Source organism: Heterodontus francisci, chromosome 5, assembly GCF_036365525.1.
Source record: "Heterodontus francisci isolate sHetFra1 chromosome 5, sHetFra1.hap1, whole genome shotgun sequence".
NCBI lineage: Eukaryota > Metazoa > Chordata > Chondrichthyes > Heterodontiformes > Heterodontidae > Heterodontus > Heterodontus francisci.
The window spans coordinates 189,799,508-189,871,596 of NC_090375.1; the positions used below are offsets into that span (position 1 = coordinate 189,799,508).

The following is a 72,089-nucleotide window of genomic DNA, read 5'->3' on the forward strand; positions in this document are numbered from 1 at the left end:
GAGAGGAGAATTAAATTCACTATTAAAGATTCTGACTGAGATTGTCCTCTTGTCCAATACACTAATAAGTGTGGCAGGGCAAGACTTCTTAGTTGTGGCACATACGCACCATTAACCCTGGTGAATTTGCTAGGATCATGATCATTTTAAATATGTTTTGCTGCGCTCATGCTGAGGTTTCTTCCTGCACTGGGAAGCCCACCACAGAGGGGACCTGCAGCAGCTGAAAGGGCGTGCTGCCTCCGTGAAAATGTGCCAATGGGAAAGCGCTCTTTGCTGTGTGTGTGTTGAAATGCGTTTCCATAAGGTACAACATGTGACTTCTGCAGGGTGTTAGCAGAAATCAACCACTCAATGTTTCAAGATATGTACATATCAGTTCACAATATCAATACCAATATATGCAAGTCTCGTCCAATTACACTGTGTAACATTGCATTAATTTGCTTTTAATTTACAAATTAGAGGAATGCATTCCATTTATCAACAACACTGAAATGCACCATGAGGAGAAGCTTAAAGAACAGAAAGCCAGCACATTGTGTTTTTGCTAACAGCAGTAAACTGATTTCTCATTCACACATGATTGAATAGGGTGAAAGGAAGCCCTTTGAGGCGTGTATAATTTGCCCATCTACTTGGTTGAGAGCGACATAGGCTTACTGGCAGGATTAAACATTTTGTTCAGCTGCTCCCACATTCTTTGGCTGTTGGCCACAACATTTGGGCTTTGTGCCAGCCTCTGCCCAAGCAGAATTGGAAGTTCTCCCGTGGAAGGATAGCCTGATGACCTTAAATGGGACAACTCATTTTTGCCTAATTCTACTACACAGTTCTTCATCACGACAGCTGGGATGTGGTCAGGGGTCAGTAGCCTTCCCCCTGTCCAATGTATTCAGTTACTTCTTAATGTCATGTGGAGTGAGCAGAACTGACTGGACACAGGTAGCTTTGTTGGGCGAGGACCCCACAACTTTGAGGTTACAATGAATGGAGCATTGCGCCACATACTCTCTACCCATTCATACCGTGGCAGTGAGAGGACTAGCCAACCGCCTTTAAAAGGAACCACAAGAGCGAGACCGAGCGGACCTATGAGGAGACAGGCACCGGTGAGCAGGAGTTCCAGTGGCTCACATATTCTCAGACTCTCACAGGGACAGCGAGAGAGTTTCACAACTGCGTCACAGTTCAGAAAGTGACGTGTTGCAAGGGGAGGCAGCTGATTGGTAAGTAGGAACAGGTGGATATTTCTACCCTTTTTTACAACTTTCATTTAGCCAAAGTAAAAGTAAAGGTAGGGATTTTAGATTGTAGTAGGTAGTGTTTGGAGTAGAATAAGATCCCTAGCGTAATTAGTACTCTAAATTAAAGGGAGTAACTAAGGAGCTTAATCTAAGGCTAAGTCATGGCAGGAGAGCTCAGCCCCGTGCGGTGCTCCTCCTGCACTATGTGGGAAATCAGGGACACCTCCAGTGTCCCTGGCGACCATGTGTGCAGGAGGTGTGTCCAGCTGCAGCTACTAGCTGACTGCATTGCGCAGCTGGAGCTGCGGATGGACTCACTGTGGAGCATCCTCAATGCTGAGGACGTCGTGAATAGCATGTTTAGCGAGGTGGTCACACCGCAGGTAATGGCTGAAGAGGTAGAAAAGGGATGGGTGACCACCAGGAGTAGTAGGCACAGGCAAGTAGTGCAGGGGTCTCCTGTGGCCATCACTCTCTCAAACAGATATACCGCTTTGGATACTGTTGGAGGGGGGATGGCCTTCCAGGGAAAAGCAGCAACAGCCAAGTTTATGGCACCAAAGATGGCTCTGCTGCTCAGGAGGGGATGAAAAAGAGTGGGAGAGCCATACTGATAGGGGATTCAATTGTAAGGGGAACAGACAGGCGTTTCTGTGGCCGCAAACGAGACTCCAGGATGGTAAGCTGTCTCCCTGGTGTTAGGGTCAAGGATGTCTCGGAGCGGCTGCAGGACATTCTGAAGGGAGAGGGTAAACAGTCAGAGGTCGTGGTACACACTGGTACCAACGACATAGGTAGAAAGAGGGATGAGGTCCTGAACAAGAATTTAAGGAGCTAGGTAGCAGATTAAAAAGCAGGACCTCAAAGGTTGTAATCTCTGTATTACTCCCAGTGCCATGTGCTAGTGAGTATAGGAATAGGAGGATAGAGTAAATGAATGCATGGCTGAGGAGATGGTGCAAGAGGGTGGACTTTAGTTTCCTGGATCAGTGGGTCTGTTACTGGCAAAGGTGGGACCTGTACAAGTTGGATGGGTTGTACCTGAACCGGAACGGGACCAACACCCTGGCTGGGAGGTTTGCTAGTGCTTTTGTGGGGGGGGGGGGATGGTGATCGGATACAGAGTGGAGTTACAGTAGGGAGTGATGCACAGTCAAATATAGAAGAGAAACTGAGTCAGTCTGGAAGGCAGAGCAAATATTGACCTGTTAAGTCAAAAGTGAAAAATGCAAGGCTGGATTGCATCTATTTTAATGCAAGGAGTCTTACTAGTAAGGCAGATGAATTGAGGGCATTGATTAGCACATGGGATTATGATATTATTGCCATCACAGAGACATGGTTGAGGGATGGACAGGACTGGCAGCTCAATATTCCAGGGTAGAGAATCTTCAGGCATGAGAGGGGAGGGGGTAAAAGAGGAGGTGGTATTGCACTGTTGATCAAGGAGTCAATTACTGCAGTAAGGAGGGATGATATCTTAGAAGGTTCCTCAAATGAGGCCATATGGGTAGAACTTAAAAACAAAAAGGGGGCAATCACTTGGCTGGGAGTGCACTACAGACCTCCAAACTGTCAGGGAGAGATAGAGGAGCAGATATGTAGGCAAATCTCAGAGAGATGTAAAAATAATAGGGTAATAATAGTAGGGGATTTCAACTTCCCCAATATCAACTGGGATAATCTTAGTGCAAAAGGCTTAAAGGGGCCGGAATTCTTAAAATGCGTACAGGAGAGCTTTTTGAGCCAGGACTTGGAAAGTCCTACAAGAGAAGGGACAGTACTGGACCTAATCCTAGGGAATGAAGCTGGACAAGTGGTAGAAGTGTCAGTGGGGGAACATTTCTGGGATAGTGACCATAACTCTAAGATTTAAGGTAGTTATGGAAAAGGATAAAAATGGACCGAAAATAAAAGGTACTGAATTGGGGGAAGGCCGATTTTAAGATGATAAAACAGGATCTGGCCAAAGTGGACTGGGAGCAGCTACTTGTAGGAAAGTCAACATCAGATCAGCAGGAGTCAGTCATTCACAGAGGAAATCGTGAGAGTTCAGAGCCAACATGTACCCATGAAGGTGAAGGGTAGGACCAACAAGTTCAGGGAACCCTGGATGTCAAGGGATATAGAGGATTGGATCAGTAAAAAAAAAGGAGGCTTATGGCAAATTCAGAGTGCTGAAAACAGCAGAGGCATGAGAGGAGTATAGAAAGTGTAGTGGGATAGGGATTAATCAGGGACAGTCAGCATGGCTTTGTCAAGGGGGAGATCGTGTCTGACTAACTTGACTGAATGACGAAATGTATAAATGAGAATAAGGCAGTTGATGTAGTCTAAATGGACTTCAGTAAGGCTTTTGATAAGGTCCCGCATGGGAGATTGGTTAAGAAGGTAAGAGCCCATGGGATCCAAGGCAATTTGGCAAAGTGGATCCAAAATTGGCTTAGTGGCAGGAGGCAGAGGGTAATGGTTGAGGGTTGTTTTTGCGAGTGGAAGCCTGTGACCAGTGGTGTACCACAGGGATCATTGCTAGGACACTTGATGTTTGTAGTGTACATTAATGATTTAGACGTGAATATAGGAGGTATGATCAGTAAGTTCGCAGGAGGAAAGCCTCAGATTACAGGACGATATAGATGTGCTGGTAAAATGGGCGGAGCTGTGGCAAATGGAATTTAATCCTGAGAAGTGTGAGGTGATGCATCTTGGGAGGACTAACAAGGCAAGGGAATATACAATGGATGGTAGGACCCTAGGAAGTACAGAAGGTCAGAGGGATCTTGGTGTACTTGTCCATAGATCACTGAAGGCAGCAGCACAGGTAGATAAGACAGTTAGGAAAGTATTTGGGATACTTGTCTTTATTGGCCGAGGCATAGAATATAAGAGCAGGGAGGTTATGATGGAGCTGTATAAAACTCTAGTTCGGCCACAGCTGGAGTACTGTGTACAGTTCTGGGCACCACACTATAGGAAGGATGTGATTGCACTGGAGAGGGTGCAGAGGAGATTCACCAGGATGTTGCCTGGGCTGGAGCATTTCAGCTATGGAGAGAGACTGAAAAGGCTAGAGTTGTTTTCCTTAGAGCAGAGAAGGCTGAGGGGAAATATGATTGAGGTATACAAAATTATGATGGGCATTGATAGGTTAGATAGGAAGAGACCTTTTCCCTTAGCGGAGGGGTCAATAACCAGGGGGCATAGATTTAAGGTAAGGTGCAGGAGGTTTAGAGTGGATTTGAGGAAACATTTTTTCACCCAGAGAGCGGTTGGAATCTGGAACACACTGCCTGAAGGGTGGTAGAGGCAGGAACCCTCAACATTTAAGAAGTATTTAGATGAGCACTTGAAACACCATAGCATACAAGGCTCCAGGCCAAGTGCTGGAAAATGGGATTAGAATAGTTAGGTGCTTGATGGCCGGCACAGACACTCTGGGCTGAAGGGCCTGTTTCTGTGCTGTATAACTCTATGAATCTATGACTAACAAAATTGCTCAAGAAACTTAGCACCATAGAAAAGTAACAACACAGAAGGAGGCTATTCAGCCCAACCTGTTGGTGCAGGCCGAGAAAAAAACTAGCTGCCCAATCTAATCCCACCTTCCAGTACCTGGTCCAGAGCCCTGCAGGTTACAGTACTTCAGGTGCATGTCCAGGTACCTTTTAAAAGAATTGAGGGTTTCTGCCTCCATCACTGTTCCTGGCAGCGAATTCCAGACACCCACCACCCTCTGGGTGAAAAAGTTTTTCCTCATGTCCTCTGTAATCCTTCTATCAATCACCTTAAATCAGTGCCCCCTGGTAATTGACCTCTGCTAGGGGAAGCAGGTCTACTCTATCTAGGCCCCTCATAATTTTGTAAACCTCAATTAAGTTACCCCTCAGCCTCCTCTTTTCTGAGGATAACAACCCTAGGCTACCCAATCTTTCCTCTTAACTGCAACGTTCAAGTCCTGGCAACATTCTTGTAAATCTCCTTTGTACTCTCTCCAGAGTCCTTCCTGTAATGTGATGACCAGAAGTGTACACAATACTCCAGCTGTGGACTAACCAGCATTCCAGCATTACATCCCTGCTTTTGTATTCTATACCTCGGCCAATAAAGGAAAGTATTCCATGGGCCTTCTTCACCACTCTATCTACCTGTCCTGCCACCATCAGGGACCCTGGACTTGCACTCCACTTCTTCCACCCCTCTCAATATCCTTCCATTTATTGTGTATTTCCTCACTTAATTTGCCCTCCCCAAATGCATTACCACACACTTCTCCGTATTGAACTTCATCTGCCACTTATCCGCCCAACCAAACCATTGATATCGTTCTGCAGTTTACGGCTATCCTCTTCACTATCTACTACACGGCCAATTTTTGTGTCATCAGCAAATTTCCCAGTCATGTCTCCCACATTTAAGTCCAAATCATTAATGTATACCACAAACAGCAAGGGACCCAACACTGAGCCCTGTGGAATGCCACTGGAAACAGCTTTCTATTCATAAAAACATCCGTTGACTATTACCATTTGTTTCTTGTCCCTAAACAAATTCTGGATCCGACCTGCCACATTCCCCTGTATCCCATGGGCTTTCATTTTACTGACCAGTCTGCCATGCGGGACCTTGTCAAATGCCTTACTAAATCCATGTAGACCACATCCACTGCACTACCCTCATCAATCCTCCTTATTACTTCCTCAAAAAACTCAATCAAGTTAGTAAGACATGACTTTCCCCTAACAAATCCATGCTGACTATCCCTGATTAATCCGTGCCTTTCTAAGTGACAGTTTATCCTGTTCCTCAACTGATTCTAACAATTTACCCATCACAGAGGTCAGACCGACTGGGCTATAATTATTTGGCCTATCCCTCGCACCCTTTTTAAACAATGGTACAATGTTCGCAGACCTCCAATCATCTGGTACTTCGTACCTAGTGAGGATCTGAAGATGATCCTCAGCGCATCCGTTATTTCCTCCCTGGTTTTCTTTAACAACCTAGGTTGCAATCCAATGGGCTCTGGCGATTTATCCAATTTCAAGGTTGCCAGACCCTCTGGTACTTCCTCTCTCATTATGCTTATCATATCTAATATTTCACACTCCTCTTTAACTACAATGGCTGCATCAACCCTCTCCTTTGTGAAGACAGAGACAAAAAAACTAACTTAGAACCCTTCCCACATCTTCTGCATCCACGCATAATTTCCCTTGTACGTCTCTGATAGGCCGTACCCTCTCCTTAGTTATCCTCTTGCTCTTAATGTACTGATAAAACATCTTTGGGTTTTCCTTGATTTTACCTGCCAATAATTTTTCATGTCCTCTCTTTGCTTTTCTAATTTCCTTTTTTACTTCACTCCTGCACTTTCCATGCTCCTCCAGGCTTTCTAAAGTATTAAGTTTTTTGTGATCATCATAAGCTTTTTTTTTCTGCTTTAACTTACTCTGTGAGCTTCAAGATAACCAGGGAGCTCTAGATTTGGCAGTATCACCCTTTATCTTTGTGGGGACATGCCTACACTGTGCCTGTACAATCTCGCTTTTGAACGCCTCCCACTGATTTGCCACTGATTTTCCTTCAAGTAGCTGCATCCAGTCCACTTTTGCCAGATCACGGCTCAGTTTCGTAAAATTTGTCTTCCCCCAATTTGAAATCTTTACTCCTGTTTTATCTTTGTCCTTTTCCATGATCATGCTAAAACTAACTGTATTATAGTGCTGGCAAATGGGATTAGGTAGACAGGTCAGGTGTCTTTAATGCATCGGTGCAGACTCGATGAGCCGAAGGGCCTCTTCTGCACCGTATTATTCTGTGATTCCGTGATTCTATAGTCATTATCTCCACAATGGTCATCCACTGTTACTTCATCCACCAGCCCAGCTTCATTACCGAAGACTAAATCTAGAATTGCACCCCCTCTTGTTGGGCTTGTTGCATGCTGGCTAAAAAAGTTCTCTTGAATGCAGTACAAGAATTTTGTCCTCTCTGTACCTTTCACACTGTTTGTATCCCAGTTGATATTGGGGTAGTTGAAATCCCCAACTATTATTGCCCTATAGTTTTTGCACTCAGAAGAACAAATATGGAGGCAAATTTCCATCTCCCTCCCACTATTTGGGGGTCTATAGTACAATCCTAGTAGTGCAGCTACTCCTTTTTTATTTCTGAGCTCCACCGGTATGGCCTCATTTGATGATTCATAAGAAAATAAGAAATAGGAGGAGTAGGCCATTCGGCCCCTCAAGCCTGCCCCGCCATTCAATAAGATCATGGCTGATCTGCCCCAGACCTCAACTCCTCTTTTGTGCCACAAGACCATAAAACATAGGAGCAGGACGTAAACAATAGGAGCATATCATCCCTTCTCAAAGCGGTTATTGATTCCTTAACTAATAATGCTACACGCCCTCCTTTTTTATCTCTCTCTATCCCACCTGAAAACTCAATATCCAGGGATGTGAAGCTACCATTCTTGCCCCTCTTTAAGCCAAGTTTCCCTTATAGCAATGATATTGTGCTGCTATGTGTCTATCTGTGCCCTCAGCTCTTCGGCTTTATTTACTATATATTTTTTTTAACACAGGGGTTAAGGGAAGCAAGAGTTATCCACCCACAAAACAAAAGAAAATATGGACACCCCCAAAAATATGGGATCACTGTCATCCCAGGCTCCGACAGACCCAGTGCTCAGTCAAAATTTTGACCTCCAGGTACTGGTGAGCGATCGAGAGGCAGCCATTTTCCCCCAAATTGCAAATATCCCTGCGCCTCCCTCTCCCCTCCCCAAACACTCTTCCTCTGATTCCGCCCCTTTCTGGATTCCTCTTCTGTTTGCCTTACACCTGCAGAGTATGCAGCCACATCAGAGGCAATACCTAGAATTCCTTTTCTTAACCTCTCTGCCTTGCTTTTCATGTAAAAAAAAAATTCCTGACAATCCATTTTGTCAACCAATCATCCCATCTCATCTCTTGCTCCCTGGCTTTCATTTTTCTTTATGTCTGCTTTTTGATGTCAAGAGCTCTATAAAAATGTATGCTGCCTTCACAGTAGAAAGTCTATTAACTAGCTCCTTCAAGTGGACAAAATAGTAATAAAGATTGCAAAAAAAACTCGGCTGACCCCTTGTAAACAAAAACTATTTGGATAAGTATACACAGCAATTCTTTCTCTTGAATTTCTTCCAAACTGCAGGAATTGAAATTATTCAAAATTGTTTCTTGCAACTTCTCTTTCAGCAATTTCAATGTGAAGAGCTCTCCTCTCAAATTGATGTGAACAAGAGCATTTCATATATGCAGAAAAAAGTTACCACAACTTCTTGAGATTTGCATACTGACCGTGCAAACCTAAACAGAACCTGCCAGTCATTTGCAATTGTAACCAATCACACAACCTTATTTAAGTTTAATCTGCACCTCTCTCTAGGCTGGAACTGTTGAAACTTACAGCATGACATCAAAGCTGCGGTGCAGCAATGTTATTATGTCTCCTTATTATTCCTCATATGGGAACCAGAAAACAATCACACTTTAGACTTGGAAAGACTTGAACTATTTGTTAATATGTTCAGCTTCCCAGCTCCCTAGTACAGGACTGCTTTAGGCTGGTGTTCTATTACACATCATAAGACTCTCCAGTGCAGCCGGGAATGTGCCCCCCGCCAGAACACTTGCACGTAACAATTAGCTCCTAGCACTTTACAGATGGTATAACAATATATAATTTCCTTCTTTTTTAAAAACACAATGTCCTTTTATCAATATAACTGTCCCAGTCATTAACTTTTCCTAAAGATTATCAACCGACTTTTGGAAGTAATCTGAACCCCTTTTTAGTGTCTCATAGCGTGTATTCTTTTCTAAAATTATTATTTACAGTATCGCTTAGGTGGTAAGATGCTGCACCATCTTGTAGATTTGGCATTCGTTACTCTCAGTGGTGACTTGGTACGCTGCGCAGGCCACATTGTGCTTGTTGCTCCTGGTGTTGTAGGAGTCGTGCTTGCTAATTCTAATGTTGTGTTACTTGCTGGTGATGTTGTTAATGTTGTCTCGCTGGATAGTGATATTTCTGGTGGTGTTGGTGGTCTTTTCTGTTTTTCCAGCTCAGCTGTTGGTCAAACATGGATTCAGTTCCTTCTCATTTGGTTACCGGTTTCAATCTCAATGATATATGACCTTGGAGTCTCAGCTTCATCAACAACTTTGGCTGGGCTCCAGGTTTTCATGATTGGATCCTGTACGTGTACAGTTTGTCCTTGCAACAGCTCAGGTAGGGATTTAGCATGCTTGTTGAAGTGTTGCTCTCCTCTTACCTGTGCTTCAGTGAGTTGTTGTCTCACTTCCTCCTGGTCACTTGAAGGATGTATTTTGCTTGGCAGAGTAGTCTTATATTTTCTTCCATTTAACAGCTCTGCAGGTGATTTCACGTCAACCTTGAGAGGTGTGGATTGGAGTGACAATAAGGCCAGGTTTGGGTCTTCCTTCGTCTCTTGGCATTTCGCAAGGGTTCTTTTGACCGTCTGGATGTGTCTTTCTATAAACCCGTGTCCCCATGTGTAGTGTGGTGATGAGGTGATGGTGTTGAACCCATACTGGTCAGCGAATTCCTTGAATTCTCTGAATGTAAACTGGGTGCCATTGTCACATATTAACCTTTCAGGAATCCCTTGCTCAGCAAATAGAACTCGTACTGCTGAGATGATTATTGTGGCTCTCACGTCTTTCACCTTCTGGATAAAAGGGAACTTTGAGTACTTTGAGTCTGAGATACCATTCTTAATTTTGTGTAAATAAATCGGCTCCTACAGTATACCATGGTCTGGGTGGTACTTCAGTCGCTATCATCTCCTCTTTCTGTTGTGTTTCTGTACTTCTGGCATACATTGCATGTGGGCACCATATTTTCAATGTCTTTGACTATGCCTATTCAGTACACAGCTGATTTGGCTCTGAGCTTACACTTCTCCATTCTCAAGTGGCCTTCATGTATCTTTTGGAGAAGTTCTTCCTACATTGTTTTGGGTATGATTATTCTAGATCCGGCCAGCAGAACACCATCTTCTAGTGAGATGTCATCTCTGATTGTCTGTATTGCTGGCTGTGTTTGCTATATCTTATCAGACCATCCCTAGATCACTTGCTGAGAGAGCAACTGTAACTCTTCTTTGCTAGTCTCATCTCTAATTTGACCAAGTTTCAGTGGTGTTACATTCACTAGGTGATGAATCTTTATACCTAGATCTTCTATCTCGTGTTTTTCCTGTGGCGACAACCGAGATAGGATATCTACCAGCACCAGTTCTTTTCCTGACTTGTATTTCAGAGTGAAATCGTAACTCCAAAGCCTCAAGGGTAACCTCTGTAGTCTTGCGGGTGCTTTACATAGATTTTTCTTGTAGATCTGCTCCAGTGGATGATGATCACTCTCCACTAATGAATTTTCTCCCATACAGATATGTATGGAACTTCTCACATCCAGACATGACTGCCAAAAGCTCTCTTTCTATGTTGGCACATCTTGTCTCAGCTGATGTTAAATGCTATTGGCTTTCCTGCCAAGGCTGTTCCCAGTTGTTTTGTGGAAGCATCTACTTGTACAGTGACGGACTTCTTTCTACTTCAGTCTGACAGACTTGTCTCCTTGCATACTACCTTTTTGAGTTTCTTGAAAGTCTGGTCATGTGACTCTGACCACTGGTACTCTACATCTTCTTTCATCCGCTCCCACAGGTTGCTGTGTGTTCCAACGTGCAGTATGAAGGAGCTCATGTATTGGATCAAGCCAAGGAAACTTCTCAACTCTCTTATCTCTTGGGGTTTCTATCCCAAAGATGGCGGAGATTCTTTCAGAACTCGGCTTGACTCAGTCATATGTATACACCATTCCGAAGAACTGGCATTCTGCCACTTTGGTGATGCATTTGCCTGCATTTAGTTTAATCCCAGCTTTCCTGGTTCTTTCCACGGCTTCATGTAGATGGTTGGCACGATCTTTTCCATCTACACCATATATCTGGATATCATCTGCTATGCCGACTGCTCCTTTGTATCCTTTGTATGTCTTGTCTACTTTCTGTTGGAACACATCTGGCTCACTTTAAGGCCAAAAGGTAAATGCAGGAATTTGTACCATCCAAAGGGTGTGTTCAATGTTGTCAACAGTGGAGATTCTGTGTCTAGCTTCACATTCCAGTACCCTTTTCTGGCACCAAGCTTGCTGAAAGCTTTAGCCCCTGCTAGTGCTGATGTGATCTCTTCCAGTGTTGGAACAGGGTAGTGATCCCTCTTTGTTGCTTGGTTAAGATTTTTGGGATCTCGGCAAATTCTTAGCCGTCCATTTGTCTTCTCTCTCACCATGATGGAGCCTACAGATTGTGTGACTCTGGCCTTTTCTTCCATTTCTTGGAGCTCTCTTTCAAGCTTTCTTTTTAGTTCTACTGGTACTTAACATGAGAGATGAATCACTGGTTTCATCGCTGGGTCAATAGTGATGTGATACTCAAAATTTTCAAAGCATCCAACCATCTCATCAAAACACTCTGGGTACATTTGTACCAGATCTCCTTTGCTTCTGATCAGAGGGAGCTTTTCAATGGGTGTATTGTCTTCAACGCTCAATGTCGCCTCCTTCACCTCATGGTTTATTGAGATAATCTGCAGCTCTTCACAACTGCTCAACCCCAGGATAGCAGAACCATCTGTTTCAGTGACGTAGAACATACAGTTAACATCCGTTCCTTTGTGTGTTCCTCTGAGTTGGGTTGTTCCTAGCTGTTGAATCTTAGTTCCCCCGTATTCAGTTGGCATGACGTTGTTCAGTTTCAGAACACCTTTCCTTGGATAATCATTGTTCTCCAAATTTTCAGGAAAGATCTTCTGGGTATAGTCTGAGCAGGATGATGTTATTCTGTGCTCCAGTATCAATCTTCAAATTCAGATTTATCATGTGGGCTTATTTCTCACCCTCTTCCTGATCTGAATGGTTGTGTGGATTTCTTTTCTCTGGGAACCGTCACATCCAACCATTTCATGTAATTGTATGGTTCCTATGTCTATCATGTTCTCAAACCCATTATCTTCCAGGGTATGGATGTTTTGGTTTCTTTCACTACTCATTCACCCTGTTTTTCTGGCTCTGGTGATTCATCTACCACCTTCTTCCCTTGTTCTGCACATATTTTCCCAGTAACTGGCTTTTCCGCAAGCTCTGCAGATTGATCCATATGCGGGACATTTCCTTCTGTGAATTCACGTGATCGTCCACAACTCCTGCCCATCTTCCTCTCTGTTTGGTGTACATTCTTTCATTGTTTCACTGCATCAACCCTGCTGCCTTTCTCTTGGCTTAACAAGGCTAGCTGTTTGGGTCGTGAGTGTTTTCATCTGCTTGTGGCTTCATGTGCTCTGGCAGTATCTACAGCCTGCGATAATGTGAGCTTGTCCTTTCCAATTAGAGCTTTCTGGACTTCAGGATGTGCAGAACCCCAAATGAGCTGATTTATCAGCCTTTCAATTGTGTCTTTAAATTTACATTTTCTGGCAGCATTTTTCAATCTTGTTACAAAATTGTCAATCGGCTCACCTAGTGCCTGTCTGAGGCCTTGAAATTCATATTGGTATATACAATGATTTGATTTTGGCTGGAGATGGGTGCTGAATCTTTCAAAAAATGTGTCTGGGTTTCTGCTGCCCTCTTCACCTAGCTCCCAGCTGTTAAATAAATGTAATCCTTTATCTCCTGCCCACAAAAGGATATAGCTGACCCTCTCCTCTGCACTCGTGCCTTTTAGGAAACTACTGAATGCCAATCTGCACTTTTGTTTAAACTTCTCAAATGCCTCTACGACATCATCAGCTTCCCAATTCATAATGGGCTGTAGCTGTGCATTCATTCCAGTCCTGGCTGACATTTTGTTTTTTTCAATTTTGCATGATTCACTCAGTTTTATTTTCTCTCTCTCTGGCCCTAATTTGGCTCAATTGTTTTCCAATCTAATTCAGCATGAAACTCACTGCCACCATATTATGTCTCCTGATTGTTTTCTGGTTCCCATATGTTAGAAATAATTGCACTTTAGACTTGGAAAGGCTTGAGCTCTTAGTTAATGTGTTCAGCTTCCATGCTCCCTGGTAAGGACTGCCTTAGGTTGGTGTCCTGTTACACATCACATGACTCTCCAGTGCAGCCGTGAATGTGGCCGCACCCCCACCCCTGCCCTGGAGCACTTACAGATAACAATTAGTTCCTAGATAATTAGTTCATAGCACTTTACAGATGGTATAACAATATAGAACAAATGTGAAATGCAGTTATTTTCTCTTTAAAACTTACGATCGACAATGACTGGATTTCAAGAAACAGGAACCAGAACTACCTCATTTGGTGTAAGACTCCATACTCCTTGGTTGTAAAGCGTTTTGGGATGTCCAATGGTCATGAAAGGCACTACGTGAATACCAGACTTTCTTTCTTTTAGAAGTAAGTTCGGTGAAATTAGAGCAAAGTCCACACAACCCTCAGTTCCCAGGGTGAGTGCAACGCTCTTATCTATACCTAAAGTCAGTGTCATTCCGGGAGAAGTTGTGTAAATAAGTTTCCTTCAGTCACTTTGACATCTGCCTTTAGAAATGTTAATCTGCCCATATTATAAAATCTTATTGGTGATGTGAGTACCTTTACCCAGCATGCTTTAGGAAAACTTGACAGCAAAGGATCATAGGGATGGTAATGACTGGAAATGGAATTGGAAAGCTGCAATTACACCAAATTAAAGGGAAACAGGGAGGTTTAGCGTGTTATCCTGGGACATCAGGATCATGTAAGGGGAGTCCTCCAGACAACATCTGTTGTGTATTCATTGAGTTTGTCTAACTGTTTCTGTGTTGTATAACTCTATGACTCTAACATGAGGTCTCACGGTGCAAGCAGCCATTGTAGAACTTTCTTTACAACTCCCTAACAGAGAGAGCAGCAGAGAAGGCAGTATAACAAAATTCTCAGCTATTACATATACCACAAAATCCCTACTCCTCGTCTTGTGATAAGATAACCAGGAAGCCCAAGAATGGCTTGAATCTGAAGTGGAAAGATCATGGGATGTGCAATGGTGACACACTGGGTGTCAAAGGCAATAATCACACCTCCATTTGCTCAGTTTTGTTCTTCTTAGTGCTGGCAACCCAACGAATCAGGATTCGCGGGCATTGCATCATACAACAGCTGTGATAGTTAACAGCCACTTAATTATTCAAATGACCAGCAAGGACATTATCTAGCTCTTGGCAGCAGGAATGTGCAAGAAAATAAGGAAAGCAGCTAATTTATACAGCCCCATACATAGTTAATGGGATGCCAAAAAGGAGAAAATTAAAGCAGCACTGGCACCAAGAAAAGACAGTTTTAGTAAGTTTTAGGATTCATGAATGAATGGAAATTCATGAGAGAAATGCATGGTTTTCTGTATTTTATATTTTTCTCAACCCTTTTAATGAAATGCGCCTTTTTTTTCAAATCGCACTTCATTCCTCTGGGTATGGAGATGTCATGTAGGCCTCCACCTGCCAGGAAAGAGGCACATTAATGTTGACACATGGACATTAAATTTCAAATTGTTGCAAGGAATTCCCAGGCCCCCTCCCCCCTCTCCCCTCCCCACCCCCTCAGCCAGAAAGACATTTTTGCATATTAGCAGATGGTGTTGGAACAAAGGAGCTATCCCCTGCTCCCATACAATACACAGAAGAGACCTGGTCAAACCAGTCAGTCACCTGCTGGCCAACTTGGTGAGTTTTAAATTGGAGAAACAGTGTTTGAAGACAGAAGCCTCTGGCTCCTGGATTGAGAACATCGCTCTCCTGTGTGCTCCCATCTCTTTCTCACCAGCTTCGGAATCCACCAAAGACACATGAACCCCAAGAGAGAAAAGTGTCCTACAGCAAACAAAGTTTAAAAAGAATACTGGGCCCCAATGAAAAGCAAGAACTACCTACAAAAGGACTCTATTACGGTTCTTCGAGCTCACTGTAAAGAAACTCTTCAGATATTGCCTCAAACCTCTCCACTTTACTTTTCTTCTGCTCTTTTCTATCTCTATCTGCATGTGCATATCGTGTATGCATGCTAGCGTGGGCACGTCGTGTATCCCTAGGCATCAACCAAATTAGAGTTTAAGTTCTAATAAATTTAAATCTTTCTTCTTTAAACCTAAGAAAACCTGTTTGTTCTCATTTCTTTTCCTTATAATCGGAAAACGGTGAACAAGGATGAACCTAGGGGGAGCTCAAAGCTCAGTGTGTTTGAAATTAAACCCTGTTACAGTAAGACCAGGTGAAGGTTGAGAGGGAACCCCTAGACACAGTCCTCACCTGGTTGTAACACTAGCTTTTATGAAGCTGTTATTAAGAGGATAAAAATTATCCTAACAGCAAGGACAGGGAGCTGAATTTCAGACTATAAAAGCAGCATGCTTTCTGAGCACAAAGAGATTGTTGGAGTCATTGGTGAATGTGCCTAACAGCTTCTAACTCAAAAATAGTTGGTGTAGTAATTTGTTTCTGTAAATCAATCAGAATGAATTACAATACTTATGATTGAACATCAAATGTTTCTTGTTGTCAGTGACAAGTGACTGACAATATAAGGGCATAAATCACTTGTCAGACTCAGCAACTGCTAGTTCAGCTTCACTTCTGCTTCACATTAACGCCAAGCATTTCAAAATAATTGCTCCATCCTCTGACTGTGTATATTTCAAGGACAGCTGCCCCAAAATAAATTTCATTTAGAACAAACAAATGTTATAAGAACAGAATCAGCAGTCCTGGCAGCATCTATGGAGAGAGAAACAGAGTTAACGTTTCAGGTCGATGACCTTTCGTCAGAACCTGTTTTAATGCCCTTGTGATACTTCTCCTGGATTGCTCATAGCAGCATCCAGAATGTTAACTCCTGGAGACTCTAGGAGTATTGGCAATCCTTATGCACAGCTGTATTTTTCCTCCCAATTTCCATATGAATTTACATTACGCACTATCATAAGCTTGAGTTTTTGGATATAATTGAACAATTTAAAAGTGACTTACACCTCCCTCAGTGGTCCAATGGGATTTTCCAGTGAGTAGCAATAGATAGCAAGCAGCTCCCATGTCTATGTCTCTCTGCATGTGAACTGGGCAGTGCACAAATATTACAGTTGGTTTTGGTACCCTTGGGTCACAGAGGGAGATTCTGACCAAGCTCCTCACTCCCAATGGTGACGCCTCCTGCTGGAAATGCCCACATGGACAACAAATGAGGAGGAGGATAGGGTTTCAGGCCAGTTGATATTCCCCACCCCTTCATCAAATACCTTAGCAAGCAATCATTCTTTAAGCTAATGCACTGAAGAATGAGTGCGATATTGAGGACAAACAGTGATAGAGGAACATTGCCTCAGCATAGAATTGAAGCTTTCAGCTGAGGAGGAGAGGAGAGGAAAATGGTGCAGCAAATTTGAAAGACTTGCATTTCTATAGCACCTTTCATGACCTCAGGACATCCCAAAGCACTTTACAGTCAAAGAAGTACCTTTTGCAGTGTAGGAAACGCAGCAGCTAATCTGCACACAGCAAACTCCCACAAACAGCAATGTAATAATAACTAGATAATCTGTTCCTTGTGATGCTGATTTGCAAAGAGGAAAGAATTCTATTAAAAATTAAAATCACCTATTTAACTGGAGTAATGATGGTTTGCTTTCCAGCCTGAAATAATGTTAGATTTATACTGGAGAAGGAAAACTATTAGATAGATACTTGAAAATGAAACATTTGCAGGGCTATGGGGACAGACCACGGGGAGTGGTATCCTTCAAAGAGCCAGCACAGACACAATATGCCAAATGGCTTCCTTCTGTGCTGCATGATTTGATAACTATAATCAATCTTTTGTCTCATTATGCTACACATGAGCAATCCATCGCAGTTTTCCAGGATTCGCATTCATGTCCACAATTTGTACCCAATTCCGATCTTAGTTGTACTGACACCGAATAGAAATGAGGAAATGTTGCCAGAGGCCTACCCTCTAGACCATTTTTGTGCACCCCTCATCATCAAGCTTAATGACATCCGCAGTGGCAGGGGATGGGCTAAATGGTCGCAGAGCTGGGACTGAACTTGGGATCTTTCTGATCCCTAGGTCTTGAATTTCCCCGCAAAGCCACTGTAGAAGCACATGGGTCAGAAATGAGGGCAGGGAAAATGGGGTGAAATTGGAAAAGACAAGTAAAGAGGGAAAAAGGGAACAATCAGAACATTTACACCTGATAAGGCTGCAGACAGCCTCTATTTGGAGATGTCAACTGGTAGATGTATCTTGTTCCAGGCCACATTTGCATCACTCACTAAGATACAGGGCCCTTGAAGTCAATTGTCAAGCAATACTGAAAACTTTCCACATGCAGCACAGCTGTGCTGGCAATCGCAAGTTAATGTTTCAGTTTAAGGATATAAAGGAGAATAAATATTGAAGAGGTTGTGGCTATTGTGTTAAATATGACAATGTGCCCTTTGCCTTGGAATTCTATGTAATGCAAAATGTTGACCAGTGTATTCTCACAGCAGAATAATTAAAGAACCTCAGTGTACTGAAGATGATTCCATTAAACAAGCATACTCTTCTCTTCCTGTAGGTAGCCTTTGAAAGTCCAGGGTGAAATTTGCTCTGAATCATAGTTCCACGCTGTCCCCAATGTCTACCTGTATACTGTCACAGCTTCAGCTCATTATGCTTGCTCCTCAATATCTAACACTGCTCCCCAGAAAAAACTGCTGTCTTTGGCTCTATTAACTGAATAGCCAGTTCACGCTAACATAAAATGCATGTGTGGTGAATATTACATTATTACCATCTCATTTGCTGCACCTCAGCCAGCTTTCCCGCTCACACGTTGGTGCAGCTAGTAGATGGCATGATGTCCGACCGTGTTCGATACTCCTTGCCGTCATTTAAAGGAGAGGTGCTGCGGATTTTACATTTGAACACTTGCTGGTAGGACTTCCGGAAATTTTCCGACAGGAAGGCGTAAATGATGGGATTGACGGATGAGTTGCTGTAAGCCAGGCAGTGCGCAGCTATCCTGAAGGCAAAGGAGGCATCAGTGAGAGGGAAGCGACCAAACTCAGTCCAAAGGTTTATCACGTGATTCGGCAGCCAGGAAATGCAGAAGACGACGATCACCACCAACACTGTCTGGGCAGTCTGGGGGGGGGGGGGGGGGGTGGGTGGAGGGAGGGGGTGCAGAAATCAAAAAGAAAACAAGGAACATTTGTTTATTATTTAACATCAATCAGTGCTTACTTTCATTCTTTTTCTTTGCCCTGCCATTGGTAGCCTCGCCTTCAGCTATCTACAGCAATAATTTGCATTTATATAGCAACTTTATTCTAGTAAAATTCACAGGAGGAGGAGTATTATCAGACAAAATTTGAGTCCAAGCTCTGGAATTCCCTCCCTAAATCTCTTCATCTCTCTCTCCTCCTTTAAGTCGCTCCTTAAAACCTACCCCTTTGACCAAGCTTTTGGTCAGCTTAGAGGGAACATTGCTTGGGAGGTTTTACTAATAATTGAAGGCTGTTGTTTTTCTCCCTCTTCCACCAGTTAAAGGAACGCTCTATAGTTAGGCTCTATGCTGTCTTCTTCTCAAGTCTTCATCCAAAACATTTCACCCCCTTTTAAAAAAAAAGAATGAACGTGCATTTATATAGCGCTTTTCACAATCTCAAGATACCCCAAAAGCGTTTCACAGCTAACAAAGTACTTCTCAAGTGTAGTCACTGTTGTAATGCAGGAAAATGTTTATTTAATCTCTATTTCATTAAATAAACATAGAAAATGCATTTGTCAAGGGAAAAAAAGTGTGAATTTTGTCATACGACGGCTATTTTCCATGTGACCTACTGATAGCCTGTAGCAGAAGAGCAGAGTAGAGGGTACTGTGCAACACTGATTTGATGCCAGCAGTGCCATTTTAAAGTTCAACATTCCTGCTAAGATCTCTAAATCTCATACAGCTGAGCGCACATTCAGCAGCAGGAAGGATTCCCCCAACCCCAACCTATTTAAAGAGATCGTCAATTATTTACAGGTTAGTTGCTGGTTGATTTCTTCTGATTGTTGTGACAATTCTACAAGCGTTTGGTGCTTTCCACAGTTATTAAAGTTGCAAAAGTTTACAGGGAGTGGTGTGGCATCGGCTGAAGGACTTTTTGCTGACTTCACGGCTTCTGTACAAAGCAGTTTCTCCCAGACATGGATGCAGTAGTAGGCATTCCCCTTGGAATACAGCAATACTGAGAGAATGAACAGAGGCTACAAAAAGCAGGACAAGCTGCTGGAAGAGGGAGGAGGTGGAGGAGAGAAGGGCTCTCAGCAGGAGGCCATATCCACCCAGGATGTTCGGAGAGCAATTTTCCTACCTGAACCTTAGTGAGCAACAATGTGTGAGACATCGGAGCTTCAGTGAGGAGGTCCTCTCTGAAATCGGGTATAGCTCAGTGGGAGAGCATTTGACTGCAGGTCAAGAGGTCCCTGGTTCAAATCCAGGTGTCCCCTTCTTGAGCACCAGTCCGTCATTATGGGCGGCGCAGTGGTTAGCACCGCAGCCTCACAGCTCCAGCGACCCGGGTTCAGTTCTGGGTACTGCCTGTGTGGAGTTTGCAAGTTTTCCCTGTGACCTCGTGGGTTTCCGCCGGGTGCTCTGGTTTCCTCCCACATGCCAAAGACTTGCAGATTGATAGGTAAATTGACCATTGTAAATTGCCCCTAGTGTAGGTAGAATTGTAGGAGAATTGAGGGAAGGTGGGGATGTGGTAGGGAATATGGGATTAATGGAGAAATAGTATAAATGGGTGGTTGATGGTTGGCATGGACTCGATGGGTCGAAGGGCCTGTTTCAGTGCTGTATCTCTCTATGACTCTAACCACAACTGCAACCTCAGAGCAGCGCAAGGACTGCATTGTCAGTGGCTGCAAAGGTCACTGTGGTGATGAATTTATATGATGTCTGGCTCCTTCCAGGCTGCAGTTGGAGATATTTCCAATAGTTTGGCATCCACTGTTGCCTAAGGGAGGTCACTGAGATCCGCTATACTAAAAGAGTTGACTACATTTCATTCTCGCTTCCTAGAGACAAGCAAGCGGAGTGAGCACGTGGCTTCGCTAGGATTGCAGGGTGCCATTGGCTGCGTACACATTGCTTTGCGGGTGTTGCCTGTCAACTCAGCCATGTTGCGGAACGAGAAGGGATTCCATTCCCTCAATGTCCAGCCAGTGTATGAGCAGAGGCAGCAGATCAATGCCCGGTATCCTGGCAGCAGTCAGGATGCCTTCATTCTGCCACAGTCTGCTGTGCCACCTGCATTTGAGCCACTGTGGTAAACTAAAGGGTGGCTAATGGACGGCAAGGACTTCCTGCTGACCACATGGCTGATGACTCCGAAGTGCAACCCATGCACAGTTGGGCAGCGTGCATACAATGAAAGCCATGTTGCTACACAAAGTGTGATGGAGCAGAGCACTGGCATGCTGAAACACTTCCACTGCCTGGACTGCTCAGGAGGAGCCCTGCCATACTCAGCAGAGTGCACATCAAGATTTGTAATGGTCTGCTGCAGGCAGCACAACTTCACTATCATGAGTGGCAACCCTTGCCACCAGCTATATGGTGCGCAGCCGAGGAGGAAGCCAGGAGAAAAAGACGGTGGAAGAAGAAACCTAGGCGACCGCTTTCTACCCTAGCTGTCCTTGAGGAACTCATCAGAGTCTGATATGAGTAACCACAACCCCAATTCCTCCTGCACAAACAGTCCCATACTTTACCTTCCCTCTGTCGTTAACTATCACAGTGTACACTTGACCACCATGCAAAAATAAAAGCCACCACAAATAAACAGTCCAAACCAAATTTACAACTGAAATCATGCTATATTGCATACAAAAAGAAAGTAATGCACCTTCTGCATTCTCTTCATATCTGCCTTCCATGTGCCTTTGCCTGTTGTAGTGGTCCTGCACACTACGACCCCAGTGGCTGCAACATGGCTGGTGGAAGGTTGCTGACTTTCAGTGGGAGAGACTGCAGATGGTCTTGAAGGACACCCCCAAACAGCTTAGGCTCGACAAGGCCCAGTTTCAGACTGCGCCATTCTAGCATGGGCGGCAGCTGCCTGGGCTGGCTGGCTGACTGACAGGCAACAAACAACAGGGAAACTGGCAGAGTGGCAGAAGTGAGAGAATGAATGCTGAGAGAGGACAGCTGGTTCTTGCTCCCTGGGGTGGCACCTCAGCAATCCTGGTAATCTGTTGGAGGACAGATTGCTAGCCTCCCTGCAAGCCCCTTTGTACATAATAGGAGGCCGGCAGCTTCAGTCCCAACAACACCACTGGGATTGCACCCAGCCAAGGGACACAGCGATAATCGCCGTCCTCATAACAAGTGGAGCCGGGGGTAGCCAGGGCCAGTCAGGCAGGCCTCGGTGAGTGTAGGGGTGGGGGGCAGTGGATGCTGATGGCGAGGGGGGGGGCAGCCATCATCACCAGGGGCCCCCTTCAAGGGCCACAGTGCGTCCGATTGGGAGAGCAACCCCCCCCCCCAAGCCCACAGGGAGCCCACCAGGGTTCACCAGGCAGTCTTCCCATGTGGAAGAGGGCACACCTGCTGCTGGTAAAATGGCAACAACAGCAGGAAGAAGCCCTTAATTGGTCACGCAAGTGGCACAATCGGCCTGTGACCAAGAGGGCTATCCTCCACCTTCCCCGCCGCTGGCAGAATGCCAATGGTGGCAGGAGGGCGACAGGCACTCCACCCACATCCCCCACCACCTTCCCTCAACATTTTCTGGTCCCCACCTGCCTCCTATCCCACTCTTGCAGGCCTCATAAAATTCAGCCCGATAATCCACAGGCATAATGGCAACAGTTTGAATTTGCATGGCAGCAAGCTTATTTTACAGGACTGCAGTGCAGCATCTGAAAACCTTGCAGCCTGCGCTCTCGAACATCACGCCATTCTTCACTGTTTCCCAGGTCACGTTCACTTCCTGCACGACTGCCAGCACCTGCTCCAGTCACATAAGACCTCCCCTTCCAGAGGCGCAGGCTGGCTTTAAGTGGTGCTGGGAAGTTACAATTTTGAAGCCTCTGACGTGTGCTGGCTTCACACACCAATTATTCAAATGAACAGGCAGCACAAAGTCGGCGCACTGCATCGAACAGGCGTGAGTTAATCGATCCCTGTACCCATTTCTGGAGCTATCCTTGATCTTTCTCTGGTGTTCATTACGGAATAATGATAGAAAGAAGGAAAAAAAAGTGAGCTTACATTTTTTTCCTGAAAGTGTCATTTGAGATTGAGTGAAATCTTCAGTTGCAGCATGGACTAGGGACCAGGCAGAAGTCCTGCCAGGAATGTGAAGCACCCCACAAATTCTTTATCACTTGTGAGGCTTTGACTTGTCTTCAATATTTTTGCTAATTGAAATGCATCGATTATAAAGTTGAAAGTGAGATGAATATTTCGCTGAAAGCGTTTGTGGTATTTACCAAGAGTGCCTTCTTTTCATTTAAAAATAACAAAGCCTTTACACTCAATGTTATGAGCTGTCCCATTAGTACCTTCCCAACGTAATGTGTAACCAAGGAAACATTATTATTCAGTCCTGCTTTTGATCCATATCGTGTCAACTGCGTGCAGAAGTCTGCGTATCCATCAATAACATTTCGTCAGCGTATCAAAAGTAGTAATAGTCCCTGGCTGCATTTAAGGTCAAGTCTGTTTTTTTTCACAGTCATTTGCACTCCAAAAATATGTAACTCCAAAACAGTATGCCCCAGAATTTCCTGGAGCGCTGTGAATTGGGTGTTTTTCTCACCCTTCAGCTCCAATTAATTTTGCATCGCAAATTGCCGGGAATGCAAGCTGATAATGGAGGTCAATGGAGCATTTCGACCCTTTCGACTGGAGCAATAGTGTATTTCCTATTAAATTTAAGGATTGAGAGCGAAGGACAGAGGCAGAAATAGGCTGGAATGAAGTCAAATTGGACACAGAAAGCAAAATAAAGAATCAGATTAAGAGAGAGAGAGAAGTGACAGAAAGGGAAAGAAAGAGAACAAAAAAAAAGTTAACATTTTAAATTTGAAAAACCTCTAGGAACAATAACTACCTGCAAGAATGGGAGTCCATAGTTTTGATTGTTCTCCTTCTGAAGCGGAGAGGTTGATTGGCATTGCAGGAACATGGATCTCATGATAAGGATCCTTACTCCATGAAATACCACAAAGTTTAATTCGTATGTACAGCACAAATCCTGCAAATTCCTAAAACTCACAGGGAGATTGACGAGGAGACCCTGGTGCAGCGGCACAAATCATCCAGCAACTTGTAGCGATTCACAATTCATAGCTGACTCTTCCTCATCGCAAACCGCTGGATAATTTACACCTGATCATGCCGAGCCATTAGACTCACCAATATTTTGGCAGAAAATTCTGGCCCCAGTGCATATGTTGGGAAAGGATTTGAAGGCAATTATTTTCATTTATAAAATAGAAAATGCGACAATGCTGGATTTGAAAGCCTGAATGTGTCGCACACTGTAATTATTTCAGAAATCAAGCCATTAGCTGCAGATCAGTTGTTCCAGAGGGCCAGCATGCATTTGTTGAGCACGCCTCTTCCCTGTGTGGTTGGACACAACGTTTCTAAATAGCAAAGAAGATCAAATAACCACAAAGCTTGTGACCACAGTAAGCAATCTGGATCAGTCTGGCTCCTTATACCTTCAGGAGAATACTGAAGATTATAGGGCAGCAACAACGTAATCTAACCTATACAGAGAATCTGCAGTTTTTCATTCCATGCTCAACATGGGGAACTGGCTGTGGACAGGCTGAAGGATTTTTTCAAAATAAGATAAGACCTGCATTCAAATTGCTTCCAATTTCCACCCTTCTCTCACCTTTACATGGTCCATCTCTGACACTTCCCTTCCCTTCCTCGACTTCTCTGTCTCCATCTCTGGGGATAGGTTGTCTACCAACATCCATTATAAGCCCACCGACTCCCACAGCTACCTCGACTACACTTCTTCACACCCTACCTCCTGTAAGGACTCCATTCAATTCTCCCAGTTTCTCCGTCTCCGACGCATCTGCTCTGATGATGCTACCTTCCATGACGGTGCTTCTGATATGACCTCCTTTTTCCTCAACCGAGGATTTCCCCCCTCTGTGGTTGACAGGGCCCTCAACCGTGTCCGACCCATTCCACGCACCTCTACCCTCACCCCTTCCCCTCCCTCCCAGAACCGTGACAGGGTTCCCCTTGTCCTCACTTTTCATCCCACCAGCCTCCATATCCAAAGGATCATCCTCCGCCATTTTCGCCACCTCCAGCGTGATGCCACTACCAGTCGCATCTTCCCCTCCCTTCCCCTGTCAGCATTCCGAAGGGATCGTTCCCTCCGCGACACCCTGGTCCACTCCTCCATTACCCCCACCACCTCATCCCCGTCCCAGGGCACCTTCCCCTGCAATCGCAGGAGGTGTAATACCTGCCCATTTACCTCCTCTCTCCTCACTATCCCAGGCCCCAAACACTCCTTTCAGGTGAAGCAGCGATTTACTTGTACTTCTTTCAATGTAGTATACTGTATTCGCTGCTCACAGTGTGGTCTCCTCTACATTGGGGAGACCAAGCGCAGACTGGGTGACCACTTTGCGGAACATCTCCGCTCAGTCCGCAAGCAGGACCCTGAGCTTCCGGTTGCTTGCCATTTCAACACTCCCCCCTGCTCTCATGCTCACATCTCTGTCCTGGGATTGCTGCAGTGTTCCAGTGAACATCAACGCAAGCTCGAGGAACAGCATCTCATCTACCGATTAGGCACACTACAGCCTGCCGGACTGAACATTGAGTTCAATAATTTCAGAGCATGACAGCCCCCCATTTTACTTTCATTTTTCGTTATTTTTTTCTTCCTTGTTTTTACATTCTTTTTTACATTTTTTACAATCCTTTTTTTTGCATTTATTTCATTTCATCTTAGTTTGTTCAGTTTGCTTACCCACTGTTTTTTTTCAGGTTTGCACTTGCTGCTGTTCAATATTCAGTGTATTTACACCTAATCTGTACTAATGCTTTGTCTTTCAACACACCATTAACATATTGTTTGCCTTTGCTCCGTGACCTTTTGGTCAGCTATGTGGCCTGGTCCAATCTACACCTTCTCCTTTGTTATCTCTTGCCCCACCCCCACCTCACTTGCTTATAATCTGTGACTTTTCTAATATTTGTCAGTTCCGAAGAAGGGTCACTGACCCGAAACGTTAACTCTGCTTCTCTTTCCACAGATGCTGCCAGACCTGCTGAGTGATTCCAGCATTTCTTGTTTTATTTCAGATTTCCAGCATCCGCAGTATTTTGCTTTTATTTAAATGTAGTGGTTTTCCTGCAGTCATTGATTACTGGCCAGCATTTTAAACATTTAATTCCCCCAAGTCCACTGCAATGCATGATGTCACACCTGCTTTGTGCCCAGCATTGCTAAGGGTGTAAATGTTGGGAAACAAATCCATAAATCAAGGCTAACATGTGAATACGGTACTAAGTTATTGGACTAATAATTGAGAGACAGTTCAAAATCACACCACAGCAGCTGAAGAATTTAAATTCAGTTGTTGAATGAAAAAGTTAGTGCCTGTAACAGTGACCATGTAGCTACCAGATTATTGTCAAAAGCATTCTGGTTTACTAATGTCCTTTAGACAAGGAAATCTGCCGAGCTTACCCAGTCTGGTTTATATGTGACTCTAGACTGACAGCAATGTGGTTGACTCTTAAATGGCCTAACAAGCCACTCAGTGGTATTCAAAATCTTTTCAAGGACAGTTAAGGGTGAGAAATAATGCTGGTCCTACCAGTAATGCCCACAACCTGAGGATGAATATCAAAAATGTACTGTATCGGTCTAGGTGTTCACTTTCAGATGGATATTCAATCTGTTTTGGTGGGTATTAAAACATTTCATAACACTACTTGAAAACGAATGTGTTCTCCTGATTTCTTAGTCAATATTCCTGCCTCAGCCAACACAACCAAATTATAAATGTTTATTCATTTGCCATTTGTGAGGCCTTGTGTGCAACGTGAACATTACAATTGCCTATAATTGTGAATAGAAACTAATCCATTGGTTATGAAGTGGATGCCTGAGGAAACAACAGGACACTATGTAAATGAAAGGTTTTATTCAAGTGCTTATGTAATTCCCTCTTAAACATATGATTGCCACATCTTCAACATTCACTAATAAAATGCCTAATTACCATTTGCGATCCACCTAACCTCCTCATTTATGTTATTACTAATCCTGAGCTCATGCTCCCTGGTTACTGATTCACTGACCAGTGAAAATAATTAACTATTAATTCTCTCAAAATAATTCACTATTTTGAAGACTGCTATTTAGAAGTTAGCTTTTTCTACTTGGACGAATACAGTCCAAGGTTTAACCTATTCAACAAATGTCGCCCTGATACCATCTTAGTAAAGCTATGCTGTATCTTTTTCATGATGCCAATATCCTTTCTATAAGGGTGCCCAATATGGCAAATAAAGGTCAACTGTGGTCTAATCAATGTCTTCTACAGATTTCTCATTATATCTTTGCTTCTGTATACAATGCCACATGTATAAAACCTAGCATCTCATGTCTCCTTTATTTGGCTTTATTTCCTACAGCAATTCCACTTTTAAAGATCTCTGCACCTAAAGCTCTTTGCCTCTCTACCCCATGGAGAATTTTAGTTCTCTTATTCCCAACATACACACATTTATATACAATGAATTGCTTTGATGTTGAGAAAATGTTTCCCCTGGCTGGAGAATCTGGCTGGGGTCAGAGTCTCAGAATAAGGGGTCGGCCATTTAGAACTGTGATGAGGAGAAATTTCTTCCCTGAAAGGGTTGCGAATCTTTGGAATTCTCTAACCCAGAGAGCTGCAGATGCTCAGTGGTAGAGTGTATTCAAGGCAGAGGTCGATAGGGAATTAACATATGGGGACAGTGTTAGAAGGTGGAGTTGAGCTAGATGATCAACCATGATCTTGTTGAATGGTAGAGCAGGCTCAAGGGCCAAGTGGCCAACACAAGTTCCTATTTCTTATATTTACTACCTGACCTGTCTCTAACTCTTATATCCTTATGCATTTTTCTTCATAGCTTGCCTTCCCCCTTGATAACTCTCATCGCTAATTATGATATATTTGCATCGTTCCCCTGTGAAGATTATTGAAAATACAGCAATTGAGAGACACCAACACAGACATCTAGGGCATGTCACTAGCTATGTCCCACCAATTTGAGAAACATGCTACTCTTTGCTTTCGGTTCATTAGCTATCCCCTTATCCATGCTTTCACTTTAGCTTAATGACTATGGCCATTAATCTGCTCAACAGTTCGCTTTTGAAAGTGTACATGCATCAGTTCTCCACTCAATTTGAACCTGTAGTCTCTTTGGTCAATAAATTCCTTGAATTCCCTGATTAAAGTAGTCAAGCAAGATCTTTCCTTTTTGAATTCATGCTGACTAGGCTTGTATTCCCTGGAGTATAAAAGATAAGGGGATGATCAAATTGAGAAGTTTATGAGTAAAGGAGTAGATAGTTTCTCTCCAGCTACCCGAGTTCCTCTGGTGGAGGTAATCCAGAACAAGGAAGCATAACCTTAAAATTAGAGCCAGCCATTCATGGGTGATGTCAGGAAGCACTTCTTCACACAAAGGGTAGTGGAAATCTGGGAATTTCTCCCCCAAAAACGTTGTTGAGGCTGGGAGTCAATAGAAAATTTCAAAATGGAGATTCATAGATTTATGTTAGACAAGGGTATTGCGAAACCAAGACAGAGATCAGCCACGATCTAATTGAAATGTTCCCATGACTGCTCTTGATTAACCTGTGATTTTCTCGGTGCTCACCACTTTTAATCTTTATTCTGGTCTCTAGCTGTTTGCCAACTAGTAATATGAGGCTAACTGGGCTATAATTACATGGATTGTTAGTTTCCCTTCATTGAATAGGGAAGTAACATTCATTTCCAGTCATTTGGTACAATTTTTGCTTACGAAGATTTTTGGAAAAATTGAGTGGTATCTCTGCTATTTCATGACATTTCTCCCTTGCGTTTCTTTTTTTTGAATATGCATTTCATGGGATGTGGTAATCACTGGCAAAGCCAGCATTTGTTGCCCATCCCTAATTGCCCTTGAGAAGGTGGTGGTGAGCTGCTTTCTTCAACCGCTGCAGTCTATCTGATGTGGGTACACCCATAGGGCTGTTAGGGATGGAGTTCCAGAATTTTGATCCAGCGGCAGTGAAGGAACAGTAATATAGTTCCAAGTCAGGATGGTTTGTGGCTTGAAGGGGAACTTGCAGGTGGTGGTGTTTCCATGCATCTGCTGCCCTTGTCCTTCTAGATGGAAGAGGCCGCAGATTTGGAAGGTGCTGTCAAAGGAGCCTTGGTGAGTTACTGCAGTGCATTTTGCATATGGCACACACTGCTGTCACTGTGCGTTGGTGGTGCGGGGAGTGAATCAGCTGCCAATCGTGCAAGCTGCTTTGTCTTGGATGGTGTTGAGCTTCTTGAGTGTTGTTGGAGCTGCATTCATCCAGGCAAGGAGAGTATTCCATCACACTCCTCACTTATGCCTTGTAGATGGTGGACAGGCTTTGGGGAGTCAGGAGGCGAGTTACTTGCCACAGCATTCCCAGCCTCTGACCTGCTCTTGTAGCCACGGTATTTATGTGGTCAATGGTAACCCCCAGGATGTTGATAGTGGGGAACTCAGCAATGGTAATGCCATTGAATGTGGCATTGAATGGGAGATGGTTAGATTCTCTCTTGTTGGAGATCGTCATTGCCTGGCACTTAAGTGGCAAGTAACATTTGTGCCACATATCAGCCCCAGCGTAAATGTTATCCAGGTCTTGCTGCATATGGACACAAACTGCTTCAGTATCTGAGGAGTTGCGAATGGTACTGAACACTGTGCAATCATCAGTGCATATCCCCACTTATGACCTTTTGTTGGAGGGATGGCCCTTGATGAAGCAACTGAAGATGGTTGGGCCTACCCTGAGGAACTCCTGCAGCAATGTCCTGGAGCAGAGCTGACTGGCCTCCAACAACCACAATCATCTTCCTTTGTGCTAGGTATGACTCCAACCAGTGGAGTTCTCCCCAATTCCCATTGACTTCATTTTGGCTAGGGCTCCTTAATGCCATACTCGGTGAAATGCTGCCTTGATATCAAGGGCAGTCACTCTCACCTCACCTCTTGAGGTCAGCTCTTTTTTCCATGTTTGGGCCAAAACTGTAATGAGGTCAGGAGCTGAGTGGCCCAGGCAGAACCCAAACTGCACATCAGTGAGCAGGTTGTTGCTCTTTAAGTGGCATTTGATAGCACTGTCAATGACAACTTCCATCACTTTACTGATGATTGAGAGTGGATTGCTGGGTATTGGCCGGATTGGATTCTTCCTGCTCTTTGTGTACAAGACATATCTAGGAAATGTTTCCACATTGCCGGGTAGATGCCAATGTTGTAGTGGTACTGGAAAGACTTAGCTTGGCGTGCAGCTAGTTCTGCAGCACAAGTCTGCCGTACTACAGCTGGGATGTTGTTAGGACCCATAGCCTTTGCAATATCCAGTGCCTTCAGCCGTTTCTTGAGATCACGTGGAGTGAATCGAATTGGCTGAATACTGACATCTGTGATGCTGGGGTCCTCAGGAGGAGGTAAAGATTGATAAAATCTTGGCACCTCTGGTTGAAGATGCAAATGCTTCAGCCTTGTGTTTTGCACAGATGTGCCAGGCTCCCCCATCATTGAGGATGGGGATATTTGTGGAGCCTCGTCCTCCTGTTAGTTGTTTAATTGTCCACCACCATTCATGACTGGATGTGGCAGGACTGCAGAGCTTAGATCTGATCCGTTGGTTGTTGGATCACTTGGCTCTGTCTATTGCATGCTGCGTCTGCTCCTTAGATTGCAAGTAGTCCTGTGTTGTAGCTTCACCAGGCTGACATCTGATTTTCAGGTATACCTGGTGCTGCTCCTGGCATACTGTCCTGCACTATTTATTGAACTAGTGTTGATCTGGAGCGGTCTTAAGTCCCATTCATCTTAGTATTTTTTCCTCAGAATTAACAGGGTTAGTAATCGTACCCAGTCGCTCTGCCCCTGATTAAATCGATCCAAAGTACATCAAATAAAATCAGTATCTGAAGATATTGTTGCAGTATTGCAAACATTGTAATGAACCATTAGTCCATGAGTCATGTATATAAATCTTTGCCCAAATCACTGGTTCATTATCTTGCACTAGGTCACAGGGTCTATCTATACGGGTAAAATCGCTTGAACTCCAAGAAGTGTGCATCACATTCTGAATTCTTTTCTCTATCAGCAACAACTTGCATTTATATAGCATCTTTAATGTGGTGAAACATCCCAAGGTATTTCACAGGAGCATTATTAGACAAAATTTGACTTTTATCCACATAAGGAGATATTCGGACAGCCTGTTTAAAGAAATCGGCTTTAAGTAGAGTCTTAAAGGAGGAGAGAGAAGTAGAGAGGCGGAGAGGTTTAGAGAGGGAATTCCAGAGCTTAGGGCCTAGGCAGCTGAAGGCACGGCCACCAATGGTGAAGCAACTAAAATCAGCCACGTGCAAAATGCCAGATTTGGAGGACCACAGAGATCTGGAGTGTTGTAGGACTGGAAAAAAGTTATCAAGCTAACAGCTTACCTTCTTCTTGGAGGTTTCTGATTTCTTGGACATATTGCGTAATTTTTTGTGCAAGTGATTCAGCACCTGAAAATAATACAAGCATCATAAAAATCAATGAAAAATCTAGAATTAGCACAAGCATGTTCCAAAAAAGATTCCACAAAAAGACAACTGAATTTGCCATAAAAATGGAAAATGCTGGAAGCACTCAGCACATCCAGCATCCTAGCGAGACACACACAGCTAATCTTTCAGGTCAGGTCATCAGAACTGGAAGATGTTAAAAATTTAACAGTTTTTAAGTAAGGATAGACCCAAGAAAAGTTCTTGTCCCATTCTCACCAACATTTTGTCTTGCACCATCTTCCCTCTTGCCATTCAATCATTCCTGTCCTTCACCCCATCACAGACCTACTTCTTTGTTATCTCCTCGTTGCCCCTTTCCCTGGCTCTGTGCTTGCATTGAAACTGCTATGATTTCAGATTTCCAGCATCTGCAATATTTGGCATTTGTTTAACTGAATTTGCATTAAAAATCCTGATGTTTATATTTAATGTTTAAGCTGCATGACAAGTGGAGCAGGAATTGGATCAACAACTGGAGTAAAATGGCCTTAAAAAATTACACTTGGCACATTTCCAAAACCAAACAAAGGCATCATTCTGAATGCAGTAGAACATGACTGATAGATAAATAAAATACCAAATCCTATATATCTAATGCAAATATTTAACTGAAATGCTAATCAAGATGTTGGCAATACAGCTGTAATAATCACCATTTTCAGATCAGAGTCACAGGAACTGGGGGACTTAAGTGCCCAAAGAATGTTGTGTAATGTAATAATATTGCTAAGAAATATTCTTTTAAAAAAGTGTATTTCATTTCATGATGACATAGAAAAAAATTAAAAGACACATTAAAGAAAAATGATCACTCATGTAATTCCTGCTGTGTACCAAGATTAATATCATGGATGCTGTTTTCAGTCATATACAAGCTGCTTTCTATGAGCTTACTCAGAGTTTTATGATTCTGAGTAGAAGATGGTGAGTCCCAGTAAAGAAAATACAGACATGCAGACGTGTGTTTTTCATTGCAAATCAATGAAATGGCATTAGCTAGAAATCTGAAATCATTTTGGCACGTAGTGTGCAGATAGACCCCAGGAGTCTAATTAACCCAGGTACAAACGATTGGTGCAAGTGTGTTTTAACAATGGCTGTATAGTTGAGGTACGGAATGCGCACTGATGCAGCAATTTACATTTAAATGAAAATCTTCTGTCCCTTTATTTTGATGTGTAGAAAACTAGTGGTTCCCAATCAATTTAAAATGTGAAACTAAATTGAAGTCTTACTGCTTACGGTGAAGTTGATCAAAGATAAGCAATAGAATATGGATTAGAAAGATGTGTCTACAATTCTTCTGAAGGATTTTTGATAGAGTAGAAAGGGAGAAACTGTTTCCATAGGCAGGTGGGTCAGTATCCACAGGACACAGTTAAAATAATTGGCAAAAAAGCCAGGGGGGAAATAAGGAGAAATATTTTTATGCAGTAAGTTTTTATGATCTGGAATGCACTGCCTGAAAAGACAGTGGAAGCAGATTCAATAATAACTTACAAAAGGGAGTTAAATCTCTATTTAAAAAAGGAAAATTTTGCAGGGCTATGGGGAAAGAGCAGGGGAGACAGACTAACTAGATAGCTCTTTCAGTGAGCTGGTACAGGCACAATGGGCCAAATGGCCTCCTTCTGTGTTGTATGATTCTATGAAGCCAATTTAGATTCCAAATTTCCCTGAATCAGAAAATGAAGATTGCTTCAGTCGTAACAAATTTCAAGTTAGGATGATTCATCTGTCACTGAGCAGGTCCAATTCCTATTCCATACACATAGACCCCAAATCTAATGGGATATCCCTGCAGAACACAGATTTATCCTTTTCTTGAGCTTGATAAAAGATTGATTACAATAATAGCAGCTACCTCCACAAACCAGAGAAAAGAATTGTTGCACATCCCTTTCACTGTCCAGCTCTCTTGAAACCCTATCCAACAACAGCATCATCAAATCATACTGCTAGTTCACCCTACTGGTAAAGTAACAAAGCATTCTAGCTAAACCCATATACTATTTCATTTTCCCCCTTTCTTTGTCAGTTTTCTGTCACCTCTTCCTCTACTGAAGACATTGACTCCTTGATGGGGTACAGTAACATTGGCACCAAGTATCTTATGAGTGGTATTGCTCCACATGTGAAACTAGATAGTGAACTACGGCCAAACTATGTGACAGTGGGAGATGGAAGTGAGGGAGTAGCGTTGTCAAGCCTGATCCAGTCTTCATTTGACATCTACATGGGCACTTCCAGATAGGGTTGGAGGCTAGTGATAGCCAGCAGAACTCCAAGCCGATCTTGCTCTCCCTAACCTAAGGCACTAAGACCAATCACAGCACTCAAGGGTGGATCTTGGCTTTGTGCAATTGTGTAAAATGCATATCAGTAAGTTGGCATACTCATAACATTGCTCACCATTTTTATTCCCATTGAAGTCATCTGGAGCGATGCAAGACTTGCTATCACCCATTTTACACTGCCAAGGCTATCCCACAATGTTACTCCAACTGAGATCAGCTTAGACGAGGCATCAAAGCTGGAAGGTTCTTGATCTGTATGGCTCAGCTACTCATTGTCTCAAGCAGCTGAGCTTCATGTGCTGACTTTACACTGAAAATACAAGCTCCAGTCCTCTACAATTTATATTTTGCAAACAGGGGAAATAGTAAAATAGAAAATGTTTCAAATCCTAGGAATTTTGATTTGAAGGAATAGTGTTTCTCAAGGTGCAGCAACCGGAAATTTTTTTTTTTTTAGAATTAGAATATTACAGCGCAGTACAGGCCCTTCGGCCCTCGATGTTGCGCCGATCATCTGACCTACACTATTCCATTTACATCCATATGTCTATCCAATGACCACTTAAATGCCCTTAAAGTTGGCGAGTCTACTACTGTTGCAGGCAGGGCGTTCCACGCCCCTACTACTCTCTGCGTAAAGAAACTACCTCTGACATCTGTCCTATATCTTTCACCCCTCAACTTAAAGCTATGTCCCCTCGTGTTTGCCATTTTTACCTGAAGTAGATCATGCTGATTACCAGCAATACTGCAGAGTCAACTTCAAACAGAGGAGGCTAAGAGTTTATCTGGTAGCTCGTGATAGCTCATGAAGATGTCCTCTCTTCAGTATTTCTAATGAAACCATAAACATGTTCTAAAAAGGACTTGTTCATGATTTCACTAGAAATCAACACAATATTCATGATTGATAGTACTCCTGCGACACAGTGGCGCAGTGGTTAGCACCGCAGCCTCACAGCTCCAGCGACCCGGGATCAATTCTGGGTACTGCCTGTGTGGAGTTTGCAAGTTCTCCCTGTGTCTGCGTGGGTTTCCTCCGGGTGCTCTGGTTTCCTCCCACAGCCAAAAGACTTGCAGGTTGATAGGTAAATTGGCCATTATAAATTGCTCCTAGTATAGGTAGGTGGTAGGGGAATATAGGGACAGGTGAGGATGTGGTAGGAATATGGGATTAGTGTAGGATTAGTATAAATGGGTGGTTAATGATCGGCACAGACTCGAAGGGCATGTTTCAGTGCTGTATCTCTAAATCAAAATCAAATCGTAGTGAGCAATTTGTCTTTCGAACATTTAAATTAATACTTCACTTTTTCTGCTGCTGAAGGTGATTGAAAGTCGATATTTGGTAACTTCTGGAGCCCAGGATGAACATCAAGTACTCCTGGTGATTTATAGCCTGGCCTTATTAATCTCCCTCTGCAGTTCCTCAATCATGTGTCTTAACTTCACAAGAGGATCCCTGCCTCGCCAGCGTCAACTTTTTCCACTTCCCGTACCAAGTATTTCTTACTGCATTCTGTGAATAGAATGCTATTTTACTATTTTATATTACTGAATTACTGCAATTGTTCTCTGGACCTGGATTGAGACTAAACAGATTCATGAAATCATTTCAATAGAACCCTTTGCACAAAGAGAATGGGTAGGGGGCATTGTGGAGAGAGAGTGACCGAAAGATAAGGCAGTCTTTCATCTTTGTAGGCTGGATTCAGGGTGCTAATTCATTGCACCAAGCCATTCTCTTCAATTCATTACAATCTTCAAAAAAAAGTCATTTAATGTTTGATTTTTTTCAAGAACGGTCAATTTTTTTTTGCAATGAAACTACCTTTTTAGACAACATCTCGTTAGTCCTGCTGTTAACTGACGGGTTTGAGCTTAATGTCTGATAGAAGCACACGTTAAGATCACAGAGAAGTGATTGGCGTCAGTAAACTTTATAATCTCAGCTCACATTGCCAAAATGAATTGCTCACCTGCCGCACCACCCAAGTTAACCGTGTGTGTGTTGTTTATTAGTGTGATTTCAGTTGAAGATTGTTATTTTCCGACATGAATGGTAATCTTAGGATTCAGCGGTGATGACAATAAACACAACGCGAACATGCCTTACACTTCACAACTCAGCTTTTCCCCCCACGTTGTAATAGACGCCGTGTGTGTGTGTGTGTTTTAATTTACAAAATGCAAACAAAAAAGATATGGATTGTCACCAGCGTTAGACGAGGCACAATCCGAGAGGGGAAGGTGCTTTCAAAGCTACACAACTTTCCAGATCACCAGCAATCTTTTGCTGCCCTTCACTGGATGGAGTGACCCATTAAACTGGGTATCTGGGAATGAGGACAAAGTGGAAAGATGCAAAGTGGCATGAATGACGAAGATGTCATAAATCGGGTTAGGTATACAGTTTTACTAGGAGAAATCATCATGATATCTCCAACAATATCACTACCACTTACAGTATTAAATTAGTGTCTTGCAGATTGGAAGATTAAACGTTTTTTGGAGGTGGGTGGGGGGTTCTTACCTTCGCGTAACAGTAGCAGATGAGAAGCAGAGGCAGCAGATAGCCCACCACAAAACTGGCCACTTTGTAGATTTGCCTGTGGCTGAGGACACTCCAGTTCTCCCAGCAGAAGGGACCCTGGTCTTTTTTGTGGACCAGCATGTGATAGTAAGCGGCCGGCGAAGCCATGGCCAGGGAGAGGAGCCAGATGAAGATCACACTGATCACCGCGTTCCTGGACACCCGAATGCAGGAGGATCTCCTGGAGTGGACGATGGCGATGTAACGGTCCACGGCCATGGCCGACAGGGTGAAGATGCTGACCAGCACCGACACGGTGAAGAAGTAATGCACGAACTTGCAGATGAAGCCGCCGAAGATCCAGCTGGGCAGGATGTAATAGGTGGCCTGGAAGGGGATGCAGAAAAGCAGGTAGGAGAGGTCAGCAATGCTGAGGTTGAGGATGAAGATGTTGGTGGTGCTGAGGGCTTTGCCCGGTTTGCTTCGGGCCAGCACCGTGATGACCAGGGAGTTGCCCAGGACCCCCAGGCAGAAGATGAGGCTGAAGATGAAGAGGACAATAAAACTATCAGTGCTGATCTGATGCTGCTCCCCGGCTGCTGTGCTTCCTCCAGCCGTCTCATTGCTCTCCAGAATGCTCTGGTTCTGCTCCATGCTGATCAACCGGGATTAAACTGCAACAAGGAAACATTATTATTAGATGGAAATTTGCAGAGTTGCTTTCTCTTTTAAGATTGCTCTGTTAGTACAATTTAATGACAGCTTTTAAATGAACTTCTCTGCAAATCCTGATCTCTAACCCCTTTAACCATTACATTCCATTTCCAAATTTAGTTTCCCCCCTATATCTTGACTTGCAGTTTTAACTCTTCGCCAACAAACTCACTCGCTAACTGTAGAATGAGATTGTGCGTGTATTTGCATAGACTCTGCTTGTGATTCCTTCCTCCACCTTCTTCACTTCCAATGGTGTTTTTTTAAATATATATTTCACTCTGATTTTTTCCCCCTTTCCGCCAGTCTTCACGGGTTGGGTTTTTTTTTAACTTGGTTGCCGGAGGTGGTTTCCCTTTTGCACTTTCCCTTTTTGACCGCGATGTCGGTGGCACCGCTGTTATACCACTCAGCGCTTCACATTCTCCTCTCTCGGTTTATTCTGGTTGTTGCCAGGCATCTCTCCCCGGCTCTCAGCCTCCGCGCCAGTCAAACACCGCTGCAGCGGCCAATTGAGAGCCCAAACTATTCTTCTGGTGAAAGATAATTGAAAGCCAGGCTTATAATGGGGAGGGGATTAATCCCTTGATTACAATATCATTTCAAGTTTGACAGTTACTGAGCTGTTCCACAGTTAATAAGATCCAATATAATTACTTCTGACCAAAGCAAAATATTGCAGATGCTGGAAATCTGAGATAAAGCCAGAAAGTGCTGGAAATACTCAACAAGTCTGGCAGCATCTGTGGGGAGAAAAAGAGTTAACGTTTCATCAGGTCAGATTTGTTTGGACATTTTTCAGATCAAAGTCACCACCAGGTAAATTAGTATCCATTGTAAATATTATTTAGGGAAGTGACAGAAAGATGTTTACACCGTAGCTAATGGGGAGTTATGTGGAAGAAATGCAATGCACAATGAAGGAAAATTGCATATCCAGCAAGCTCCCACAAACAGCAACGTAATAATGACCAGATACTCTGTTTTTGTCATATTGGTGGAGGAATAATATTGGCCAGGACACTGGGGATAACTCCCCTGCTCTTTTCAAAATAGTGCCATAGGATCTTTTATGTTCACCTGAGAGGGCAGATCGCACCTTTGATAATGCAGCACTCTCTCATTACTCCATTGCTGTGTCAGGCTAGATTTTTGTACTCAAGCTCCAGAGTGAGACTTGAACCAAGAATTTTCTGACTTAGAGATGGGAGTGCGACCAACTAGCCACAGGGGACCCATTGTATTGCTTAAATCGCAGCAGCCAATTTATACACAGCAAAGTCATACAAACAGCAATGTGATAAGTGGCCAGGTAATTAGTTTTTTTTTAGTGATGCTGGTTGAGGAATAAGTATTGGGCAAGAGGATTACCCTGATTTTCTTTGAACCGTACCATGGGATCATTTACATCCACCACGGCCACTCAGCTCCTGACCTCATTACAGATTTGGTTCAAACATGGACAAAAGAGCTGAACTCAAGAGGTGAGGTGAGAGTGACTGCCCTTGACATCAAGGCAGCATTTGACCGAGTATGGCATCAAGGAGCCCTAGCAAAACTGGAGTAAATGGGAATCGGGGGGGAACTCTCCGCTGGTTGGAGTCATACCTAGCACAAAGGAAGATGGTTGTGGTTGTTGGAGGTCAATCATCTCTGTCCCAGGACATCACTGCAGGAGTTCCTCACGGTAGTGTCCTAGGCCAAACCATCTTCAGCTGCTTCATCAGTGACCTTCCTTCAATCATTAGGTCAGAAGTGGGGATGTTCGCTGATGATTGCACAATGTTCAGCACCATTCGCGACTCCTCAGATACTGAAGCAGTCCGTGTAGAAATGCAGCAAGACCTGGACAATATCCAGTCTTGGGCTGATATGTGGCGAGTAACATTCGTGCCACACAAGTGCCAGGCAATGACTATCTCAAACAAGAGAGAATCTAACCATCTCCCTTGACATTCAATGGCATTACCATCACTGAATTCCCCACTTTCAACATCCTGGGGGGTTAACATTGACCAGAAACTGAACTGGAGTAGTCATATAAATGCAATGGCTACCAGAGCAGGTCAGAGGCTAGGAATCCTGCGGCGAGGAGCTCACCTTATGACTTCCCAAAGCCTGTCCACCATCTACAAACGCACAATTCAGGAGTGTGATGGAATACTTGCCTGGATGGGTGCAGCTCCATCAACACTCAAGAGGCTCAACACCATCCAGGACAAAGAGGCCTGCTTGATTAGCATTCCATCCATCAACCTCAACATTCACTCCCTCCACCACCAACGCACATTGGCAGCAGTGTGTACCATCTACAAGATGTACTGCAGCAATGCACCAAGGCTCCTTAGATACCACCTTCCAAACCCACGAACTCCACCGCTTAGAAGGACAAGGGCAGCAGATGCATGGGAACACCACTACATGCAAGTTCCCCTCCAAGTCACACACCATCCTGACTTGGAACTATATCGCCGTTGCTTCACTGTCACTGGGTCAAAATCCTGGAACTCCCTTTCTAACAGCATTGTGGGTGTACCTACCCCACATGGACTGCAGGGGTTCAAGAAGGCAGCTCACCACCACCTTCTAAAGGGCAATTAGGGATGGGCAATAAATGCTGTCGTAGCCAGTGATGCCTACATCACATGAATGAATTTTTTAAAACCGGAGAGGCCAGACAAGGCTCTTGGTTGAATGTCTCACCTGAAAGACGACACCTCTGTCAGTGCAGCACTCCCTCAGTATTGCACTGGAGTGTCAGCCTAAATTTTATGCTCAGCCATCTGGAGTGGATTTTAAACCCCTGACTGTTTGATTCAGAGGTGAGAGTGCTACCCACTGAGCCATGGCTGGCACTTCATTTCAGGAGTGAAGAAATCTCTAAGTTCCACGATGCAGATCTTTCATGAAAATAGTGTTGAATAAAATTTTTCTACTATAAAAAATTTTCAAGAGAACACAATATGCCAAATGAGAAATATTAATTCATCAGTTGGAAACTTACATGAAACTTTAAATGGAAAAAATCCTACAGTTAACGTTTTAAAAACTGGCAGCCAAGATGGCTACTGCAATTTGCATATGCAACATCTTTTCACATTCCAAGGCCTCCAATAACTGACCCAAATCTCTCTGCCATATAGAAGGGTGGTGACAGCAAAAGCATTGTACAGTAAAGCCTTTGTCCTCCTTTGGTAATCTCTGTTGTTGAAGACCCAGTTGTCAGGGTCTCCTGACCCAGGAGACAGACTGGATCATGGACCCAGAACAATGGCTTGCTGTAAGTGATTGAATTACCTAGCATTGCTCATAAGCATGGCATTCAAGGATCAAGCTTGAATAGATGTCGCAAATCAAGGGGTAGAGTCAAGGCAGGAGAGCAGAATAGTAATATGGGAAATGAAGGTCAGAGAATGGCAGGAAGAGACAGAGAGAAAAATCCTAAGAACCACCAAGAGTCGAGGCTAGTTGTTACAAAGATAACAAAAAGACAAAACTAAAGGCTCTGTATCTGAATGCACATTGCATTCATAACAAAGCAGATGAACCGATAGCACATATTGAAGTAAATAAATATGATCTGATAGCCATTACGGAGATGTGGCTACAGAATGACAAGGACTGGGTCCTGAATATTGAGGGTGTGACATCCAAGAAGAATAGGAAGCTAGGTAAAGATGGAGAGGTAACACTGTTAATCAAGGATGGTATTGATGCAATAGTTAGGGATGACCTTGGTTCAGGAGATCAGGATATAGAATTGGTTTGGGTGGAGATGAGGAATAGTAGGGGAAAGAAGTCACTAGTGGGAGTGGTCTGCAGGCCCCTGAACAGTAATCACAATGTCGGGCAAAGTATACAAGAAGAAATATTGAGTGCTTGTGATAATGGACAGCAATAATATGGGTGATTTTAATCTATACATAAACTGGAAAAATCAGATTGGCAATAATAGTCTGGATGAGTTCACAGATTGCTTTCGAGATAGTTTCTTCAAGCAGCATATTCTGGAACCAACCAGACAGCAGGTTATATTAGACTTGGTATTGTGTAATGTGACAGGATTAATTAATGACCTCAGAGTAAAGGCATACATACATGCATACATACCTGTATGTAGCAGTGACCATAATATGATTGAATTTCACATCCAGTTTGAAAGAGAGAAGAGTGAGTCTAATACTAGTATTGTAAACTTAAATAAGGGAAACTATGTGGGCATGAAAGCTGAACTAGCTAAAATGAACTGGGTCACTAGGCTAGGAGATAGATCAATAGAGAAGCAGTGGCAGACATTTAAGGGGATATTTCAGAATGCTCAAAATAAGTATTTTCTTGCGATAAAGAAAAATTGTAAGGGGAGGACCATGGTTAACTAAAGAAGTCAAGGCAAGCATCAAACTTAAGGAAAAGGCATATAATTGCACAAAGATGACTGGCAGTTCAGATGATTGCTCAGAATATAAGGAACAGCAGAGAATGACTAAAAGGTTACAATAGCAAGAGTTTCTACAGGTATTTACAAAGGAAAAGAGTAAGTAAAGTGAGTGTTGGTCCTCTAGAGAGTGAGAATGGAGAGCTAACAGTAGATAATAAGGAAATGGCGGATGCAATGAACAAATATTTCACTTCTGTCTTCACTATACAGGATACAAAAAACATTCCAGTAATAGCTGCAAATCAGAAGGTGGAAGAAAGAGAGGAAATTGATGAAATTACAATCACCAGGGAAGTGGTACTGACCAAATTGATGGAGCTGCGGGCTGACAAGTCACCCTTTTAGGACAGAGATGAAGAGAATTTTTTTCTCTGAGGGTTGTGTGACTTCGGAATTCTCTGCCTCAGAAGGTGGTGGAGGCAGGGTCATTGAATATTTTTAAGGCGGAGGTAGATAGATTCTTGTTAGGCAAGGGAATCGAGGATTATCGGGGATAAATGGGAGTGTGGATTTCGAAACACAAACAGATCAGCCATGATCTTATTGAATGGCGAGCAGGCTTGCAGAACCGAATGGCCTGCTTCTGCTCCTAATTCATATATTCATATGCTCGTTTTGACTTTGAAAGAGAAAACCCCTCCAAGTGTAAATATTAGCATCCTGGAGCCTGTGGAGCCAATTCCAAACCTTGAATCTCATTAGAAGGTTCCGGAGAATAAACTGAGGCAGTCATGTGACCGTCTATCCATTTCTGTGAAAGCTGTGTGTTTCCTTGAAAAAAGAGACAAGCAGCAACGGAGACTGCAGCAGCAGAAAGGCTGTGTGCCTCCCCTCTTCTCTCTCTCTCTCCAGAAAACATCAAGTTTGAAAACCGTCTGCAACTGTGGACCCTCCAAGCCTAAAGATTGCGACAGAGACCAAGGGAAGAGAGCTACCTACAAGACTGTCTCTACGAAAACTCTGAGCCAAGTGGGCCAGCCACAAAGTGCACTTTGACCAGCCGAAGAATTCAAGGATAAAACTTCAGCCAGAAGACCACCGAATCATCCAACCTCACAGACTGTGTGTTTAATTTTCAATTATTCTGGACTCTAATCCAACCACAAGTACTACTTTCCACTCTGTAATCTATTTGTGTGTGTGTGATTCTCGTGTGAATGTGTGTGTGAATATGTAGCATATTTTTTATTATTTTTAGATCGGGTTTAGATTATTAAGTATAAGTCTCATAAACCCACCTCTTCCTTGTTTAAACTCAAGAAAACCTGTCCGTTTGGTCCTTTCACAATCACATTAAAAGTAAAAGGTAAAACACTCGCTGAGGTGGTCAGCACAATCACTGTTTGAAAAAGGAATATATCTGTTGCAGTCAAATAAGAGGAAAGGCAAGAGGGGCGACTGTGACTCCCTCCTCACCTGGCCGTAACAAATGCATGACAAAATTATATAAATGACACGGGAAATAGACAAGTTCACATTGTTGGGTCAGAGAATGCTCTTCTGGTGTTGAGTTACAAAGAATTAAACGGAACTACATCTGTGATCCATATTATATCTACCCCTCGCGCCAACTCTCAGACACTTCTGCCTACCTCCCATGACCCCACCACCGAACATCAAGCTACCATCCACAGGACTGTCACTGACCTCATCTCCTCCAGAGATCTTCCCTCTACAGCTTCCAACCTCCTGGTCCCACAACCCCGGACAGCCCGCTTCTACCTCCTTCTTGAAATCCACAAACGGGACTGTTCTAGCAGACCCATCGTTTCAGTCAGTTCTTGCCCCACTGAACTCATTTCTTCCTATCTTAACTCAATCTTTTCTCCACTGGTCCAGTCTCTTCCCATCTGCATCCGTAACTCTTCTGACACCCTACATCATTTTGACAATTTCCAGTTTCCTGGCCCCAACCGCCTCCTCTTCACTATGGACGTCCAATCTCTCTGTACCTCTATCCCCCACCAGGACGGCTTGAGGGCTTTCCACTTCTTCCTTGAACGGAGGCACAACCAGTCTCCAACCACCACCACCACCCTTCTCCGCCTGGCTGAACTTGTTCTCACATTGAACAACTTCTCCTTCAACTCCACTCACTTCTACAAGTTAAAGGTGTTGCTATGAGTCCTAGTTATGCCTGGCTTTTTGTGGGATATGTCGAACATTCCTTGTTCCAGGCCCCCTCCACCAACTCTTTTTCTGGTACATTGATGACTATATCGGTGCCGTTCCCTGCTCCCGCCCCGAACCGGAAAACTTCATCAACTTTGCTTCCAATTTCCACCCTTCTCTCACACTTACATGGTCCATCTGTGACACTTCCCTTCCTCGACTTCTCTGTCTCCATATCTGGGGATAGGCTGTCCACTAATATTCATTATAAGCCCACCGACTCCCATAGCTACCTTGACTACACTTCTTCACACCCTGCCTCCATTCCTGTAAGGACTCCATTCCATTCTCCCAGTTTCTCCGTCTCTGTTGCATCTGCTCTGATGATGCAACCTTCCACAACAGCGCTTCTGATATGTCTTCCTTTTTCCTCAGCCGAGGATTCCCCCCCATTGTGGTTGACAGGGCATTCAACCGTATCCGGCCCATTTCCTGCACTTCTGCCCTCACCCCTTCCCCTCCCTCCCACAACCACGACAGGGTTCCCCTTGTCCTCACTTTCCACCCCACCAGCCTCCACATCCAAAGGATCATCCTCCACCATTTCTGCCACCTCCAGCGTGATGCCACTACCAAACGCATCTTCCCCTCCTCTCCCCTGTCAGCATTCTGAAGGGATCATTCCCTCTACGACACCCTGGTCCACTCCTCCATTACCCCCGACACCTCGTCCTTTTATTTTTATATATTTATTTAGAGATACAGCACTGAAACAGGCCCTTCGGCCCACCGAGTCTGTACCGACCACAACCACCCATTTATACTAATCCTACATTAACCCCATATTCTCTACCACATCCCCACCATTCTCCTACCACCTACCTACACTCGGGGCAATTTACAATGGCCAATTTACCTATCAACTTGCGAGTCTTTGGCTGTGGGAGGAAACCGGAGCACCTGGCGGAATCCCACGCAGACACAGGGAGAACTTGCAAACTCTGCACAGGCAGTATCCAGAACTGAACCTGGGTCGCTGGAGCTGTGAGGCTGCAGTGCTACCCACTGTGCCGCCCACAGCACCTTCCCATGCAACCGCAGGAGGTGTAATACCTGCCCTTTTACCTCATATCTCCTCACTATCCAAGGCCCCAAACACTCCTCTCAGGTGAGCAACGATTTACTTGTACTTCTTTCAATTTAGTATTCGCTGCTCACAATGTGGTCTCCTCTACATTGGGGAGACCAAACGCAGATTGGGTGACCACTTTGCGGAACACCTCCGCTCAGTCCGAAAGCATGATCCCAAGCTTCTGGTTGCTTGCCATTTCAACACTCCCCCCTGCTCTCATGCCAACATTTCTATTTTTGGCCTGCTCCAGTGTTCTAGTGAACATAAATGCAAGCTCGAGGAGCAGCACCTGATCCTGAGAAGAGCCCCCATCTGCAGGGGATACCATTCCTCTGCTGTTGCAAGGCACACCTATGTCTCCCTGCTGACCTAAGAGTGCAGAGGTCCTAGTGATAACTCCAGGACCCCTGTCCCCCTCTTGCCTTGCCACTGCTGCCTTGCACCCATGGTCAAGATGAGGATATGCAGGCCTGCACGAATGTCCTGCAGATACCAAGTGCTCTGCTGGATTTGGCTCTTGATGTGAGCCACCAATCTCTCAATGGAGGACGCCATTTGTGCACCACTCAGAGACAATGCCAAGCTCAAGGTCATGATGGACTCCTCCATTGTCCGTGCTTGGGCATGCAATGCCTTTGGCATCTCTTCCAGCCGCAGCATGGGCCTGGCTTCCCACAGTCCTCCGACTGTCAGAGGCCTGGGCACTCACCGCCTCTGTCAGCTGATCGGGCATGTTTGTGATGTGCTCACCAGGATTGTGTGCCTCAATGTAACTGCGAATGCAGACCCTCCGACGTGAGAATACCTGCGCTGGTAGATGGTGTGGGGTTATGAGGTGATGATGCACCCTCTGTGGCTCCGACCTCCTCCTCAGAGGTGGCAGGCTCTCCCACAGTCTCTGCGGCTCTTTGTGGATGCTCTACTTAACGAGCATGAATGAACAGAGACATTGAAAAGTCAAGGCCCTCTCCTCCTGACATAGCAAACGTTGGAGATCCCTGTAGGCACCAGATGCCTCATAAGCAGCATGGCTCCATCACTGCTGGTGCACCCTTGTGTCCCATAGCAACCTTACCCAGTCTTGGGAAGATGCTCCAGTCTCTCTGTTGGCAACGCAATGCCCATCCTGTGGCCATGACAGCTCCACGGACCCCTCCTCCATCGGTCTAAGGATGGAAAATTGGCAGTCCACCGCCATTCTTGGCCCACTCTCTATGCTTGTGTGCAAATTTCTCCTGCAGAGATAAAGATGAATGTTGATAGTCTCCCAGCATCTCCCAAGACATATACCGGTGATAGTCCATCGGTTATTGATGGGGGCACACATATGTGTCCAGCATGCGGCCTCTTTTCAAGGACTTTGTGGGGCCTTTCAATGCCATTTAGCCATGCCTCAGGCAGCTGATCTTTATGCCTTGACCCTTTGCCCATTACTGGGTGGGCACTCCCTCTCCACCCAAAGCACCCTCCTGCTCTGACACATACAAGACCCAAGAGATCAAGGGTTTATGGGGTACTCACTGTTGCAGGCCGGATGCGGTCATTGAGCTGCTTGTGGCACTGGATCCAGGTCCTTGGTGTGACCCCACGGCTGCCGACTCCTCCACTATCTGCAACCAGGCTTGTTTGGTCAGCTGCCCAGCTCTCCTCCTCCTGTCCCTGAGGAAGAGGACCTCCCGCCTTTCCCTGACAGTCTGTAGGAGAACCTGGAGGGAGGCATCACTAAAGCGTGGGCCACCAGGGTCTTCCTTCTGCCATCATTGTGTTGCCTCTTTCCCCTGAAGAAATCCTTATAGTTGGCAATCAAACATTGAATGCGGGGCTGGCAGCCCTTTAAATATGGCGCCAGAACTTGCCACAGCATCAGCTGATGCCGGCATTTCCCCCTCCCCCACCATCCACTTCATTGGTTGGCCCCCACGTCTCATTAACTTTAATTGGCAGGCCACCACTTGATCACGTGCAGCCATTCATGACCCCGACAGAAGCCACACCTGCCTCCGGTCCTGACGTCAGAACCTGCGGCTTCCGAATAAAATCCGTCCCCACCCCCCACCCCCCCCCCCACCCCCCCCACCACATGTGTCCATGCGATACCTTTGGAATTTAACTGGCTGAGGCAGAGCACGTCAACTTTTCCACAGCCCTATCTAGATCGAACCATCCTACCCATTACAGCATTCGCTCACGGAGCAACCTGGAGCCACTGGGATGAGTTCATTCCCATCAGTGGAGGTCTATTTCTCATATTCCTATCAATGAGACATGTTTGCTGGTCAATTCTTAACACTGCCTCGGAATTCTGACTGTGAACCTAACTAACTCAAGTATCGGATTTTATGGTGTATTCTAAACTCCCATTGTCAGGCAGGTCTACTTGACCCCTGCAACCTTGTTTATTTCCCTCATCCCCAGGAGGATAGTGACTATAGATTCCGCACCTAATGAATGTGCTTGAGTAAAATCAGATTGTTCATTGACCTTCAAGATTGGTCTTTCAAAGCTAACAAGAGATGGGGCAACAAAATGACATGGAAATACAGGTATTCATACCCTCCAGAAAATGAATTGACAGGATGCAAAACTGTACCAGTTGTACATCAGCAGTTTCCAATGAGCAACAAAATAAAAAGCACTGACGTACAGCTGAATGATCCTTAGTATATTGTGCTTGGAGCTGGGTAGGGGGATTTTAACATAACTGAAAATGATTTATATAGCATGTAAACTAGATTTCAATGGCAGTTGAAGTATGCTTGCATAAATACTGACCTTAAAAGGGAAATCACGGGGGAAATAGCACCAGTCCCTATTGAGACCTGTTGCTACAGATTCCATTTACTATGTCTCTCTGCTGCTGTGTCAAAAAATATTCTTGAATAGATAAAGAGAACTTTACGTTTCTGTTTCTCAGGCTGCCCTGGGAATGGTTTCTACCCATGAGTAAGGCACAATGAAGGACTGATCCAGCATTGAAATCCATCGTGCCCTTTAGCACAAGAACAACTTTTAAGCCAAAGCAACCTTTAAAAATTAATATTTTTGCATTAAAGTTTAATCCATAGTCATCTAAACCTCAGTTAAATTTGATACTCTGCGTTGATAAATTAATATGTGTATCATTAATGGTGCATTTAATATTTAATCAGTTAATGACAACTCACATTTATATATAATCTTCAACATAGTACAATGTTTTAAGGCAGTTAACAGAGCCAAGAACAAATTCTGAACAGTGGACGGGAGTGTTACCAACTGCGTCACAGCTGACATTCGTAAGAGAAGATTTAGTGATGGTGCATGTTTTGAGGGGGGTTTTTAGAGTAGTGAAAAGATAGGGTCAAGTGTCCTCAGCATACGTGGAGAAGTTGACATAGTTCAAAATCTAGGCTGGCACTTCCCAGTGCAGTACTAAGGCCGTACTACATTACTGCACGTGCCACCATTCAGATGAGATGTTCTGCCCCCTAGGCTGGATGTAGAAGATCACATGGCACTATTTGGAAGAACAGCAGGGGAGTTCTCCCCGGTGTCTGGCCAATAATTATCACTCCACCAATATCACTAAAACAGATGATCTGGCCATAATCACTAGTACTGCTTCTGGGACCTTGCTGTTTGCAAATTGGCTACCTACAATACCTACATTACAACAGTGACTACACTTCCAAATTAAGTACTTCATTGGCTGTAAAGCGCTTTGGGAGCATCCTGAGGTTGTGAAAGATGCTAAATAAATGCAGCTTTCTTTTTCCCTGTGGAAAGGTAAGAAGTAGATAAGGAGTAAGCGAGAGTCAACTTCGGGGAGTTCCCGATGTGACCATTGCAAGCGATGTAATGGCTGCATTGACACATGTAGAAACATAGAAACATAGAAAATAGGAGCAGGAGTAGGCCATTCGGCTCTTCGAGCCTGCTCTGCCATTCATTATGATCATGGCTGATCATCCAACTCAGTAACCTGTTCCCACTTTCACCCCATATTCTTTGATCCCTTTCGACCCAAGAGCTATATCTAACTCCTTCTTGATAACATACAATGTTTTGGCCTCAACTGCTTTCTGTGGTAGTGAATTCCACAGGCTCATCAGTCTCTGGGGGAAGAAATTTTTCCTCATCTCAGTCCTGAAAGGTTTACCCCGTATTCTTAGACTATGACCCCTGGTTCTGGACTCCCCCACCATTGGGAACATCCTTCCTGCATCTACCCTGTCAAGTCCTGTTAAAATTTTATAGGTTTCTATGAGATCCCCCCTCACTCTTCTGAACTCCAGAAAATATAATCCTAACCGACTCAATCTCTCCTCATATTTCAGACCCGCCATCCCAGGAATCAGTCTGGTAAACCTTTGGCTGCACTCCCTCTATAGCAAGAACATCCTTCCTCCGATAAGGAGACCAAAACTGCACACAATATTCCAGGTGTGGTCTCATCAAGGCCCGGTATAATTGCAGCAAGACATCCCTGCTCCTGTACTCAAATCCTCTCGCTATGAAGGCCAACATACCATTTGCCTTTTTTACCACCTGTTGCACCTGCATGCTTACCTTCAGCGACCGGTGTACGAGATCACCCAGGTCTCGTTGCATATTGTAAGAGTGCAACCAAGAGTGGGCAATACTTTAAAGGCAGATCATGGAGGAAAAAGCAATTGATGGGACAGTAATTGGAAATGCCAGATGATCCAAAAGTATCCTTTTGGAGGAGGCAAGTAGCAATGGCAATTTAGAAAAAAAATAATTCTTATAAGGTGCGGGATGTTTAGTTTTGTGGAATGGAAGACATTCTATTTTAGCCACCAAATATCAATATCAAGCTACCCTCCCAGGTTAGATGTAGCACAACTCGATGCACAGTAACACCTCCCCTCTCCTCTACCGCAAGTGTGTGTCCCAGTCCAAGGCCCAAAGTCTAACGAGTTCCCTTACTGCACCAAATGGCATTTTTTCCATTTCTAACACCAACCATCCAGTTCGTGCAGTTCTGTGCTGTAAGCATACATGCCCTAGTAACTGATTGAAACCCATGCAAATCCATTTCACTTAGGACAGCAGATAGAGAGGATTTCCATTTTATTAGTCTGGCCTGGATTTGAGCCCAGGTACCAGAAATGAATTGCCAGGCCCTTAATCACTGTGCCACTCCACTTCTCTAATGATGACAGTTTTGAAGGGCAGAGGAATTGTTCCCTTTGGCAAAAATAAGTACACTTTGGCAATCTTAAATCAATCCTATTTATCAAGGCAAGTTCTGTTTGGGCCTATTTCCATGCTGTAATGTTTATGTAATTCTGTGTAGGAATTGATCTTAACTGATTTCCCGTGCTTTTTACTCTTAGACTGAAAACTATATTTTCATCCCCTTGGCCTGGCTATGTCACTTATGGATGGATTTATGCTCAATGGTTCCAATGCTGTGGATTCAGATCAAATTATATGACATGGTGAATTCCTCAACTGTTGGGAAAGTGGGAAAACAACAACAACTTGGATTTAGATAAGTGCTTTTGATGTAGTAAAACAAAAGCATTTCACAGGAGCATTATCAGACCAATTTTGACACCGAGTCACGTAAAGTGATATTGTGACAAATAACCAAACGCTTGAACAAAGAGGCAGGTTTTAAGACATGACTTAAAGTTGGAGAGAAAGGAAAGAGGCAGAGAGGTTATTCCAGAGCTTAGGGCTTGGGTAGCTGAAGGCATGGCCGCCAATGGTGAAGCGAATTTGGCAGGATGCCTCACCACCAGAACTTTCAAACAAGCATCAAGACATAGCTTGGCTGGTGGTGAGAAGGGCCCTCCCCGTCAGATCCATCCTGCATGTTAAACCTGCAGATGTCCATTCACCAAAACGAGGAAGCTGATGACAATCTCTAATCCACAACTGTTTTATTATCAATTCAGAGTTCAGTCCAAATATCAGTTCCAACTCTTCCCTTCTGGACTGACTGTCCAGAGGCAACTCCCCCACTGGGAAAAAACTCAGCCCTTAAATGCAAAGCTATAATGAGCATCACCTGCTCGCTATTAACACTGAAATTAGTCCTGGTTAATTAAAGGGACCAGCATTTTCAATATTGTCACTGCATGCCTGTAGTCGCACAGTCACCACATGCTGCCTCAAGGCAGCTGCAGTGGGAAAGAGACCATCTCCCACCTCCTTCTGAAATGTGACTTCGCAAAGCAGGTCTGAAAAGAGATGCAGTGGCTTTGTTGAGGCTCATCCTGAGCAGCTCCATAACGCAGGAGTCTGTGCTCTATGGGCTGTTCCCAGGGACACACACCGAGATAAACATCAACTGCTGCTGGAGGACCGTCAACTTGGTGAAAGATGCCCTTTGACCTGTTCGACACTTGCTGGTCTTCCAGTGCAAAGACCTGTCAATGAGGGGATCCAAGGGTATTCAGTATTTAGGAAGGACAGAAAAAAAGCAAAAGGCGGTGGAGTTGCATTGCTGGTTAAAGAGGAAATTGACGCAATAGTGAGGAAAGATATTAGCTCTGATGATGTGGAATCTGTATGGGTAGAGCTGAGAAACACTACAGGGCAAAAAAGGTTAGTGGGGGTTGTATATAGACCCCCAAACTGTAGTGGCGATGTTGGGAATGGCATTAAACAGGAATTTAGAGACGGATGCAATAAAGGAACATCTGTAATTATGAGTGACAAATCAGATTAGTCACAATACCATAGAGGAGGAATTCTTGGAGTGTACACGGGATGGTTTTCTCCAATACGTTGAGGAACCAACTAGAGAACAGGCCATCCTAGATAGGATATTATGTAATGAGAGAGGAATAATTGACAATCTAGTTGTGCGAGGCCACTTGGGGATGAGCGACCATAATATGACAGAATTCTTCATCAAGATGGAGAGTGACGTAGTTGATTCTGAGACTAGGGTCCTGAATCTTAGTAAAGGAAACTACGAAGGTATGAGGCGCAAGTTGGCTATGATAGATTGGGAAATGTTACTTAAAGGGATGACGGTGGATAGGCAATGGCAAACATTCAAAGAACGCATGGATGAACTGCAACAATTGTTTATTCCTGTCTGGCGCAAAAGTAAAACGGGAAAGGTAGCCAAACCATGGCTTACAAGGGAAATTAGAGATAGCATTAGAACCAAGGAAGAGGCATATAAATTTGCCAGGAAAAACAACAGACCTGAGGATTGGGAGCAGTTTAGAATTCAGCAAAGGAGGACCAAGGGATTGATTAAGAAGGGGAAAATAGAGTACGAGAGCAAGCTTGCAGGGAACATAAAAACTGACTGTAAAAGTTTCTATAGGTATGTGAAGAGAAAAAGAATAATGAAGACAAATGTAGGTCTCTTACAGTCAGAAACAGGGAATTTATTATGGGGAAGAAAGAAATGGCTGACCAACTAAATGCATACTTTGGTTCTGTCTTCACAAAGGAGGACACAAATATCATACCAGAAATGTTGGGGAACACAGGGTTTAGTGAGAGAGAGAGAAACTAAAGGAAATCAGTATTAGTAGAGAAATGGTGTTGGGGAAATTGATGGGATTGAAGGCCAATAAATCCCCAGAGCCTGATGGTCTCCCAGAGTACTTAAGGAAGTGGCCCTAGAAATAGTGGATGCATTGGTGGTCATCTTCCAAGATTCTATAGACTTTGGAACAGTTCCTACAGATTGGAGGGTAGCTAATGTAACCCCACTATTTAAAAAGGGAGGTAGAGAGAAAGCAGGTATTTATAGATCAGTCAGCCTGACGTCGGTAGTGGGGAAAATTCTAGAGTCCATTATCAAAGATTTTATAGCACAGCACTTGGAGAACAGGGTAGAATCAGATAGAGTCAGCATGGATTTACGAAAGGGAAATCGTGCTTGACAAATCTACGAGAATTCTTCAAGGATGTAACAAGTAGAGTTGATGAGGGGGAGCCAGTAGATGTGGGTTATTTGGACTTTCAGAAGGCTTTCAACAAAGTCCCATATAAGAGATTAGTGTGTAAAATTAAAGCGCATGGGATTGGGGGTAGTGTATTGCGATGGATAGAAAATTGCTTGGCAGACAGGAAACAAAGAGTAGGGATAAATGGGTCTTTTTCCGAATGGCAGACAGTGACTAGTGGGGTACCGCAGGGATCGGGCTAGGACCCCAGCTATTCACATTAATGATTTAGATGAGGGAACGAAATGTAATATCTCCAAATTTGCAGATGACACAAAACTGGGTGGGAAGGTGAGTTGTGAGGAGGATGCAGAGAGGTTTCAGGATAATTTGGACAAGTTGAGTGAGTGGGCAAATGCATGTCAGATGCAGTATAATGTGGATAAGTGTGAGGATATCCACTTTGGTAGCAAAAACAGGAAGGCAGATTATTATCTGAACGGCTGTAAACTGAGAGAGGGGAATATGCAACGAGACCTGGGTATTCTCGTACACCAGTTGCTGAAGGTAAGCATGCAGGTCCAACAGGCGGTAAAAATGGCAAATGGTATATTGGCCTTCATAGCAAGAGGATTTGAGTACAGGAGCAGGGATGTCTTGCTGCAATTATACCGGGCCTTGATGAGACCACACCTGGAATATTGTGTGCAGTTTTGGTCTCCTTATCGGAGGAAGGATGTTCTTGCTGTAGAGGGAGTGCAGCAAAGGTTTACCAGACTAATTCCTGGGATGGTGGGACTGATGTATGAGGAGAGATTGAGTTGGTTAGGATTATATTTTCTGGAGTTCAGAAGAGTGAGGGGGGATCTCATAGAAACTTATAAAATTCTAACAGGACTTGACAGGGTAGATGCAGGAAGGATGTTCCCGATGGTGGGGGAGTCCAGAACCAGGGGTCATAGTCTAAGCATACGGGGTAAACCTTTCAGGACTGAGATGAGGAAATATTTCTTCACCGAGAGAGTGGTGAGCCTGTGGAATTCGCTACCACGGACAGCAGTTGAGGCCAAAATATTGTATGTTTTCAAGAAGGAGTTAGATATAGCTCTTGGGTCTAAAGGGATCAAAGGATATGGGGGGAAAGTGGGAACAGGTTACTGAGTTGGATGATCTGCCATGATCATAATGAATGGCGGAGCAGGCTTGAAGGGCTGAATGGCCTACTCCTGCTCCTATTTTCTGTGTTTCTGTGTTTCTATGACCGAAGTGTTGCAGACTGGCACATTCCAAGGTCCAGGACTACGTGCTGTGGGATGCACTAAAGCTTGGGGCAGCCGCCGAAAGACTCAGTGGGAAAAGGTCCCCCCTGTGTAAGGCCCTCCCGCCATAATATACTGAGGAGCTGGAAACCATGTAAAACCCTCGGGCTGTATGCACCAGAGAATGTTTGACATTAAATGTAAATGTACACTGTAGATATAACCTATAATAGCAAGTGTAGTGAGGCACCTCGTATTGTATTGCAAGAAACTGATCTGCATTGCACTTTATGTAATGTCAAATTTGAACTATTATATAATGTACTTATGCAAATTTTCTGAATAAAGTATATTTTTGGAAAAAATAAGCCAATGGTGGAGCGAAGGAAATGAGGGCTGTCCAAGAGGTCAAAATTGGAAGATGTCAGAGATCTCGGATGGTTGTAGGGCCAGAGGAGTTTATGGAGATAGAGAGCATCAAGGCCATGTTTAAAGGCACAATTCAGGACTTTGTTTCTGGCCTTCCAGCTTGACCGATCAGGCTCGTCTTGTAAATATAGGCCCTGCTCCTTTGCCCACTGGTGACCAAATAAGATAGGTGACTGCTTTCTGCATCAATGTTTATGTTGCTACTAATGTGTCAATGCCTCCAGAGGCATTGTCATAAGAAAAGTTCTATAGGTGGGTGCAGAACCTCCAATGCCATTTTACCTTACAGTGCTGGAGGCAAAGCTGCAGCTATTATCACCAGAAGCAATGTGAGGTCGATGCAACATTAGTATTCTGTAGAGTCAGTAGATGCGACATTATTATCCCATAGAATCATCTCAAAGCACACACTGCTAACAAATAGATACTGAACAAACGCTGCAAGTTGACTCCTCATGGTCTTTAACATCCTTCCTGTTATATTAAAAGCTAATCAAATAAGCCACCAGCTTTTTGCTTCGGTAAATGTATAAATTAATTTAAAATATTTATAGTAGGATATAGCAGTGACAATGATAATTTTGAATTGAGTAACTTCCATCTTCAGCACTCCCATCAGAATGAGTGGAATGGAAAACTGTGAGGGCGCATGTACAATGACAAAAACCATCCCCACTGGGGCACAGGGAGTGAGTGGGGTAGAATAAGGTCAGGGTTTGATGTACATGCAAGAGATTTTGAAGGAGTGGGTTCAGACTGAAAAATGTTGGGTTGTTTAGGCTACAGGCAGGGAGGCCAGTGAGGAGAGCATTTGAGAAATTGATCCTAGAGGTGACATAGGTGTAGCAGAGAATTTCAGTGGTGGAAGAGGTGTGAGGTAGAGCCTAAATGAGAGCTATTACAGAAGGTGATCTTAGCAATGGTTGGGAGGTGAAACAGAAAATTCTAGCCAGGTTTGAAAAGGTGACACACCAACGGGCTCAACCTGAGTGAGCAGCCTGTGTGGTTGAAGGAATCGACAGCAGAAACACATCGGTGTTGTTGGGCGCTGAACATAAGGGCTTCAGGTTTGCTGGTAATGAACTGTGTGAAGTTTTGACTCATGTAGGGTTTGATGTCAGAACAGTAGTGGAGAGGTAGAGGGGGGTGAAATTGATCTTTTGAGAAAGTGCAACACAGGCTCTAGTGAATCATCAGCCCATTTTACACTGAGCCTGACTTTCTTGTCTGTTGAAGTCAATGAAATTTTGCCATTAGTTGAGGAGAAATGTTGGCCAGCACACTGGGAACATTTAATGCTCTTCATTGAATAATACAATGGGATCTTTTGTGCACACCTGAGCTAGCAGGTAGGAATTTAACACGTCATCAGAAAGACAGCAATTGTGACAATGCAGCACTTTCTGCAATTGAAGCAGAAGCCGAGATTATGGGGGGATTTTAATGTTGGAACCTGCCAGGAGCAGGACGAATGGCAGCGGTAGTGCATGGGAAAGCCAGAAGTCCACAGGTTAAATGCAACGCTTCCAGCCTAATTAGCATATTTAAAATGCCAGCTTGGAGCTGACATCCTGACACATTTCCAATTTTTGGGAAGTTAACCCCACCCCTAGTCCACCACATTTCAACTCTTCCTGAATATGCTCCAGTCTAGAATGGGGCTTGAACTCACAATCTACTAACTCAGGTCAGAGAGAACCAACTGAGCTCAAGCTTGCACGATTGATGGTCTGTTATACTGGTATCATTTGCTTTTCCATGCACAACATGGGATTGTGCTCCCTGGAGCAAATAAGATTGAGGGGAGATTTGATAAAGGTGTACAAGATTATGTCAGGCTTAGATAAGTTAGACAGTGAAAGATTGTTCCATTAACTAATGGTACAAGGACTAGGGAACACAGATTGAAGGTTTTGGGCAAGAGATGCGGGGGAAAATGAGGACGAACTTTTTTACACAGCGACCTGGAACTCGCTGCCCACAAGGGTGGAGGAAGTGGAAACAATCAATGATTTCAAAAGGAAATTGGATGAGGACTTGAAAGAAAGGAATTACAGGGCTACGGGGATCAGGCAGGGTAGTGGGACTGACTGCAGTGTTCTACAAAGAGCCGGCACAGACCCGGTGGGCCGAATGGCCTCCTTCTACGTCTTAAATGACTCTATAACTCCATTAATCTTACACATATCACAAATAATGAAACACAGCATATTTTGTGGGGTTTTCTTTTACCTCTGTCGGCCTTTGGATCTTCCTAAAGGTTGGATCTGGCCAGATATCTTTCTCATCACTTTGTGAATTTTGTTTTGTCATTATTTAAAATGACCATTTGAAATTTAAAGCTTGCATCCTCCATCTGTATCAGTTGTGTTCCCTGTCTTTATTTCTTTCCAGACTGGTATTGATTTAGCAGTGGATAAAGGATCACAAATATTTTAAATGTCACCGCATGAACCATCTGGACTCTTAAATTAAACATAAATAAAAATGTGACTTGATTGATTGCAGTATAAGTGAGTGACTGATGCTTGCCGTTTTTTTCTTCCAGAGCATGCAAGCATGTGTTAAAAAAATCCATTTACAGATTATTATTGGGTATCAGAGCTGAGAGCTTGACAGGGCTACTGGCTTGCTGACAGCTCCATATAGGAATCTAGCAGGTATGGAACATACGGCACAGGATTATGTGACAGTAATCCTAATATGTCCTCAGTACCTTGCTCTATGGCAGCGAGGCCTGGACAATGTATGTCAGCCAAGAGCGACGTCTCAATTCAGTCCATCTTCACTGCCTCCGGAGAATACTTGGCATCAGGTGGCAGGACCGTATCTCCAACACAGAAGTCCTCGAGGCGGCCAACATCCCCAGCTTATACACACTACTGAGTCAGCGGCGCTTGAGATGGCTTGGCCATGTGAGCCGCATGGAAGATGGCAGAATCCCCAAAGACACATTATACAGCGAGCCCGCCACTGGTATCAGACCCACCGGCCGTCCACGTCTCCGCTTTAAAGACATCTGCAAACGCGACATGACATTGATCACAAGTCGTGGGAGTCAGTTGGCAGCGTTCGCCAGAGCTGGCGGGCAGCCATAAAGGCAGGGCTAAAGTGTGGCGAGTCGAAGAGACTTAGCAGTTGGCAGGAAAAAAGACAGAGGCGCAAGGGAAGAGCCAACTGTGTAACAGCCCCGACAATCAAATTTTTCTGCAGCACCTGTGGAAGAGCCTGTCACTCTAGAATTGGCCTTTATAGCCACTCCAAGCGCTGCTCCACACACAACTGACCACCTCCAGGCGCTTATCCATTGTCTCTCGAGATAAGGAGGCCAAAGAAGAAGAATCCTATTAAGACGTTCCAATGACATCATAAATCATGCAAACAAAATTCCAAGATTTATACGAACATAGAAAATCGATCGGCATGTAAAGACCAGCTGGTCCATCAAGACTGCCCCACATCACATGACAACTGGACATAGGAACATAAGAACAGGAGGAGGCCGAGCTTGTTCCGTCATTCAATGAGATCATGGCTGATCTGCGACCTAACTCCATATACCTTACTTTGCCGCATATCTCTTAATATCTTTGGTTAGCAAAAATCTATCAATCTCAGATTTAAAATTAACAATTGACCCTAGCATCAATTTCTGCTTGCAGGACAGAGTTCCAAACTTCTACTTTCCTTTACTTGAAGACATGTGTCCTAATTTCACTCTTCAAAGGTCTGCCTCTAATTTCTAGACTATGCCCCCGGTCCTAGACTTCCCAACCGGTGGAAATAATGGCCAGAATTTTATGTCCCCCCTCCAACCCCCAACAGGAGTGGGCTGATGGCAGGGGGTACTCGTAAAATTGAATGGGAGGCATGGCGGTGGTGAGAAACGGCCAGCCTGCTTCAAGCCAATCAAGGGTCTTAACTGGCCAATTAAGTGCCACTTAATGGCCTCTACCTGCTGCCACTGGTATTTTACCAGCAGCCGGTGGGCACCTTAGGCCCCACATTGCGGGCTGGGAGGGCCCTCCTGATCGGGCACCCTGTGCCCCACGGAGGGCACCCGTCCCGAAGCCCGAACCACCCCCACTGAAATGAAGTCCCATCCCCTCCCATCCGACTCCCCCCTGCCTCGCTGAGGCCCGGCCGATTGTCCCCAGCGAGGCCCCAAAACATACCTCTCTTCTGGGACCGACATCCACGATCCTGCTGTTGGCTGGGTGCAGTCCCAGCAGTGGCCAGCACTTCCGGCGGCACTGTTGGGACTGAGAGCTGCCAGCCCGCTGATTGGCCGGCAGCTCTTGGAGGCGGGTCTTACTGCCTCAGAGAGGTGGAAGGTCTGACCAAGTCCAATTAAGGACCTGGGGAGTGTAAAATCCCGGTATGGCTCCCCAGGCCCGGCACAGGCAGGCTCTCCCCCAACATTTTGGCCGGTGGGCGGGACCTCCCGTCCAACATTAAATTCCTGCCAATTTCTCGCTATCTACCCTATCCATTTCCCTTAATATCTTGAAAACTTTTTCCAAATCACCCCTTAACCTTTTACATTCCAAAGAATACAACCATAGTTTGTTTAATCTTTTCTCCTAACTTAGGCAGTGGAGTAGTGGTAATGTCAGTGAACTAATAATCCAGAGTTCCAGGCTGATGTCTTGGGGCATGGGTTCAACTCCCACCATGGCAGCTGGTGGAATTTAAATTCAATTAATAACAATCTGAAGTTGAAAGCTAGTCTCAATAACCGTGCCATGAAACTATCATCAATTGTTGCAAAAACCCATTTGGTTTGTCCTTTACGGAAGGAAATCTGCAGTCCTTACCTGGTCTGGCCTACATCTAACTGTGGGTTGACTCTTAACTGCTTTCTGAAATGGCCTAGCAAGCCACTCAGTTGTGAAGGGCAATTAATGCTGGCCTTGCCAATGATGCCCACATCCCAAAACCCTCACAGTCCAAGTATCATTCCACTAAATCTATGCTGCAAGGCCAATATATCCTTCCTAAGGTGTAAAGTCCAGAACTGCTCACAGTACTCCAAGTGTGGTCTAACTAGTGCTTTGTATAGCTGTCGCATGACTTTCACCTGCTTCCAACAGCATTCTATTAGCCTTTTTGATTATTTTCTGTACCTGTTCATGACATTTTAATGATGTGTGTACCTGGACCCTCCCCAAGTTTCTATGGACATGCACTGTTTCTAGCTTTCCATCATTTAGAAAGTATGCAGTTCTATGCTTTCTAAGTCCAAAGTGGACGACCTCGCGTTTATCATATGCACCATCATGACTAAACACATCTTCCCACCTACCTCTTTCCCTTCTCCATGCCACCCACTTCCCACCTCCCCACCACCACTGCCCATAAGCATGTAATCTGCTGATAGAGGTGAATGAAAGGAAAAGCCCCAGGGCCAATAAAGGAAAAATTACACTGGAATACTCCTCTCTGACAGCACCCCAACATACACCTCAGGTGATCAAAACCAGTCCAGTCAATCACAAAGACCATGTGTTATCAGTAAAGACATTTAGCTTCTATATGATGCGATCTCTGCCTCGGTCAAGAACCTGTCCAGCTCCCTCTTGATGGTGTTACAGAAGGTCAGCACCCACCAAACCAGCTGACTCACCACTCTCTGGGAAAAGAAGAACTGCTGAACATCCAGTCTGTTCCCAATCTCACATAGTTTTATTGTCAGTAATTCAATGTCAGCCAGTCAGTATTATATAAGATAAACGTCTATGCTTTTATGTTTCTGCTGCTTTCTTTTGCTGACACCACTTGGTGCTGTAAAATGGTTAATGTGCCACCTTGAATGTTGAAACAGAGAAGAATGGACTATTATTTGTATAATACAATCTGATTCCTCTAGCAGCAAACTGTACAACAAGCAGTCAGGCAAAAAAAAAGATGGAAAACGTTGGATTGCAAAACCAGATTTCAAGGGTGGTCACCCCAGATTGCTTTCTGTGCCACATGTTGGATAGGTTAAGGAGAGGAAGATTAAGACTGTTAATGCAGAGCTGCAAGACTGGTAGAGGAGAAAGAGGAAAAAGATTTCATTACCTGAGAACATCTGCCCCTAAACTGAAACAATACCAATATGCTTGCAGAAAGGGCAAATGGAACAATGGGGCAGGATTTAAACTAATATGGGAATGGGAGTCCAGGTTTAAGACTGGAGAGGGAGAGCAGGATTAATAAAATGATTAGGCGAAGGTTCAGCTTAAATAAATAGTAAGAAAATAGGATCAGAGGAGAAAGGACAAGAAACAGACGATAAGCCAGAGAGAGATAAAAGCATTGCTGTAGAAGAGGTAAAATTGAAGAGTTAGAAGCATTGATAACTAAGGAGAGATATGATATAGTGGCTATACCAGAGATGTGATTTGTGTCTCATACTTGCTATTACAGGTTCTGTTTACAATGTACATTTACATTTTGTGTCCAACGTGCTCTGGTGCATACAGCCCAAGGGGTTTTACATGGGTTCCAGCCCCTCAGTATACAATGATGGGGGGGCCTTACCCATTGAGCCTTTGCAGTGGCTGCCCCAAGCTTTAGTGTATTCCTCAGCATGTAATTCCTGGACCGTAGAATATGCCAATCTGCAAAACCTTGTTGTCAACAGTTCTTTGCACTGGAAGACCAGCAGGTTTCAGACAGACCAAAGGGCATCTTTCACCAAGTTGATGGTCCTCCAGCAGCAGTTAATGTTTATCTCAGCGTGCATCCCACAGAGCACCGAATCCTGCATTACAGAGCTGCTCAGGATGAACCTCAACAAAATGAAGCAATGGTGAATCTATACAAAACATTGATTTGACCAAATTAATGTGCTTGTGGGCAGTTTCAGGAGACCAACCCTGGTTCAATGAAGAGTGCAGGAGGGCATGCCAGGAGCAGCACCAGGCATACCTCAAAATGAGGTGTCAACCTGGTGAAGCTACAACCCAGGACTACTTGCATGCCAAACTGTGGAAATAGCATGCGATAGACAGAGCTAGGCGATCCCATAACCAACGGATCAGATCTAAGCTCTGCAGTCCTGCCACATCCAGCCGTGAATGGTGGTGGACAATTAAACAACTCACTGGAGGAGGTGGCTCCACAAATATCCCCATCCTCAATGATGGGGGAGCCCAGCACATCAATGCGAAAGATAAGGCTGAAGCATTTGCAACAATCTTCAGCCAGAAGTGCCGAATTGATGATCCATCTCGGCCTCCTCCTGACGTCCCCAGCATCACAGATGCCAGACTTCAGCTAATTCGATTCACTCCGCGTGATATCAAGAAACGACTGAAGGCACTGGATACTGCAAAAGCTATGGGCCCTGACAATATTCCGGCAATAGTACTGAAGACCTGTGCTCCAGAACTTGCCGCGCCCCTAGCCAAGCTGTTCCAGTACAGCTACAACACTGGCATCTACCCTGCAATGTGGAAAATTGCCCAGGTATGTCCTGTACACACAAAGCAGGAAAATTCCAACCCGGCCAATTACCGCCCCATGACTCTGCTCTCAATCATCAGTAAAGTGATGGAAGGTGTCATCAACAGTGCCATCAAGCGGCACTTGCTTAGCAATAACCTGCTCAGTGATGCTCAGTTTGGGTTCTGCCAGGGCCACTCGGCTCCTGACCTCATTACAGCCTTGGTTCAAACATGGACAAAAGAGCAGAACTCAAGAGGTGAGGTGAGAGTGACTACCCTTGACATCAAGGCAGCATTTGACCAAGTATGGCATCAAGGAGCCCTAGCAAAACTGAGGTCAATGGGAATCAGGGGAAAACCCTCCACTGGCTGGAGTCATACCTCGCACAAAGGAAGATGGTTGTGGTTGTTGGAGGTCAATCATCTGAGCTCCAGGACATCACTGCAGGAGTTCCTCAGGGTAGTGTCCTCGGCCCAACCATCTTCAGCTGCTTCATTAATGACCTTCCTTCAATCATAAGATCAGAAGTGGTGATGTTCGCTGCTTGCACAATGTTCAGCACCATTCATGACTCCTCAGACACTGAAGCAGTCCGTGTCGAAATGCAGCAAGACCTGGACAATATCCAGGCTTGGGCTGATAAGTGGCAAGTAACATTCGCGCCGCAGAAGTGCCAGGCAATGACCATCTCCAACAAGAGAGATCTAACCATCTCCCCTTGACATTCAACGGCATTACCATCACTGAATCCCCCACTATCAACATCCTAGGGGCTACCATTGACCAGAAACTGAACTGGAGTAGCCATATAAATACCGTGGCTACAAGAGCAGGTCAGAGGCTAGGAATCCTGAGGCGAGTAACTCACCTCCTGACTCCCCAAAGCCTGTCCACCATCTACAAGGCACAAGTCAGGAGTGTGATGGAATACTCTCCACTTGCCTGGATGGGTGCAGCTCCAACAACACTCAAGAGGCTCGACACCATCCAGGACAAAGCAGCCCGTTTGATTGGCACCTGATCTACAAACATTCACTCCCTCCACCACCGACGCACAGTGGCAGCAGTGTGTACCATCTATAAGATGCACTGCAGCAATGCACCAAGGCTCCTTAGACAGCACCTTCCAAACCCACGACCTCTAACACCTAGAAGGACAAGGGCAGCAAATACACGGGAACACCACCAAGTTCCCCTCCAAGTCACACACCATCCTGACTTGGAACTATATCGCCGTTCCTTCACTGTCGCTGGGTCAAAATCCTGGAACTCCCTTCCTAACAGCACTGTGGGTGTACCTACCCCACATGGACAGCAGCAGTTCAAGATGGCAGCTTAACACCACCTTCTCAAGGGCAATTAGGGATGGGCAATAAATGCTGGCCTAGCCAGCGACGCCCACATCCCATGAATGAATTTTTAAAAAAAGTTCCATTATAGAAAGCACTTAAAATCATAGCATCTATTCAGCAGGACATTGCAGGGATAGTAACTTTAGCTGTGAGAAGACACTTGTGATACTGGCCTATTTCTATTGAAGCAGAGAAGGCCAGCAGGAGATTTGTCAGAGGTTTAAAAGCATTACCAAGGGTTTTGATAGGGTGAATAGAAAAGAATGTCTCTTTTTGATTAAGTGTCAGTGACAAGGGCTCATCAATTTACAACTGCCAGTAAAAGAGTGAGAGGGAGGGTAGAAAACTTTCTTTACACATAGGGTTGTTGAAACACAGAATGGAAAGGAGGAGGCAAGGGTCATTGCATTCTTAACAGAAAATAATAGATTAATATTTAAAGCAGAGAAAGATGCAAATTTTTAACAAAGGCATGATGGGCTGAATGGCCTCCTTCTTTGCTATAAACACCTATGGTTTCTTTTCCAAAAATATACTTTATTCATAAAAATCTGTAAGAAAAAAATACATTATAAACAGTTTAAAACAGCACCAAGTTGACATTTTAGAAAGTGCAAAGGAAATCAGTTCTCTTCAATACAGGAGTGAGTTGCCTCACAACCCTTCCATTCCATTTTACCTGCCATGTACATTTTACAGCAAAACCGTATTTACTGTAGACAGCCCGAGGGGTTTCCCATGGGTCCAGCCCCTCAGTTCACTATGGCGGGAGGACCTTACACAATGGTCTTTCCCCATTGAGCCTTTGTGGCGTCTGCCCAAGCTTAAGTGCGTCCCACAGCACGTTGTCCTGGACCTTGGAATGTGCCAGTCTACAACACTCGGTCGTGGACAACTCTTTGCGCTGGAAGACCAGCAGGTTTCGGGCAGACCAAAGAGCGCCTTTCACCGAATTGATGGTCCTCCAGCAGCAGTTGATGTTTATCTCGATGTGCATCCCTGGGAACAGCCCGTAGGGCACAGACGCCTGTGTTACAGAGCTGCTTGGGATGAACCTCGACAAAAACCACTGCATTTCTTTCCACGCCTGCTTTGCAAAGGCACATTCCAGAAGGCGGTGGGAAACAGTCTCTTCCCCACCACAGCCACCTCAGGGGTATTGTGCGGAAGTGGTGAGATTCCGGGCGTGCAGGAAGGATCTGCTGGGGAGCCCCCTTCTCACCACAAGCCAAGCTATGTCTAGGTGCTTGTTTGAAAGTTCTGGTGATGAGGCATTCTGCCAAATGACTTTGGTAGTATGTTCGGGAAACCATCTGACAGGATCCACCATCTCCTTTTCCCGTAGGGCCTTGAGAACATTCTGTACAGACCATTGACTGATGGATTGTTGGTCAAAGGTGGTTTTCTGCACAAACGTTTCCATGAAGGATAGATGGTATGGCATGGTCTAACCGGATGGAGCATTCCGTGGCAATGTGGCCAGACCCATCCTTCGCAACACCGGGGTCAGATAGAACCTCAGCACGTAGTGACACATGGTGTTTGTGTACTGGGGCTCTATGCACAGCTTGATGCAGTCGCACACGAAGGTGGTCATCAGGATGAGGGCAATGTTGGGTATGTTTTTCCCACATTTATCCAGAGGTTTGAACATCGTGTCCCTCCAGATCCGGTCCATTTTGCATCTCCAGATAAAGCAAAAATTGGCTCAGGTGACCGCAACGGCGCAGGAGTGGGGTATGAGCGAGACCTGCGCCACATACAGGAACAACGTGATCGCCTCGCACCCGATGGCCAGGTTCTTGCCAACAATGGAGAGAGATCGCTGCTCCCACATGCTCAGTTTATGGTGTACCATGGCCACTCGCTCCTTCCAGGTTTTGGCGCATGCTCTGGCCCTTCCGAACCATATCCCCAGCACCTTCAGATAGTCTGACCTGACGGTGAAGGGGACAAGGGATCGGACGGCCTAGTTCCCAAAGAGCACCTGTGTTTCTCTGGTTAATGAGTTATGCTGTAGGTATACAGAAAGTGTTATCATTAAAGGTCCGGGGGCTCTGTGTTGACTCATCTTATACTCAAAGCGGACAACTTCTTTACGCCTACGCTTTCCAGATAAACAGGTAAGTCTCATGATAAAACTCACCGCTCTTTAAGCAAATTCATTACAGTAAAAATAAACATCATACAGTCAATTTACATAAACCATAGTGGCTACAAATCACCTTACAAAGCAGCAAGTTCCATTGTTGGGACAGTGTAGAATATTGCCTCACCTTATCTGTAATCTATGTTAAATGCTCCATATTGTTACCAGATGAAAAGGATGAGGAAAAAATTCTACACCTAAACATAATTACCCAGTTTCATAAGCAAGCTTAGCTGAATTTTTCATTGCAATTACTGTTGTTTATATCCACATGGATGCAATGGCAAGGTACATAAAGAATTTATTATGCAGGCATGATTGGTACCACATTGTTAAATTATCCCATTCCAATCCCTTTTGTACCAGTTAAATGCTTGGCCCTACAAGCTAAACAGTGTCATTTAATGGTCCCTTATTCATCTCATGGCACTTTGACCTCCCACTCTGCTCTCGCCTCCTGTGAGTAGGTGAACTTCAGCCAAAGTGGAGGTCCTGTGCGCCTTCGGCAAAATTGCAGTCTTTTTGAGAAGTGCCTGCTAATTCCACCAATAATTGCCTTAACTCTCTGCCCGCTGCTGCCGGTCGTGTTCCTGTTACTGCTGCATTCCTGCCTCCGGGAAATGCATGAGGATGCAGAAACACATCAGGGAGCTGTCCCGACAGGTTTTTTTCTGAATTTCCTGGCCCCTTTTGCCTTCAAAGCTGTCTCCACAGGACTGGGAAAATTCTATTCATGATGTCATCTTTCGTTGAATATGTCATCTTCATGCATTTTTTCTATTCATTCAGGGATGTGGGCATCTCTGGCACGGCCAGCATTTATTGCCCATCCCTAATTGCCCTTGAGAAGGTGGTGGTGAGCTGCCTTCTTGAACCGCTGCAGTCCATGTGGGGCAGGTATACCCCCAGTGCTGTTAGGAAGGGAGTTCCAGGATTTTTACCCAGCGGCAGTGAAGGAACGGCGATATAGTTCCAAGTCAACATGGTGTGGAGGGGAACTTGCAGGTGATGATATTCCCATGCATCTGCTGCCCTTGTCCTTCTTCTAGGTGGTAGAGGTCATGGGTACAGAAGGTGCTGTCAAAGGAGGCGTGGTGAGTTGCTGCAGTGCATCTTGTAGATGGTACACACTGCTGCCACTATGCACCGGTGGTGGAGGGAGTGAATGTTGAAGGTGGTGGATGGGGTACCAATCAAGCGGGCTGCTTTGTCCTGGATGGTGTCAAGCTTCTTGAATGTTGTTGGACCTGCACTCATCCAAACAAGTGGACAGTATTCAGTCACACTCCTGACTTGAACTGCGGGTTACATCTGTTTGAAGCCCAATGGAAATTGTGAAACAGGAAATGTCAGAACACCAGATTTCTGGGCCTCTGGCTGTCCTGCGATATCGTGGGACACTGCAGTCCAGTCCAAGGCCCAACGGTAATCTTCCTCTTGCTTTCTCGACACTTACATGCCAGCTACGGTAATGGCTGCCATGGGGAGTTTAAATCGGGCCCGGACTTCATCTGGCCCACATCCGTTCCCACAGGACAGCCAGAGGCCCAGAACTCGGGGCAGGGCAACCTCTCGGTTCTCAGACAATGACTTGGCGATGTTTAAGGCCGTGATCCCCATGGAAATTAGAGCCCATATTCCTTTGTGCCCTGAGCTTTTAAATGAGACATCTTGCAATATGGAATAGGTAACTTCAAGATGACTTAGATATTGGCTACCAATCTCTCTCCCAATTAGCCACTGTAAAATTTGTTGAAAGTCCTGGAGAAAAAGCTGTTCTTGTGACCACAATCTGCCCACTATAGAACAGCCATTGACAGTATAGAATCATGGAATATTACAGTGCAGAGGGGGCCATTCAGCCCATCGTACCTACACTTTGAAAGAGCTATCCAATTAGTCCCATTCCCGCCCCCCCCCCCCCCCCCCCACCCCTCACCAACTCAGGCCTGTCCCCTTCAAGGCCAACTCTAGCTTTTTCCCCATAACCCTGCCATATATTCAGAACCTTATAACAACAATCACTTTGGTAAAAACTTCTGAAAGGGTGGCAACAATATTCAAATTCACGGGAACGTTGTGTATAACAGTGCTGATTTTAAAATGTTTGTTTTTTTTTACAGAAAGGTTCTGCAAACCTGTTTGGTAAAGAAATAAAAATTGCCAATAAAAACAGTCAAAGTATATAAAAGCCATGCTCTGATGGACAGTAAAGAACAGCTTCTCAATTTTACACGCAGCCATTTTTTTTGATATAGCCATGATACTTATTTATGAACAACAACTTGCATTTATATAATGTTTTTAGCGGCATAAAACATCCCAAGGAGTGTTATCAAACAAAAATTTGAGAACAAGTCACATAAGGAGACGTTAGGTAAGGTGATCAAATGCTTGGTCCAAAGAGGTAGGTTTTAAGGGGTACCTTAAAGGAGGAGAGAGAGGTAGCGAGGTGGAGAGGTTTAGGGAGGGAATTCCAGAGCTTGGGGCCCAGGCAGCTGAAGGCACGACCACCAATGGTGGAGTGATTAAAATCGGGGATGCTCAAGAGACCAGAATTGGAGGAGGCAGAGATCTCAAAGGTTTGAAGGGCTGGAGGAGATTATAGAGATAGGGAGGGAGCAAGGCCCTGGAGAGATTTGGAAACAACCATAAGAATTTTTAAACTGAGCTGGAATGAATATAGGTTAGGAAGCACAGGGATGATAGATGAATGGGACTTGGTGTGAGGTAGGATATGGGCAGCAAAGTTTTCAATAGTCTGTGGAGGGTGGAAACCAGCCAGAAGAGGATTGGCTTGGTCAAGTCTAGAGGTAGAAAAGTCATGAAAGAGAGACAAATTGACCATTTGTCAGAAAGTTGATTAGAAAAATACTATTCGTATCCAGGGAACAATTCCAAAAGATGCCTACATTACTACCTCTGGTGAAATTTCTAACAAGCTTAGTTCCCAATTCTTTTCACAGTTGTCTACCCACTCCTCCACTCCAACCCTACTTCTACATCTTCTTTCCCCCAACAACAGCATAACCTCTGACTCACTGTGACCAAAGCCATGAGAGAACTATTACGTTATTCTCAAAAGATTTATGGTTTATAACACTTGGTCTTTCAAAAATCAAAGGGACTTTTTCTTTCATGAGTAATAGTCAAGGTTACAAGTTATAAAATGTTATATTCTTTCCAAAAAAAAAATTAAATCTCATATCTACACGTAGAGGCCACAAAGTACTCATATGTGTCCATTTAAGTGGTGGTAGCAAGCCACAATTTCCATGGCAACCACCCACCATGAGCAGCAAAGCTGCGCCTTGCTGATATTGAAATGTACCAGTGTTGAACATCAAATATTTAACACTAGTATTTTCCTGCCAGTTATTGCATGTCTGTGACTGAATATTTTAAAGGAAAGAAAATATGGCATGAATTCATATATTTTATATTGACAGCTTTGATTTTAAAATCGAAAATGAGACCTCCACATCATTCCAACAATTATACATTTACAGCTCTGAAGAACTGGCACCTCGGTTTGACAATATAGTGCTAAAGTAAAACATCGAGGAAATCAAGTGGATTCGAAGATAGGAATCCAATTGGTTGGCATCCTTCCATCTATGAAAGATGATGGACACATGGCAAACATTCCATTTAGGTGGGGTGTCTTCTCTTGAAGCACCTTTGCTGATGGCTGTGAAGGCCAATGCTTGAGGGGCAGGTTCTGCCACAAGTTCTGCACATGAAGCTGCCAAGTGATGCCGTGAGTTGTTGTTTTTGATGTTGCTGCCTGTTGCCAAGCTGCTGTAGCAGCTGGTTGTTGTGGTAGTGCACGCCAGTCCACAGGATATGTCGCCATTCCCTCTTTCACCAGCTAGTGACTCCCAGGTGCAATAGTCAACATTTAGGGCCTTCATGTCACACTTGCAAGCATCCTTGAAGTGGAGCTTTGGGCACCCCACTGGTCATCTGGCCCCGGCTACCTGACCATACAGAAGGTCCTTGGGTATGCGACCATCTTCCCTCCTGCGGACGTGTCCAATCCACTGAAGCCGCCTCTGTTTGATTAGTGCCAACTCTGCCTTTGAGAGGACTGCTACATTTGTGATTCTGTCCTGCCAGGAAACACCCATAATGCACCACAGACAACAAAGATGAAAATTATTGAGCTTCTTTTCCTGGTAGCTGTAAGTCGCCCATGTTTCACAGCCATACAGCAAGGTGTTGAGAACGCAGGCTTTATAAACCATCAGCTTGGTCCTAAGGGTCAGCCTGGGTGTATTCCATGTGTGTTTTGCTAATCGTCCAAAGGTGGTAGCTGCTTTCTCTATGCGTGTATCGAGCTCTGCATCAAGGGACAGATTGTCAGTCACCGTGGACCCAAGGTAGCAGAATTTGCTAACCACTTCCAGTGAGGTGTTATTTAGTGTGATCGGGGCGGAGATGGAACACGTTGTCCCATGACCATGGTTTTCTTGATGCTTCTAGTCAAGGAAAACAGGTTATAGGCACGGGAGAGACAGTCCATGAATCTTTGTAGCTGAGTTTCCATGTGAGTGACTAGCACAGCATCATCAGCGTAGAGGAGTTCTCTGATCAGGACGTGATGTGTTTTTGACTTCACTTTCAGCCTTGATAGATTGTAGAGCTTGCCATCTGATCTACTGTGCAAGTAGACTCCTTCCATATCTGCAGAGATGGGGAAGATCAGGGAGCATGGAGAAGATGCCAAACAGAGTGGGGGCTAGGACACACCCCTGTTTCACTCCATTCTTCACTCTGAAACTGTCAGAAGTGGAGCCATCAAACTGTACAGTGCAGTGTGTGTTGTCATGGAGGGAGCAAACGAGATTGAGGAGCTTCAGTGGACAGCCAATGTTTCCCAAAATCTTATAGAGCCCTGCTCTGCTGATGGTGTCGAATGCCTTAGTGAGATCAACAAAAGTAAGGTAAAGGGGTATACTCTGTCCCTACTCTTCTCTTGTAGCTGGCGTACGATGAAGATCATATCTACAGTAGATCTGTTGGCAAGGTTGTGCTTCTAGGTGCACTCGGCCTGCAAGTAATTGGAGTCTTTTAAGTCTGACCCTTGCAAAGGATGATGTTAAGGAGTGAGATGCCCCTGTAGTTGCTGCAGTCTCCTTTGCCGCCTTTGTTTTTGTATAGTGTGATGATTTTTGCATCACATATCTCCCTTGGATTGGAGCCTACTTTTCAGCAGAGAAGGAGAAGATCATAAAGATGTGGCAATAGATGGAACTTTCCATGCTTGAGTAGTTCAGCTGGGAGCAATCCAACTAGAGTTCAGATAACAACACGAGACTGTTACAACAAAGATCAAGTGGTTTAGGAACATTGTGGTAATTGTGCAATCTCGCATTCTCATTGGAGAAACCATGTTTGAAGAAAGAGAAACTGCATTTATATAGTGTCTTTCACACCCTCAGGATGTCTGAAAGCACTTTACAGCCAATGAAGTACTTCTTGAAATGTAGTCACTGTAACATTGGAAACACCGCAGCCAATTTGCACACAGCAAAGTCCCACAAACAGCAACGTGATTGTGACTAGATAATCTGTTTTAATGATGCTGGTTGAGGAATGAACATTGGCCAGGTCACTCAGAGTAATGCTCCTGTTCATCTTTAAGCCATGGGATCTTGCAGGTCCACCCGAGAAGGCAGATGGGGCCTTGGTTTAACGTCTCATCTGAAAGACAGCACCTCCAACAGTGCAGCACTGGAATATCCATGCAAATTTTGTGCTCATGTGTCTGGAGTGGGACTTGACCCCAGGACCTTCTGAATCAGAAGCGAGAGTGCTACCCACTGAGGCGTAGCTGATGCTACAAGCACTTGGAAATCGGGTGACAACACTGAGTGGTGTCAATTTTAGTCTGATTACAGTCATGTGAAGTGCCTTGGGATGTTTTTTCTGTCTTAAAGGCATTATATGAATACAAGTTGTTATTGAAGAAGGATTGGGTTTATTTTGTGACCTTTCCTGAATAGAACAATGCTTTTCCAATTGGTGCTGCTAGGTGGCGCATGTGCTGCAGAAACTGTTAATTCACTCACATAAAATAACATTTAAAATTTGGTCTTGTGAAACACCAAATTGTTCAGTCCGCACAAACTTGTCACTCAACCCCCAAATAAATTTTGTCAGTTTCCTATGATGGGATTTTGAAGATCAGCTGATGTATTTTAGCATCAGATTTACATGCAGCAAGGTTAAAATTTACAATAGAATGGTCCCATAAATGGTATTAAAGCTACTTCCACTGTCATACACAAAAGAACCAAGACTTCCATTTATGCAGTGCAGTTTATGACATCCCAAAGCGCTTTACAGCCAATGAAGTACCTTTTGAAGTGCAGTCACTGTTGTAATGTAGGAAATGCGACAACTAATTTGCACACAGCAAGCTCCCACAAACAGCAATGTGATAATGACCAGATAATCTGTTTTTTTGTGATTTTTAGTTCAGCGATAATTATTGGTTAGGATACTGGGGAAAATTACTTGCTCTTCAAAATAGTACCATAGGATCTTTTATATCCACCTAAAGACAGCACCTCAGCCAGTGCAACACTCCCTCATTGGTGGACTGGAGTGTTAGCTTGGACTGTATGCCCAAGTCTTTAGGGTGAGACTTGAGCCCACAACCATCTAACTCAGAAGCGAAAGTGCTACCCACTAAGGCACAGCTCACATATGTTAGATGCTAAAGGGACACTGTCTTTAAAAAAAAGGAAATACATTCAGGGTTTGAACTGTATTGGAAGCTAAGAGAAGCGACAGTGATGTTGAGATGCAGCCTCATTAACATCGGGTCAGTGAGCTGAGGGGTCGCCAACTCAGGTAGGACATATTCCAGGAGATTTTGTCGCATGACCTCCAACCACCCACCATTTGTCACCCGACATGTCCATCCTTGAGGTGCCCCACCTTCCCACACCGATTGGAAACCAAAAAGACTCTTCAGTCCCCGATTGGATAATTTTTGACTGTCAATCAAACTGCCCTATTTTCTGCCATCTACAGTATTTTTGTGACTAATAAACAGAAGTGCTCAAAGAGTGAAAAAAACACAATTTTTTAAAAAATGATTTTCTTCAGGCTTTTTTGCTCACAGCAGTGTCCTGAGGATTAATCTTT

General features: G+C 44.4%; 1 protein-coding gene across 1 annotated transcript; it reads right to left on the bottom strand.

Annotated features, from left to right (window-relative positions):
* Positions 1–18,179: 18,179 nt before the first annotated feature.
* On the bottom strand, positions 18,180–36,701 carry galr1a (galanin receptor 1a). Its single transcript, XM_068030993.1, has 3 exons — positions 36,048–36,701; positions 31,110–31,175; positions 18,180–18,497 (listed from the first exon to the last, which is right to left on the bottom strand). Exons 1-3 carry the CDS (start codon positions 36,699–36,701, stop codon positions 18,180–18,182), a joined length of 1,038 nt encoding a protein of 345 aa, XP_067887094.1.
* Positions 36,702–72,089: the final 35,388 nt, after the last annotated feature.

What these genes read in the sequence shown, in the direction of transcription:
- galr1a (XM_068030993.1), bottom strand. Translation starts at nt 36,701, where the DNA reads ATGGAGCAGAACCAGAGCATTCTGGAGAGCAATGAGACGGCTGGAGGA. An exon ending in TCTGCTACTGTTACGCGAAG is followed by an intron (nt 31,176 to 36,047) that starts GTAAGAACCCCC and finishes TATTATTTTCAG; the next exon opens with GTGCTGAATCACTTGCACAA. An exon ending in CAGAAACCTCCAAGAAGAAG is followed by an intron (nt 18,498 to 31,109) that starts GTAAGCTGTTAG and finishes CCCCCCCCCCAG; the next exon opens with ACTGCCCAGACAGTGTTGGT.